Here is a 71555-nt window from a genome sequence, read left to right as displayed (position 1 = left end):
GACATGCTAGTTGTTTACAACTAACAATAAATAAACAATAAATTCTATGCAAGCAGTCCATAATTAATTTGAGAAATTTACTGTTCATGGATATTAAAAGATCTTTCACATCTTTAGAAACTATCTACTTTTTAAGTTAGTCATTTGATAGTCCTGTAAAATCCAAAATCCATTTTGGAGTTAGTCTACTTAGTCGTCTTCTTTTTAGAGAAATAGCTCATTTTAAATTTTGTTGAATGCATTTATCAAAGAATAGGCAACATGACTGCTGATGATGGTTCTGTTTTCCTTTGTTTTACAGGCTGACTATTCAAGAACTTATCTTTAATTTTCCTATATTAATTTAATCTGTTTCTGGTATTTTAGCCTGGAGGGTTATGGTTGTTGCATAGTTCTGATTTCATTGATTTTTTTAATTTCTTTTTTTTTTTTTTTTTCAGTCTTTTTCCCTCTGTCTTTTTCTATTAATTGATGAAAGAATGATAGGCAAACACTAAATAGCAGATGAGGACATGTTTCATCCTGGCTGTGTATATATGCTGGGTTTCTGGTAGCACAGGTGGTTCTGGCTCCCTCCTTTCTTATATTGCAACCTCTCCTTTTTTTTTTCTTTTTTCTTTCTTTTTCTTTTTTCTTTTTTTTTTCTTTTTTTTTCTTTTTTTTTTTTTTTTTTTTTTTTTTTTCTTGATACTATTGCAGAGATACTCTGTAAGGATATCAGCAGATGTATGTCATAATGGCTCATGTTGGGACTGTGAGGAAAATCTGCTTCAGTATCTAAAGTGTGCATAGATAACTAACTGCGTAAATGGGGAAGTGGCAGAGGAACAATGAGAAAACATTTTACTTTTTATATACTGCAGCACACACATGCAACATTGGTGCCCAAGTATTGCTGATGCTTAAATGTGCAATATTTTTAAATGCAGCACAAGCTTTTCAGAATTGCAGTACCCTTAATCACTATAGACCAAGTGTTAAATCTGTTTTTTGTCATAAATTCTATATTTACAATTGTACTTTGCATTGTTTTTTCACCAAATTGTTCAGCACAGTTGTTTTTCCTTAAAATTGATTAATTTTTGTTTGACTGAAGTGCGAGTGGTTTAACTGGTACTTTAGAACACACTGCAGATTGTAGAGCAGTACAAGCACAGCCTGATCCAGCCTTAGCAAATGGACATTATCACAATATGACAGCAGTACCTGATCGTCTCCTCTGTTTCATTTGTTTTGTTATGTGAAACTAGGAACTATGAAAGTTTATACTCCTAAAACCAATTCTGAAATTAGTGGACAGATTTCAAGAGGCAAATAATGATTGGTGCTTATATTTTTAGCTTTCTTAAACATAGCTGTGTAATACCGTACTTTATTTTGCCTTTCTGCTCAGTTCTTCAATTTTAGTTATCACTTATCAGCCATATTCTTAAGAGCCAGAACAATTCTTACTCCATTTTTCCAGTGTTCTTTGAAATGTATACTACTTCTCACATGAGAACTCCGTACTGCTGCCTTACAGATGAAGAATTATTATGGTTTATTTAAAAACAAAACAAACAAACAAACAAAAAAAACCCTACATAGATCAATAGATGTCTGGACTCAATTAGATATTAAAAAAAAACACATAAAATTAAGCAATTATATTACAAAATGCATGCCATAGCATCTAGGAAAATGCACATTTGTGTGGGTTCAGTCTTTGAGTGCCTCAAGAGCAGCATCATATTCCAAACAACAACTTGGAACACAGGTTCAAAGGTCTTTATGGCCATGTGTATACCTCTCTAATTTTAGAAACCTTCTCCCCACAGTTTGCCTCCTTCCAAGTTTTAACATGAAGTTCAGAATCTTCCATGCCTTGCTTACAGATCAGGAGAGCAGGAATTTTATTTCTGACTTTATATACTCCAAGTATATGACTTTTAAATGAAATACCAGATAACACTTTTTGGATGAGCTGCGTGGCACTGAGTTTTGTCCTTTCTTTGTACTTGTTAGTGAAAAGAGACTTGTTTTTTTGAGGCTGTTCTCGCTCCCTTTTGTCTTTGATCTTCTCACTGGATTATGTGGCACTTAGAGAGAGAATGAAGCAGATTCTACCCGAAAGCAAAAATAGTAGCTGGGTTTTCTTCAGGTGAAGTTTTTTGCAATGTAAAAGGATATGTAAGTTAATTTTTGCTTTTGTTGTAGTCTTAGGATGTGAAGTGTGACCCATGGTTTTGTAGTCGTGTGTCTTTTCAGTATTCTAGTGATGGTCTTATTTTTTAGTGTGCACAGAATTGCAATGAAGTATCTGGTAAAGCCATCCAGTCTGTCCCAATTTCCTATTTGTTGTTCTGTGTGCTACGAAGTCTTTTAGAAAGTTGTTCAGAATTAAACAGCATCTACTGGAATGTCAGTTATATGAGTAAGTTTGGATCCTTCTGCAAGCAGAAGCAGAGAGATACATTTAATTAACAGATAAAATTTCATTTAATGAATGAAGCACATGCAGAATATCAGTTACTGAAATTAGGCTTTATATTACTGAAATTGTTGACTATTCACAACTAATTTTCATTCTTACCTTAACAGTTTGGATTTAGATGGAGACATGAGAAGGAAGTAATTTCAGGAAAAGGTAATCCTCCCTTGAATTTTATATTACATTTCACTGTGGCTATTGCTTTTATTGCTTCTTTTCAGCATAATTTTGTTTGACTGTATTTGACAATTTATACTAATAAGTGTATCAAATGGTAATAAATCAATGTAGCTTTTAACTTCTCTGTTCTATTCTCCATAGCTCTAGTGAGCATACTGATCTACATAAAGAAAAATTCTATGTCAAGAAAAATGATAACTTTCAGAGTAAACTGGTTCTGAAAGCTTCAGTGAGAATTGTTATCATGTCTTCCAGTCCCATCTCTAAATCAGTGACTTATTCTTGCTGATTCTCTAAGGGAGCTCATTTCAGTGGTCCCCATTTCAGTGCTGTGGGGCACAAACTTTCAAGTAACTGAACAAGCAAGTAAATTATACGAATATAGTGCTGTTCCTGGGGTAGGATGCTCGTACACGTGTGCAGTTTTCGGCAGTCATGTATGCACGTGTGAGAAAAATGAATGCTGTGATCCTGTGGATTGGAAAAGATCAGTGAACTAATGAACTGGTCATGGGAAGCTGCCGCTTGTTGTGGGTCGCAGCACTGAGCGGCGTTGCCTCCCGCCACGGGGGGGCACAAGAGCCTCGCGCTGCCTGGCGTGCCAGTGGAAGCGGTCACTTTGGAAGGACGTGGCTAATGCCTTCCTGTGCTCTTCCCTCCAATAAACGAGTAACAGAAATTGCTTTAATTGAAGTGTAGCAAAACTTTAATACCTTGCCTTAATCTGATCGGCTGTGAATGGATGGTGATTCACATTTTAAAAAAGGAACGTGTGTGCTAAATTTAGCTGGGACAGTAATAATGGTGCTAAGAACCTCTGGGTTATAGTTTGAAGGCAGTGTATGGTTGTGTATGTTTGATTGCTTTGCTTTCCACAGTATGTAAGCTGTGTAAGCATGAGTTATAGTTTGAAGGCAGTGTATGGTTGTGTATGTTTGATCGCTTTGCTTTCCACAGTATGTAAGCTGTGTAAGCATGACATGTAAGGTCATGTATAAATGATTGCAGATGGTATAGGTTCCTGATAACCACACCTTCCATAGTGTCAAACATATTTAATGTTTATGAATTCAAAGCTTACAGTGTGAGTGTTGTTTTATTTGGTTCAAGTGTTACAGTGCAAGTGGTTTTGTGTTGCAGAACTGAAGTATCTGAGGACACTGGCAATCCATTAGTTAGAAGCTTAAGGAGAATGTTCCCAGGTTAATCGTTTCACACGGTCCTGCTTGTGAGCCTATTAATGTAGATCCTTATTGCGAGCTCTGCAGACAAATTAGTCTTCTGCAAATTGAATATATGAATCTCTATTAATGCAGTGTGGGGAATTCAGTGATGTAAACAACATTGACTGTGTGTATATTGTTTTAAAACTAGTGTTGTGTTTAATATAATAAACCCAAGAAAGTATTTCAGGCTATTGCATGCTTTTTCACAGACTTGGCTTTCTTTTTTTAAGTATTGTATTTCCTCTTCCTAAAAGTAAAATGTTTATGAAAAGTCAGTAGAATACAAGTTGCTAGGTTAACTTGTAGGTTAATAAAAGTATGGGCATCTTCTTTGTGCATCAAATGGTTTGATGTCACTAGAAATCTGTGTCTAAATTGCAACTTCTTTGCAAGGATGCAATATTGGATGAGCATGATTGTTTTGTCACTTTGTATCAGTTATTGTTTCCTCAGATTTAATTTTAGCTCTGGACTTTTTTCTTTGAAAAAAAGTAAGAAGCAAAAGCTGAGCAAAACCAGAAACCCTAAACTTATTCACATTAATCACTGAACCATGTTTGTTTTTTTTTTTTATCTTTATAAAAGGTCAGTTTTCTTGTGGAAATAAACACTGTGATGGCGAAGAAGGCCTGAAAAGCTGGGAGGTGAATTTTGGTTACGTTGAACATGGTGAAAAGAGGAATGCACTTGTGAAACTGAGTAAGTCTGAAAAAGTTTACATATCCTTAAAAGAAGACAAATATCTTGAAAAGCTGTGGAATTAGACCCAGTTTTGATGAGAACAGTTCATGCAAAGTGGAAAATAAACTTCAGAGTAGCGATCATTTAGTGAGAAGTAGTATATTATAGTGGTCTTGACTTAGCAAGATTGGCTACTATTGTTATTTATGACAGAGTAGTTGAGCACCTCATCATGTATCATTCTTGATGTGGTAAAATTAGAATAACATGATAAACTATGTTGTATACAAGCATGTCCGATTTTAATGGACAATAATGAATTGCAAGGAAAGTTTAATCATATTCATTGTTTAGTCAATTATGTGGCTTAGAAGTTTTTGGGGCTTAGGAATAGTAAAGTTTATGCACATCTTCAGCTCAACTGATTTTATTTTTCATTGTTATGTTTTCTTCCAAAAGTTTGGCTTTTGGAAGAAATTTTGATAAATTACTTCTTTTTTTATTAATGCTTCTTGAGTGGGATTTTCTTATTCAGTATATTTTGCAATGTTCATCAGGTAATTAACCTTACAACAATTCACACAGTTTTTCTGTGAAAAAGAGGCTTAGGATGATTTATTTTTTTTGTGCACAAAACACTCCAAGGTGGCAGCACTTGGTTGCTGGCGAAGCTCTCAGAGATTTGTGGATCTTCAGTGTAAGTGTAGAACAATTTGATCTGTTCACAAAGATCCATGGAATTTGATGTCTGCACATGAGAAGCACTGATATTTTTTTAGAAGAATTGTCATTGCTAAACCTGTAATCTTTCTCCAGGTTCAGTAAAATCTAGGGTTGTACTGTAAATATTTATTGTGCATTTTTCTTAACCATGCCTAAAATTACATTGGAATTCAGTTTTGTAGGAAAATCTACTCAGATTGGAAAATAGTGTTGTATCTAGTTTTATGTGTTTACTGTCAAGTTTTGTTAGTTGTGCTCATCAGACACATGACTGTGGTGTTCTCATTCTCTCTTTTTCAGGACTATGTCCAGAGTGTTCTTATAAACTAAACTTTCATCACAGGTAATGAAGTATTTTGGAAATATGGGGGTTTAATTATTAATAGGCTCTGTTTTGGAGTACGTATGAAGGCATTATCCTGTCACCATTGAGAGTTAGGTATTTTTGTGCTAATAAAATTATGAAACTCACCAAACAAGAGGAATCCTCCAAATAAGTTTCCTTGGGTTACTTTCATTCCAATGGTTATTTTTCTTTTCTGAAAGTTTTTGCAAAGCATTGTCATTTTTCATTTTCTCTCTTACTCTGTTTAAGAGCTGGAAAGCTTTTCCTTTCCTAAACAATAGGATGGCGTGTCTAGATGACTAGATAACTTTCAGTATGTCTCTGAAAGTTAATCTGTTTTGAATAGTAATTTGTACTCAATTTCATAGTAGTGCTGTGCAGGTATGTATTAAGTAACAGAGATTTGTTTATATTGCTTCTCTTTGGAACTAAAATAACAAAACCTCTTGAATTCAGAACAAACGTAATTAAGCGTATTTTCTCTTTGTCAGCTTCAAAGCTTAACATAGAAATAATTTTCCTGACTTTTATGTAAGCAAACAGGAAAAAGTGGCTTAGGTTCATACAGTAAGCCTACGTTTGTAAGGTGAAAATAAAAATACGTGTGTTCTCGGTTTGTAGCATGTTCTTAGCCTTGAGATTCTCCTTCCTCAGCTTTTATTGCTACTAAATATTAAGAAAAAAATAAAAAATCCATATTACTTCTGTTTTGCTCATTTCATATATACAAGATCACTTGTTACATAAAAAACAATCAATATAAATTTAGCGCCTTATATCATTATTTGCTTTATTTAATGCTTGACTGCCAATTCACTGTTTTCCTTGTCTACATCAGAGTTGCTTTAACAGCTTTAGTATTTCCTGTCCTTTATGTTCAGCTGTGGAGCTCTAATACTGCTATAGCAATTTTCATTTTTAGCTTAAAAATTTAAATAGTGACAAGTTTAAGAATTTAAGATTCAGAAATGTAGCTTTTTTTTTTTTTTTTTTTTTTTTTTAAAGGAGGAAAGAAGTCAAAGCAAGCAAGAAAAGAGGCACAGCTGTACGGAACTCTAAACAACCAAAAATTAAGAAGCCAAAATTGTCTCATTCAAGAAAAAAGAAGTCAAAAAAAAAGACACATGGAGGTAAACATAAATTTTAAACCTTGAATTTTGAAAATATTCCAAAAAAGTTAGTTGAATATTAATTTTACCATATGTAGATAACATATGTAAATATGTAGCTGTTTCCACACTGTATAATGTAGGTGGTCAAAAAGGTAATTTTTTTTTAACCTAAGAAAAGATAAATTTCTTACATTTTATGGAGAGCAATAGCCATGTGAAAAACATTTATTGCAACAAAAAATTGTCCAAGTCTTGGGCATTTCATTAGATTGTACATTGTCCAAGGATTGGAAGTTGTATACTCTGAACAGTTCTGAAGTGTTGGAATTCCTTAAGACTTTGGAGTTGAAAACCTTTTGGAAATGTAAGATAACCTTTTTGCACTACAGATCTTTGGATAACTTATTTGAGCTCAAGCAGGTGACCTTTCAACTCATGAAAAAAAAATGTTTTTGCTTCAGTGTTTACTTTCTTTTTTTGAATGTATGGTGTGTGTATGCATGTGCAACATGTTTATGTGTAATTTATTGTGATAGATGTATCCTTTGTAAACACTGTAAGATAAACACTGTAAGATAAAAGATAAAACCAAGATAAGCTCACTGTTTTTTAAATGCTGTTTATTTCTAGATGAGGTTTCTTCAGAAGATTCAGATACTTCTGATAAAGGTAAAGTGTTTGAATATCTTCTGAATCTTGTTATATTTGATAAGGTGGTAAGAAAACTATGTTGAAAACAAGGAGAAATAGATGGGTCAGCATAATTACTTTGAAGTCTTGGAGGAAAACTAATGGATTTTGAGAAGAAAATGTTTTGAATTTAAGCAAGGAAGAAAATTATGGGTGGATAATAAAATGAAAATACTCATAAAAATAAGGGTCTAGGTTGTTCCAGGAAAGAGTAGACAGTGCAACTACATGGTACACAAATATGTGCTATGTAAAGAACTTTTCTAATTAGTAACTACTACTATTACTTTTACTGAACAACACAAATAAGTGTCCAACTCAAAATGTTAATAGGAGGGCACTTGGAGAAGAAACTATGCCAAATAAATTCTAGGCTTTAGCCTGAGTCTTTTGCAGCTACCACTATTACTGTCTCAGAGACCCATTGCAGATAGATGTGCTGAGTCTCAGTGACTCTGTAGGCAGTGGTTATCTTGCCTATATCTCAGTAATTCCAGTCCCTAGTTCTTTTTAAGATGAAATAAGCCTCATCTTTTGGACATCTTAATTCTTGTTGCAGACTCTTTGGAAAGATCTGAATGTTTCTGTTGATGCTCTGTTGTGTCATATACTTTTGAGAATGGCCTGTACAGATGCAGGAAGACCCAAAACAGTTTTCTGCTGACTCAAATCATGCCCAAATTCTGTATAGAAAGTTTTTAGTTTTTTTTTAAGTCAAGAGATTTCTAATAATGAGATTTTAATTTTCTTTTCTACCCTTCTCTATAGTTATATGGAACAGTTAGGCACTAATTGATAGTTTGTTGCAATTTCACTGATAAGCTAAGGTTGATGAAAGTTGTTCTTCAAGTAGAAAGTAAAGTCATTGATTCATTGAACATCACGAGTTTCTATATTGTAATACAAATATATTGTAGTTCTGGGTTTGTGATTATGAAGCTTTAATTTTATGAACAAAGTGCAGTGCAGCCTCTGTGTCAAGATCAGCATTCTGACATGATTGTTGCTATGTTTGGCCAAAGTGTCAGTTTAATGGTGTCTAAAAGTCTTCTTGATGTTGTATTGAGTAAGATTGGCAAATGTTTTAGTTTTTGCATCATGCAATATTAATCATGTTATTTATCATCAGGATTACAACGAAATGTTTCTCCTAGCCAACAACTATTAAAAAAAAAATTGCTGAATTCTTTCAAAGTATATTAGTTAAGCACTCTGAATTTTTTTAACAGATTCAGATAACAGTGATGCACAAGATGGTCCTTCAGATGCTGATTTTTGGAAAGGTCCTCTGCAAGAAACAGATGAGAAATCACGGTTAGTTTGAACAACCAGTAAGCTTTTGTCTTTTAGACATATTGTGACCATTCAGAACTGCAAAGGCAGAGGCTTTTCCTGAGTATTTTAATGATAGTCTAACATCTAAAGTTGCTTTAAATCTCCTATATATGAACCTAAGAATATTGTTATGTTTTTTGGTTTGTTTTTTTTTTTAACTGGACATATATACAATACCAGAGGAGAAACCTTTATCAAGCAGCTATCTTACCATCTCTGTCTTATCCTGTGCTTGCATCCTATTAACCAGTAAATCTTAACAGTCAACTCATTCTGTTGCACAAAAAAAGAAATGCGATGGGCATGCGAATGTAGTGAATAAGTAAAACTTATGTATACCAGGTACATACTCTAACCAGAATTCTGCTAAATTTTGTTATCTTCTTGACATATTTCTATTTTTTTTGTTTACAGAGAGGAAGAGTTTGATGAATATTTTCAGGACTTGTTTCTCTGAAACTTGACATTGATGGGGTTTGATTTTTGTTGTTGTCATTGCTGTGAATTGTCAAGATAAGTGTTTGGAAATTCAGTTGTAAGTAGGGACCAGAGACCTCTTCCCAACAGCATGCCTTTTCTACAGTCACTCCATATGGACCATCTGAGTGAATTGTCTCTGCAGAAGGCTTCAGGGCTGAAAGTTTTCTTTTTTTTCTTTGTTTTTGGGGGGTAGGCCTGTATACTCATGCAATACAAGAAATGTACTCAGGAAGTACAAGCTAAAGGTATGTGACAAGGTAACATAAAAGTAGGAAGAATATAGAAAAATAAGAACATACTTTATTCTCAGTGCACCACAGGAGATGGCTGTTCTTTATTCTATCCCAAATTTCAGCTACTGCCAGATTATTTCAGATGATTATATTATTAGTTTAAAAACATATACTTCAAAATACTTGTACTTATAATTTATTGAACTATAGTTAATAGCTTTAAATGTATTAGTTGTGTAGACTTTAATATTAAGATATGAATCTGTGTGGTTGCAGATACTGTTAGAGAAGTTCACTTTAGTCAAGCATGTATTTTGCTTGGAATTTAAGTAAACCATATCTGAAATGTCTCTGGTCTTCCTTAAAAAGCTACGTTCATTATGACCTTGGTTTAAATTTTAGTTATGATATGTTGTGACTGATAATTCCACTCATTAATAAAAATCTGAATTGTTCTCAATGTTGTTGACATCTTTGATTTAATAAATAAATAATGTGGCTTGCCACTGGACATGTACACGTGGCTTGTATGTTATCTGTGGTTTCTGATCTCCTTAGCATTGATTGAATGCTAATCCTTCTTTAACGTGTAATCCTGAACATACAAGTAAAGAATGTATAGTGTGAGAAACTTACTGGATTCATCTTCATTTTCAAATGCAGCACAACACAAAACATTCTTTACTGTATGTTTCTAAAGAAATATTCTGCTTATGTACAGGTATGGCAGACATTTTCAGATTAAAATTACTTTGGATACAAAGGACAAACTTTTTTGAATTAAGTGTTCATGTAAAACAAGCTGAGGAAAGTTAATGTAGAAAATAAATCTTTATAAGTGCTTTCTACTGTAGATACATTTATAGAATGTATTTATAATTATTTTTTTGGTAATGTAACAACAGGGACAGTTGCAGTGTAATTACGAATATTTTACATGTACTCTATGAGTAGACAGCTTTATTTACAAGTATTTATTAACATAATTAATTTTAAGCAGTTTGTGCTTACATAATAGATGACAGTACAAGGACATATTTAGGATGTCCTTGAGCAACAAATAAATGTAGCCATGCATGAAGGCTTCTTTAGGTAAGAAGGTGGATTTAAAGGTTAATTCTCTGTCATCTTGCAAGCTTGGTTGAGAGCCAAATCCAATCTGCAGCAATCTGCTTACATGTATGCAGCTTGCCTTAACGAGTTTTGTTGAAAGTTGCTGTAAGTATTGTATAGTAGGTGTGTGTTCTGGGTTAACTAGCTCGGTTTGAGTCTTCAGAATATGTTTATAAAGTGGTACAGAATACATATTAAATTCATCATTTAATACAGTATGAATAAAGTTACACGATCAAACAACTTTGGAATAGCTTTCTTTTGTATCTACATGAAATACAGGAAATAATACACGATATCCAGTTTTATGTCATAACCAAGTTTGCATAAAATACTTGGCCCATTTGTAAAGAAGGACGTAATCAGTGGGAAACTGTGTGGATTCCTTTTAATTTTGAGTGATATGCATGTATTTATCTTCATTGCATTCTTAGAAAGGTATATAATATAATTAATTTTTCAGTCCTCCCTTCTCTTGATACTGAGGGCTCTTCAGAGGAAAAAAATGAAAGTGTATGATTCTGCTTTGTTTAAAGTGGGGAGAAAAGTGTTAGGATTGGGTCTCCTTGTAAAACTTGTTTGTTACAGGAGTCATTTCTGACCTCCAGATTCTCTTAGGTTTGGAATTGGTTCCACTGAATGTTCAGATACATGTGTGATATAGTAGCTATTTTCCTTCCTTATCTGGAGTAGGAGGTGACCTCATGGGACCTGAATAGAAGGAATGGAGCGATCTCTGTCACGCTTTAACAGCTGATGGTTTTTGTAGGGAGACTGTTGTTTACGAAAGGCTAATTTGTGTGCAGTCTGTCTTAGTTGTGGAAATGTGAATTTTGATGTGCTCTACTTGTGCTATTCTCGGCCTCCCCAGACTGAATTTGTGCCATTCATTGGTTTTCAGATACTAGAAAATTCTGTCCATTTTACTGCATTTTAAAGGAGGTGCATTGGGTGTAATGCATTTGAATGGGGAACCTGCTGTAGATGTAGCAGATGTTTAGATGCACATTGTTTGTAGTGTATCTTTTTAGATTTGTAAAATAAAAAGTACTCAGTTTGAGAACTGTGGGCAGAGACATCGTGGGTAAAGGAGTGGCTTCTCCAAGTGATGACTGTAATTTGCAGATTTATCCATGGTGGTTTTGAAAAAAGTCTGTGCATCATGGACCTGCTTTTTATACATACACGATAGGGAATTGTGTTTAGCTCTCCTAAAGTAAAGGAAACTTTTGCCCCAAAGCTGTACTTAGTATGAAGTATGATGGAAGAGGACAGAATTCCAGATTGAGTAAGTACACGTAATATAAAAATCTAAATATACAAGTTATTAAAACTGATTTTTTTTTTTGATTGAATTGTGCATGTTAGATTTCATTCAGTAATTTCATGTAAGATCTATCAATTTTATTTTTTTTTTCTGGACAGTGCAGAAGTTACTTATTTTAATAAAAATACTGTATATAAATTGAGTGACATGAAAAAGTTCTAGAGTGGACATTTATGTATTTTGCACTATTGCTTATTTTTTCTTCTGTCTTTTGCTTTTTCAGTTTTTAATTATAACTGTTTTTTTTTATTCCAGTAAAAATTATTTCCAACAAATGGCAAGTGTTTAAGAGGATTGTTAAGAGATTGATCTAGACTATTCTATGCGAAGCAGAAATCCACTGGGCTCCTTGAAGTTCTTTCTAGATGTCTTTTCTGTAGCAGAAACAGTGTCTTTGAGACAAAGAATTACAAAATTATACATGTTTTGGATTTTCCATCCTCTCCACTTCCACCTCCAGCTGCATTTTCAGCTAAAAAACAAAAAAGAAAAGTAAAGTGAGTACTTTCTGTTGCTTTCAGTTGCTTTAACTTCTTGTTTTAAAAGCACTGCTTTTGTGATAAGGACATTATGTATGTTTGACTTTCTGAAAGTGGAACGTTTTCATTACTTGTTTGGGAAATTGGAGCATGCAACAACTATACATGTTATATATACCTATACATATATGATGTAGCAATTGATACCAACATTTCTCAATGGACCAAACACACTGAACCACTCTTACTGGAAAGTTTCAGTACTTTATGTAAGTCTGTCCCACACATTCAAAACTGAGGTATGCAAGCCATGCTAAAGAAAAAAAAAGTCTTGAATTAATATAATCTTGGAAACTATTTTTGAAGATGATACAAAAGCTTTAATTTGACCTAGTTGTATAAACTCTTATCCAACCCTACATGAATCCCTTGGTAACAATCAATTAAGCCAGAGAGACTGTTTTTTAATACTTTATAGCAACTGATTTTGTTAATGTCTCTCTCAAATGATTCCACAGATGTTTATTGGTCATAGTTAAGGTTGTTTCAATGTAATAAGTTGTGTTTCCAGATTCATTTAAGGTAAGATACCAATATTAGAATTAAAACTTACATTTGAAAGCTGTGGATCACCATGTTACTTAGGTCATTTTCGACCCTTTCCACCTGCATTGAAACACGTCACATAATCAGTGTCCTACCCTCTGTAATTTGTGGATATAATCAACACTACGTTACTAAATATGTATTTCAATTTCATAGTTCAATACTGTATTCTGCTTTCTGTTCTGAACTTTCCACTGTAGTGGTTCAGCAAATATGTTTATTTTGTTTTCTGCCTACTGAATGGCTCAGAATAGCCAGGTCAGTGTGATCTAGAGATGACCGTGGTTCAGCATGCATCATATTACATGTTTGTATGAACTGACTTTAACAAAGGTATATATTTACATGGCCTTGATTTTGACAGTGTCAGATCTGTTCTTCACAAATATGCATGGTCTCATTCCAGTGCACATTTAAAAAGAGACAAAATAATTCACTTACACTTTTTTGATGCCAACTATGATAAGCAAAGAAGTCCAGATCCTTAGCTCCTGTAAATCAGTCTGTTTATGTTAGCCTGTGTGAGGTGCCTTGTGGGAAAATACTTATTTCTCTAAATCAGTGATGTGAGGACTCCAGAATACCAATGATGTGAGAAAGTCTGAACTTCAAGTGGAAGTAGTGGGAGTCAAGTCCTAAGTTTGTAAATCATTATTTTATTTTTAGCTCAGAAGAACCTTATGCTTAAGGGCATAGGATAAGATTTCAATAACTGTTCCCTTTGCAAAAAATGCAAATATGTAAGGAGGTTTCTGTGCAGGTCCTGGATTAGTTTGGTTTCTGTTGGCACTTCTGCAAAATTCAGATGCTTATGTTCCGGTGTTCTTATCCAGAACCAGCTAGTTGTTGAGCAGATTATGAGATTTATTGGCCAAAAAAGAAGAGTGTATTTTAAAATAAATCTGGGGGAGAACAGGATGGGCCTAATTCCTCTGAAACTGTAAGTGATGCAACAATGTTTGAATTTTAGCATAGTAGCACTGATTTCATGAGCTAATTATTTTCCAGTTATACTTCAAATTCTGACAGTAACTTGATACATAGCCTTGAATAACCTCTCTTTTAATGTGAAATCTGGATAATACTCACCTATTTCCCACAGATACTGATTAACAAATAATTGTGTACTGTTTTATGTTTTAAAGACCTAAAATACACTATTAGAACAAACTAACTTTTTTCTTTAAACTAACTGACAGTAAATCATTCTCTAAAAATCACGTTTTTCTTTTAATCTCTGAATCTTTTCATTTCAGCTGATTATTAAAGCTGATATTTCAAATGCAGTACAGAACTAAAAAAATAACTAATTTCACTCTCACATTTGAGTTACAATTGAGGTTTTCAGTTTATATAAAACTTGCATTGTCATTTGGGTCATCATATGCAAAACCATACTTTCAATTTTAGGTCTTAGAAAGATTAGCGTTACATTTGCACCATGAGAGAACATATTTTAGCCAAGAAACCAATGGTAAGAAACTAGAGCCAAAAGCTTGATCTCAAATTTGGAAGAGTAGTGGGGCTTGTGTTGTTCCAAGTGCATACTCCATTCTCATCTCCTATCCTTGTATTTTTATTTTCAGCTTAAACAAAGCACCAGAATATGTTTGAGAGCTGATACCATGCAGAATTTCAATACAATTCATATTTCAGATGATTGTAGCATTCACAGATAAATAGAGGTGGTTAATTATGTTCAGTTTTATGTCTTAAGACAAAATAAATTTTACAGTCACTTCATTTCTGTGATGGTCGTGTTTTCTGTAATTGTACAGCTTAGAAAATAAGGTCAGTGTATTGGATTTGTGTAATTTTGAAAGGTAACTCCTCTTCCAACTAAAGACAAAGCTAATCCGGCTAAGTCATAACTCAAATACTGTTAGTGTAAAGAATATTGTAAATTTTACCATATGTGTGAATTACAGAGAGAAGAACTACCTATATGAATATATGAATGAAAAAATCAGAAGTTATTTAACCTTTTTTGGCCGCTGCTTCTTCTTCCTTTTTCTTTTGTTCCTCAATAACTTTCATCTTCTCTTCATATTCATCAGCTCTAGTTTTCCATTCAACCCTGTTGTTCTGAAGACCATCAAACATGGGTGTAATTTCCTTGTGAAATCTTGAGAATTCCTACGCAAGCAATTGAATTTAATGAATTAGAAATATGAAAACACTGTTGATTTGTAAAGTACAAATTTCTGGAAATGCTGCTTTGTGGAGAAAGCATTTGCTTTAATTTTTCTATTAAAATTATTATTTCTGTTTGTATGCTGTATAAATTAATTTTAATTGATAGTTTGTGGTTTTGATTTGTTTGTTTGTTTGTTTTGCAACTACTTGTTCCATTTCTATTAGCTGGTTTTCTATAGAATTGAAAAGAAGTTTTATAATAATGCCACTATCTGCCAGTGCATGTTTGTGAGTGTATTTTTGGCCAAGCCATGGTGGCATATTATTGAAAAGATTGTGTTGGGATAATAATGACATATTGCACCCACACTGTTAGAATATATCTGAATTATGTGTTGCACGTTTTAGTATCTTCCCTAAATTCACATTTGAAAATCTGGTTAATATAATACAATTATAACTTTGATACCTGATATTTCCTGATATGTTTATCAATATCAGGATATACAGAAAGTCCAGTATTTTGTAGTATATTCTAGATTAGGCAGATTAGGATGTGCCTAATTATATTGAAATATTGGATGATACTCTTCTGAGTAATATTTTGAGATCATGTTAAAAGCTACATGCAGATTAAGAAAGTTGGCATTAAGGTGCTTTCCAGAAAATATACAATGGCTGTTCGTACAGAACATTGTGAATTTCTGTTCATTTAAGTGTGCCATTAACTGATTTCTGTAATCATCTACATGTCACATATTTATATTAAGTGGGACTCCTGCAACTGTCCAAAATTTTTTAGTGCAATTGTTGGTCATTAGTTGTTCCATCAGAACTGCTTCAGTGGGAAAACAAATCAAAAAAAATGTTCTTACCTTGTACACAAAAGTGCACACAAAATCTATGAAACCAACTTGGAGCTTAGGTAGTTCATCACCTTTGTTTCTGTCCATCATGGGCTGGAACAGAATAGCAGTAATTTAGATCATGCAGAGATCATGCTTTTGGTTATAATGAACTAATAATCATTGTTGACCATTATCTATTCAGTATTTAAATAATAGACAATATTGTTTAACACAGTTAAATTATTTAGTGCTTACAATTGGTTGTTGCTGTAGTACAGTTCGTTCCAGGTCACCTTGCTCCCAAAATTCATTTGCAACCATGAGGGCAACCTGAAAAATCATAATTCAAAGGAAATGTAAGCTATAAACAATAGATCTGAATGAATAAATAAATGAAGGAAGGCAAGAACAAGGCTTTCCAGAAAAAATAATAATAATAATAATGTTGATTTTCTCAGAACTGGCATATTACTGTTTAAATAAACATATTGTCAATTTACCACTAAACTATTATTACTAACTTTACATCCACTGAAGAGGATATATTTCTTGCTAGCTGTGTTATTTCTGAGTAGCTTAAAAAGTTCTCCAGAAATACAGAGTTTTAGTCAAAGACAATAGAATTCTACCATTTAATTCTTGAGAGAGTTGAGCACTTCTGTCAGGAATTGTAAACACTTTCTGGTGTATTTAAGGCTTTCTGCAGAAAATGATTATCTTCCCTTTTTACATGCTGGTGCACACTATTTAAAAGATAGATTTGGGAGTTGAAATTAGATGATCTCCAAGGGACAAACCCAAGTCAATCTATGATTCTCTGTTTTTATGATTATCATCAACAGCAGTACCATGACAATATTAGCAACACAACAGAATCTGTTAGTTCCTGTGATGCATAAAATCTTGAAATCATTGAATGGCTTGGGTTGGAAGGGACCTTAAAGCCCATCCAATTCCAAACCCCCTCCACTGGCAGGGTCGCCACCCACTAGATCAGGCTGTCCAGGGCCCCATCCAACCTGGCCTTGAACGCTTCCATTGATGGGGCATCCACAGCTTTCCTAGGCAGTCTGTTTCAGTAACTCACCACCCTCTGAGTAAAAGGTTTCCCTTCTTAGAAATTACTTAGAAGACTCCATAACCATCTTGTGTTTTGATTATGCATTGCTAAAACCTATACCTGTAAAATTAATGGATGAGTTTGAGCCTGACGGTCAGTAAGTACTGAAGTATTTGAAGTATTTAACTGCTAGGCAGTGTCACATTTATTCTTAGCATGATCAAGCTACTTTGAAACACTAAGATCTACAGAATAGGCAATTTTATTCAGTTTTTTCTGTTGTGAAATCTGTACCTTAGATACACCTGAAAAATAGCAAAAGTTGGATTACACTAATGTAGTGTAGTAACATTTAAGGATAGCTAGAACAGCTGACAGATTTGGAAAGGGCAGTTTTAGCTGACTGACAAGTAGAAAAGAGGAGATAGCCCTTGCACTCTCAGTGACAGAAGCACAGAGGTTGATTTTTAGAAGGGCAGTTGGGTGCAAATAGTTATATATCTATCAAATTATAATAAGTATTGTGTTTGGGTCATGACATCAGGCACAAGTGGGCAACAAAACATAGCAAATGGGATTTTTGGCTTGAAAAGTCCTTACCTTACTTTGTACCTCCCAAGGCTTGGTTATAGCAGACAAGTCACATCCGGTCATCATCATAGCCCTTTAAAAGCAAGGAGTAAAAATAATTAGAATGATGAAAGAAAAAACAAACAAGCAAACAAAAAGCAACAACAGCAATTAAAAAAAAGCCACCAGCAAAAGATCCATATTTTAAGCTATTTAGATACACAAGATGCAGTTAGATGCACTTTTTGAGAAGACATTTAAATTCATGGTTATGCTCATCATCAGATGATAACAACAAATCTCAATTTGCATATCTAGATGCCCAAATACTTTTGAAATCTGTTTGTAGTTAACTGATTGAATAGAGAGCAATATATTAACCACCTACATGATGACTTCTTTTTTGGTTGGATCAATAGATATATATTTAATTGCCTCCTCTTCTGTTTCCATTTTTTCAATTGCATCCACAATCTTTTGAAACATAGTCCTTTTCCTGTGAAAACATACAGGTAAACCATATATTAGTAAACAAAAATCCTGCATTATGAATAAAACAAAATAAATCCCATATTTCTCATATACATGCTTTTCTAAAGTTGCATCCTAGTCATAGTAGTCTCAAAGTGATACCTTCTTCCCCCTGAACTCCAAGTTTCCAGTTAACCGAACACATTTATATTTTGCTGTATACCCCTGATGTATGAAGCACTATTTCAAAGTTTCTGACAAAGATTCAAGTAACAAGTCTCCTGACTCTGCTTATTAAACTGTTCAAAGTGACATTAATGTTTCTTTAGTATTATGTTTTCCTACATAATATTCCTTCCAGCATTGTAATGAATCGGGAAAAGAGAAGCAAATACTAACAACTGTCCCCTCATTCTAAAAAATCCTTCAAACTTGACTGAGAGGTACTCTGAAAAATTTGTCTTATTACTGCTTAATGAATCTTTTAATTTGCATTTCAAATGAAAGAAATAACGGGGTTAGTTTTTATTGAAATTTAGTAACAGCCACTGAACATCTAACTGAATTGTTTCCTGTTCCTAGTTTTAAATCATCCCACTCATGAGGCATCTGGACCAACCAACCAACAAACAAACAATAGTCTCACTAACCTTTGCAAAAACAAGATAATAAAGTTGGGTGAATATTTTTTTATTTGAGGGCTTTGGCATATTTAGCATTGGGATCAGTTGATGTCTGTTTTTAACCCAGAATCTCAATTTCTTTTTCATAAGCATGCTCCTGTTCAATATGAGTAATCACAGTATGGTACACTAACTATCACACATGCAGACAACTTTATCATTAGGCTACATAATTTACAATTCTGAAACATATCTGCTGTAACTTAATGCATATTTGAATTACCTGCTAGATGCATACAAAGTATTATAGACACGTTTTGAAATTTGAAAGATTATAATGAAGATAAGAATGTCTTGTTTTTTTTTAAATGAGAATTAGACTTACTAAAATACAGCTCTGTACTCTGCAAATAACAAGCAAAAACTACAGCTGTAAATAGCATAGGACTGACATTTTTTCAGTAGGAAGTTACACAGAATTTAGTACTTACTTGAAATACAAAGCCAAGTCAGTTGCTATTATTGCAACTTCAAATAAGTGTAGAACGGTTTCAAACTGGCGCTTATTTAGGTTCTGGAAGATGTTTAAACTCTGCAAGATGGAAAGTTTACGAATTCAATTCCTCTTATAAAACTGTCTTTGCTTTGTACTCTATAGGCTGCCCCATAGGACAGTATATCAGAACTGTATGTATGTTCAACTATATGCTCTAAATCAAAATAACACTACAAATGAAAAGTTCTCCAGAGGTGGCCCTCATTCAGGAGTAGTTCTTAAGCTTTTAAATACTGTTATTTCTATCAGTTACAGCTGCAGAAATGTCTGAGAATGAGATACAAATATGCACATCCTGGTGTATATTTTTCACAACCATCTCATATATACTAACCAAATTCTTTTAAACCACCTTTTAAGAGGAAAGATGGAAAAGTGAAAAATGCTTTTGGAAAAAGAAAAGCAGGATCAGCTGGCAAAGAAGCTGGGAGAGAGAACTAGAAGGAATTGCACTGGGACTGCATGGAATCATTAAGGTTGGACGGGATCAGAATAAATGGCTAAATACTGTGTAGGGAGATCCAAATTCCTGCCTCCAGAGGCTGCACAAATAACTAAATTCATATTGACTTGGTCTGCTATTGTTAAGTTTAAATTAAAATCAAATAAAATCACCTATATTCTATATAATTCATCAAGAAATGGCTGCTTTTCCTTGTTTCTTTGCCAGTCACATCCATGGACCTGAGAGTTTTTCCAGACCACTTCTTCCTGTTAGCCTGGCTTAGCACAATTGCCTGTGGGTTATTAGGGCCCTGCTTCTGTAAAGTGCAGCGTCCTTTTTCCCAAGCAAAGGGAATGCAAGCACAGCACCCCGGTTTTCCTTCTTTTCTTAACTCAGGTGAGCAGGGGCGTCGTGGTTCCCCTGTTCAGCACCCTCAAAATACTGACCACCAAAAATCAATGGTTGCTCCCCAGCATCTCACAATTGAAAAAGTGCCCCATCTCCATCAAAGGTAATTTTTTTTTTTTTTTTTTTTTAAGTAACATATCTGTTTTGTGTGCTCAGATGTAGAAGTGAGTGCCTTCCATACTGCTTGCTGCAAACAAGTGGGATGGAAGATCCTTGAGATTTCAGGTGTACACAGTTATGTATTTTTATTATTTCCCTGAAAAAAAAAATCTAGTAAATAGTTTTAAAAAGACTTTTTGCCTGTAGCCTGGAGCCAGGCTCTGCTGAGGGAGAAATGGCTGTCCTGTGCAGGAGGTACAGGGCTCTGCAGGGCCGACATTTTGTTGAGCCTGAGGGAAGCAAGATGGCGCCACCATAGCCCTGTGGGAACACCTGTGCCCACCCACAGAGCAGAGCAGAACTCTGAAATGTGGCAGCAAAAAGCCAGAGGAACTAAACTCAGACCTAACCTGCAGCTGTTTAATTGCAGTACCTTGTGTTTTCTACACCAACTTCAGCTGTTTGTGAGAGGCATGCGAGTGAGGCCTACATGACAAGCTGCTTTTCTCTACAAGTGGGCAGTGAGTAAGAATTTGGTTTAAACTTCTGAATTTGAGCACAATTTCTTAATCGGGAATTAGAGAAATGAATAAGACCTGTAAACAATTTGTGGTTTATTTGGATCTTTTGTGTTGATTGCTGTAAGCAGAAGATTCATGCAAACATACCTCATCTTGCAGTAGGGTTTTACTGTACTCCAGGTGATGTCTTTCTAAAATGGAAGAGCCGTGAAGCTTTGCTAGTGGAGCAGCTGATCTGTTAAAAAATACATAATTGTTTACAGTATTTTGAGGCAATATCTGTGATTCAGAATTCAGATTTTGGGGACTAAAATACTTCTGCTATTGATCTGTTTATTCAGTAGCTTAAAATATATCTTAAGCACTAGTATGAGGCAGAGCAAGAAGTATGGTTTTTTTGTCTTCGTTCCTGTGATGGTAAAGACAGATTTAAGAGATTTCAGTGCCTGCTGAAAATCAGCTGTACTTTGAAAATCTCTCTATTTACCTTGTATTTATCTTGTATATTCCATTCTACTGTTTGTTTGATCTACATGATTTCTGCATATTTTAAAAATAATCTTAAGCCGTCGTTTAGTATTTATTGTGTGGCGTGACTTTTATCTGTAATTACTGTGGAGCATGTCCCCTGTGATTTTAACTTAATGTAAGTTGAATCTAAAGTAATAATATAATGAAATTTAATTCCTTTATCGCTTTGGCTCCTCCCTTCCCCCAGAATCACTGATTTATGAACTGTGCAAGTCCTGACTGCTCAGATGTCTTTAGTCTTATCACAGAGCTCAAAGAATCCCTCTGACCTTGGGCTAATCTTCAAGGTAATTCTGGTTCAGACTACAGCAGTGGGAGGAAGGGACAAATATCCTATCTATGCTCCAGGTTGTTCTCCACCCTGAGAAGTGTATTTTCCTCCTTCTCTGGGCTAAAAAATTGTTTCCTGAGATAAACCAAGGTGCGTTGGTATAGGCTACCTGTGATTTCTGCCTTTGTAGATGAGGTCAAGTTCCAGGCTGTAGTGCTAAAGCAGATGGGTTTTATAAATAGCTTTACTGTGTATGACCTCAAGTAGAGGGCTTTCAGCTAGGGAAGACCATACTAGGAAGATTTAAAAACCCGTTAAACTTATTTGGATGAGAGGCAGTCAGCTGAATAAGAATCAGCATCTGTCATACTCTCTCTCTTACGTCACTTGGAGAATCCCAGAGAATAATCAGAAGATCCCCTAACGTCACTGCTCCAGCATGTCGTCTGAAACTCCTCTCCTGGGCTGAGTGTGTCCAGGGACAGAGGAGGAGGATGAATCATTCTGGAGATGCACTTAGTGGAAATAGTACTCTCAGAAAATTATGGTTTGAATCTCCTGGCCCACACGATATTCTGAGAATCCTGTGTTCTCTAGTGGCTAGCACACAGAAGAACTACCAAATCACTCAAAAAACTAAACAGTAGGTTGCTCACTCTTCAACAGTGGGCCTCACCATGATTTGTAAAGCTGTAATAAACAGGTAAATTTAAAATAATATGGATTTATATTGTTTCATTATGATAATTTACTAAGAACTAGAGAAAGATCACAAGCAAGCCTTTTTGTACATTTAGAACACAAAGGAACGTGAATTGCAAAGCTTAACCTTGTGGTATATAACTTGCTGGTATGTGACCCCTGTGGCGGAAACCAAGCTCGTAGTTTTGCATTGTACATAATGTGAGGAGATTATATCTCAAAAAAGGACCTATGTCAATCAGTGAATTCACTGGAGGGAGCAAAAAAGCGAGGTGAATCAGCCAGTAGAACACTGAGAAAAGAATGCACCTAAATTCCTGTCTTTAAGCTGGCCTTCGAATATTCCAGATCCTGAATCTCTCTCCAGAAAAATGCCTTTACTCTATCTTGAAAGATAAATAAAAAACTCCAGTTAAGTACTTTCTACTCTTTTTATTGAAGCTAATTTTGACTTATCACTAGTGTAACAAGACAGAGCACTGAAGTTTAATTTTGGAACTTCCTGACTAAGGCAGTCAGATAAGTAATAGAAGTTCATCTGCCATATGCTTAGATCGTGTATAGAGATTGATGATGCTTTCTTTATAATATCCTAAAAATTCCTTTTTGCTTCTTGTGATAGTTAAAACAACTGTCTAACTTAAAAATGAATTGCAGCTCCAGCAGATCCTTCTAAGATTCTGCTTTTGAGGTTTCTCATTGTTTCAGTTGCCATGACAAATTCTCAGAGGCAGAAATCTTCTGTATGATGAATATCAGTCAATGGCTTAGGTTGGAGGGGACCTTGAGGATTATCTAATTCCAACTCTCCTGCCATGGGCAGGGTTGCCATTCACTAGATCTGGCTGCCCAGGATCTGATCTGACCTGGATTTATGTGCCTCCAGGGATGGGGCATCCACAGCTTCTCTGGGCAGCCTGTGCCAGTGCCTCTGAGTAAAAAAAAATTCTGCCTAATATCTAACCTAAATTTCCCCTCTTTTAGTTTAAAGCCATTCCCCTTGTACTATCATAATCAGATCATGCAAAGAGTTGGTCTCCCTCCTACTTTCAAGCTTCCTTCAAGTATGGGAAGGCCACAATGATGTCTCACCAGCGCCTTCTCTTCTCCAAGCTAAACAAGCCCAGCTCCCTCACCCTTTCAAGTCCCTTCATGCTAGATGTTCATGGAATACCTACAGTATATTTTTGCATGTGTTAACATGTTCTTCCTTTTGCCACTCAAAGTACTGCATAGCCATATATTTGCATTTACCAAATCTGTTAATTTTACTTACTTCATTTGATACAAGTTATTGGTCCCTCTGTGATCAATGTCATGGCAGAAAGCAGCAGCAACCATGGCAAAGGCTTCTAGATCAGTGTAGTATTTCTTTATTCTACCTGTCTGTAAAGGAAAACAATTCTTACTGTGCACCTTCCTTGAAAGGAAAGCTAAGTAATGAATGTAAGGTTGATATTGGCGACATTACCATCAGCAAAGTAAACATCGTTTGTCCCACGTTGAATCCATGTCGCCAGTTGTGGTAAGTGATATCTCGATAACCCTTCCTGACTGTGTACATCCATCTTGTAAGGACCTAGTATGAATAAAAGTGATTGAGACTGTGCTGTTCACTGAAATGAAGTTAATGGAATGTTCTGTAAAATTACTGGAATAATATGCTTTTTTTTTAAAATGAAAATGATTAAACTATGCATTATGTAAATGCATATTGATTTAATTCCTTAAGAGGTCAAGCAAGTTCAGGATCAATTTCAGTCTTTATAACAATTGTGCAAATATTGAGAATGTTGTTATTCATACCTCTCATGCTTTAGTATAGCTTACTCCTGTATTAAAGAACCTGCAATCAGTCTGCTATGTTAAAAGAAATACAAATGACAAAATAAATCAAACCTCTGCTGGGACTTTGAACTTTTCAACAACATTTATCTCAAAGAACAGTCGTATTCCACAAGTTATCAAGCCGTGTTCTGTAACGGGAAAGTCACTGAAGCGAAATTCATATAGTTCTAAGTCTTTGGGATCGGGTAGTTCTTCTTTCTGTTAGGAAGAGTCGAAAGCAGAAGGATTTTTATGGCAAGTACAAAGTTGAACAAACTGTTTTCTTACTTCATTGGGAACACTGCATAAGGACAATATGCTTACTGTATCTTCAAAACCTAATATGTATTACATTTTGAAACACAATGGTGATACTAGTCTTCTCTTCCAAGAGGATGGGTAAGAATGTTGCCTAGATGGTTTTTCTTCCTGCTCTTGATTTCAACACAATTGGTTGGGACCATCTCAGCATTTCCTCAATGAGGAAATCTCAGGTCTTGGGGTTCTTCCTTCCTGGTATAAAATCTTGTAATTTCTCTGCTTTAGCCTGGTCTCAGAGTTGCAGTTCTCTTTTACAACCAAAATTATTCAACAAGCCCTTCTCTTCACAATTAATAGTCTAAATCATGAATAATCTTACATTTTGTCTGCCTGCAGTAGATTCTTGACTGCTTTGCTTTTGAATGATCTCAAACTGAAAATTCAAGGCTAAAATGTACAAAGCTTGTAGAATTCAAATTTGTTATTGTTTACTTCATATCCCTTAGAGCCCTTTTTTACTGCTGTGGTTGGTGGTAAATTACAATTGTCTTCTGTAATTTACAAAAGCCTGTTCTGAATAATTGTGCTTCTTGATGAAAATGAAAGCTCATTTCAGAAGTAATGGACAGTGTAAGTTCATAATCTTATCCTACACATTCTAGGGGAAAATGGCTGGATGTCATGCAGGGATATTTCTCTCCCTGAAGGGCAGATACAGAGCTTATGTCAGCTCTCTCATGAAGCGAAGAACTTTCGAAAAGAATTCTAAAATTCAAGGGATCAAAAGGTTGAGAAGCTTGTACTAAATTTCAAAGTGCCTATTTTGTATACATTTTATAGATTCACATTAAATAGCCTCACTGGTGATAGTGGTATTGGCAAACTGTTCTGTAGCAGTTTTCATTTATATATCCCAAAAACCTAAGGAGAACAGCAGAATATTTGAAAGTAAATGCCTTAAAAAATTAAAAAATTAATTCAGGGAAGTCTGATACAACCCAAAAATAGATTATATGATCACAGTGATTTTCTTCCATCACACAGTCAATAAATGATCTCCCTTACACAGATAAGGAAAGTTATAACAAAATCTATGCCCCTGGACAGTGTATTTCAACAAATGAGGCTGAGCAACTATAGAACTGTATTTATTTCTCCCTTTGTTGAATTTCTCTTTAAATTTACTCTGATCTGAGGTCAAGGGCAAGGAAACCTGTAACAGTGGTGTTTTAAGACCCATTACTTTGTGAATCATCAGATCTAGAAACACCTGCTTTATCTCATTAGCAATCTGGGATTCCAGGCCTTATAATAGGATAAAGCACTTGCATGTAGCCTTGGCAGTACAGAATATACTAGACCTTTTGATTTGTGACACCACTCTGTTGAAAGAACTCATTCTACTTACTTTCTGGAATTTAAAAATTCATACAATATTATTACCTTTGGAAGCCTGCACTATCCTAATTACTTGTTGCTATACAAGTAGAAAGATTTGGTAAAGTTTATTGATGTTTACTTTAGCAAGTTTGTGAAGCACTGATGTGTTTTCGGTTTCACTACATACAAGCTGCATGAACATCTTTTCTGTGGGAGCCAGTGAAACTTCAACACCATTGCACTCTGGCATATACCTTAACTAGCAGTAGCTTCATGAGACCTGTTCCCTGTGGCTATGACTACATTAGCAAATGTGGTATAGTAGGAGGAAAGGAAATATGTGTGGCTGGTAGTAGAAGTCAACCGTCTTGCATGTATCTGATATTTCTTTTTTGGTCTGGTTCTGTATTGATACATTTACAGTAGAACTTCATTACTTTCCTGAAGCACACCTTTTGGTTTTATTTCAGTTAGACCATGTATGCTTCAGGACTGTTCTGCAAGGAAAAACAAAGTGCAGTAAGTGGGCACAAAAGGTGTTTTGCTTCAAGAAGGCATTCCCTTCTGGGCTGAAGTACCAAGGCAGAAGTGTACACAGTCTAGAAGGAAAATGGCTCATTTTTGTTTTAGCAGAAGGAGAGATTTAATTGCTTAGGTCAAATTTGTTTCAGCGCTGCGGAGTATCTTATTGCTGCATTTGGACTTCACCTAGAGAGATGCAGGATAGTTCATGGGAAAGTAGATTAGTTCTACTGGAAACTCCTGTATGTGTTCTCTTACTCAAAATGGAAGTGACCTTGCATCATTATACCTTCTGTTATTTTCAAAATGAAATAAATGTGTAGCACTGTTCATGTAGCATTCACCACTTTAAATGTTAATTGATATAAATCTTTCTATATAACTCTGGCTATCCAGGTCTATTAAAACATATATCGGAGACAGTGCTTCCTTGTAGGTAACAGTGGAGTCTGTACATGAAGAAACTGAAGAAGTCGAAGATATACTATTAAATTAGCTCCATCTAGTTGTGGAATTGATAGCTAGTATCAGTGGTATTAAGCAGAATTTATCTATATACAGCTTTTTGAATAAGAGCCATTGCTATTTGATATCAACATTCTTCTGGAAGTCAAATTTTCATTGATTGACTTACCAAAATCCTGATAAGATCTTTTTCATCACATTCTTCTATACTCTTTACATTTAATTTCTCTTTGTATTTCTGAAAATGAAAATGAACAGTACTTTCAGGTTTTGTATAGCAAATTTCCTACTTCAATTTTGTGGATAGAAACTCACCAGTATAGATTCAACTTCAGTAGGAGTAGCCTTTGTCTGGTACATAAGCATTTCCTGAGCAATGTCTTTTCTATTTTCAAGCTTGTTCATTTTATCATAAGTGTCAGTATTTAAAACAGACCACCCCAGGAACTGTGTAAGAGTCTGGAACAAAACAAAGCAAAGGTTAGGTGACAGCATGACAATAAAATTGAACTGCCAATTTAAACTTAATTCTTAAAATTTACATTCTGGTCATGCTCTTTGAAAATCAGCACTCAATTTGACCTGTTAGAAGACTTTACCTTCCCATCAACCGGTGCCATTTGACCTTTGCAGCTTTTAAGGATGATGTTTGTTTCAACCCGTGCCCATATTCCTATCTTATATATTATAATTGCCCATATTCCCATCTTATATGCAGGAGTTTGAGGCTTATAAAGTTTAGGTTAGCTTGGGGGACTTGAACACAATGTGTAATATCATATCTTTCCTAAGTACATGATCTCCCATAGAGTTCATGATTGCAGGCATGTCCATTGGTAAGCAGCATGCCATGCCTGCTAATATTTGGCATTTGGACATTGTCCTTAATATTATGCTTCAACTTTTGGCTAGCCCTGCGGTGGTCAGGCAGTTTGACTGGAAGATCTTCAAAAGTTCCTTGCATCTGAACTGTTCCATTCCATCCCATTTTTAACCCACTCACATTAATTATGAACGTTGACCATCATTAAAGACTCAAATGACTTAAAAATATCTGACTTTGGTTCATTATTGGAATGTAAATGATCTCATAAATTTTCAGTTTTATAAACAGAAAAAAATCTCTCATTCTTAAGAAACTGTGGTGAGAAAGATAGTCTTTTGGCCAGATGTTAATATAGCCTGCTAAAAATTGCCAAGTTAGCATCATATGGCTCCTTAGGGTCTGTAATCCTATTATACTTACTTCAATTATCTGTTCATCGTACTCATCAAAAGGTTTTCCATCTTTCCTGTTGTAGAATGTTGCAACTCCCACAATTTCTTCTTTTTTGTTGACAATAGGCAATGAAAGGACATTTTTGATAACCCATCCAGTCTCATCCACGGGTCCTTTCTATAGGAAAGGCAGAGAGGAAGAAATGTTGCATGTTTCTTTGAAAGTAGTAATACAGCTATTAATATAGGTTCTGTAACACTAGTCCCATGAATCACAAAGAAAGGAGAAAATTTTCATGTACTCAATCATATAACTAATTTGTGGAAGGATTTAGCATATTTTTCCACAATATTTATAACTATATATATTACTTGAATTACCTGAAATGTGAAATATTCATCTGCTGGTGCATTCATCATGTTACAAATCTGCAATATAAAAAAAAGGAGACATTATTCAAAGAAAATACAGCATGCATCATGACTTGGCCTGTCTTTTTTTTTTTAAAAAAAGGATATATATTTTAAGCTAAAAGCAGTGAGCATCCTAGCTAGCTACAAAGAGTAAAACTGTTCCTATTAATTTAGTTGTGGGTGTTCTTACGTATCATTTTGGAGCATTTACACCAAAGTGCCTCATGTATGGAACCTCACAATGCACAAGCATAAATGTTAAGAAAACTTCTGTGCCAGTTTTCAGTGACCTGGGGAATTGCAGAAGTAAATTGAATACTACCTCAGAAGGCTATGTATTTATTGCTATTAAAAATGACATAGAGTTAGTAATAGCTGTCATTCACAATGACTTTGAATTACATATCTTGGCTACGCTGTGTGCCATGCTAAACCAGTGTTGTACCAGTATGGAGCTGCATATACTTTCTGGCTGATTTGGCCCAGCCCACGTTTTCCAACTTACTGCTACATAGAAGACATGAGAAAAGGAAAGAAAAAACTTTTAATGGTGTATATTTGGACACTTACTGTGAGTAATAGTTCACACATTTGGAAAGAAACATGCACCATGCAAATTTATTCCTCTAATGTTACCATAATTGGAGGGAAATTTTCTTGGTATTTTGGATATTAGTGCTATGGGTTTGTCTCCATACAGGCTACTGATTCACATAACTTTGGAAGCGGTGCAGTATTTTTAGATAATTTGGGTATGGGAAGTATTTTTTCTTTTTTTTTTTGTTCAATCAGAAGAACTTCATATATTAAGACATGTAGTTTTTACTTTTGGTATGAACTTACAAATCCATTTTCTGCAACATATGTTGGCAATCCACTGATAAGACACCAGTGATCTGCTGGAGGTGACCTTTAGAGAGAGAATGAAATTAGATGATTTTTGCAGATACAGACATGCTAGTATTCTATCTCAGCAATAAATTTAATTGCCACACATTAACAGGCTGCCCAGGAATACTCACGGAATGACTTTGATTTCTTCTTTCCCATGCAAGATGTAGTCAATAATCTTATAAAAGTTGACTTCCTAAACAAAAAGAGAAAAACATCTAAGTTACCTGTACAACCTCAATGTCAAAGTTAAGATTCATTAAAAGAAAAATTAATATTCTCACTCTTCCATCAGGTGTCTTGGGACCTTTGTAAGGCTCTGCCTCCCCCAGCCGAATGGGCCATTCATCATAGAACTCCTGACAAAATAATACACAGATGTTAGCAAAATTAAAAATCTGTTCAGTGTTCAGAGATAACATGAGATTTATGGATAACAGTCTTATTTTTCTCTCTCCACAAGAGTTTTATGGACACGTTTCAGGAAAACAAACAAACAAACCACAAAGTATATTCCAGGCAAGAAATGGTAACCAGTAAATTCCAGACTAATATGAAGTTTGTCTCTTCACTTGTACACTGTAGTTGTTTTAGTAAATAGCAATTTTTTAAAGCAGTAATCAGACTACATTTCTCTCTTCTTTCTTTACTCAGAATTGTATGATAAATTCAAAAAATGATTTTATAATGTTTATCATGGTTGCGTGCTTTGCCATTCTTATTTTGCATCTGATTGTTGTAACTCGGTTAGATTTTGTATAAATTATCTCAAAGGGTTAGAAAGGATTGTATCTTTATGTCTTGGAGCGATCTAGAAATATGCAGACACTAGAAATAGGCAGAACCAGTGAGTTAGAAGGACAGATTTTATAACTTACAGTTAGGAGTAACACTTTTCTGGCAGGTAAGCAAAATGAATGTTACCTTCTCTTTAGTCATGTCCAGCAGACCAACAGAATATCTTTCACAGTTTAAATAAATTCGAATAGTGTACAGTGCTTTGTGAAACTGACGTTCTATGTCTGTTAGCTCTTCAAATACTTTGTTGGCAGACCACAACAGCATCTATTTACAACAAAAGAGAAAGAGAGTGAGTCAACAGTAAAATGCATTTGAATGGAACAAACAAACCATATGCATAGGAATGACAGGCATCCCAAAATAAAGCAATAAGTTAAATTACTGTTATCAGAGAAATAAACAAATAAGATGCTTTTCTTACTCTAATAAGCATGTGAGACTGTTGGACAGTGAGAATAATGGTTTCATGCAAAAACAAAGTATCATCATTTACAAATTCTTCTATACCTGACTTCTTCGGGATTCAACGTTGTAGAGATATGAGGTATGATGGTTTCTTAGGACCAAAGATATAAAATTGAGGTATTTTTTAAAGACCTAAAAATGACAAAACAAAAAGCCAAGAATAAGACATTTTCAAATCAAGAGGTAGATTCATTCAAACTATTTGGTGAACTAGTGACTGTGCTGTTGTATAATAGGAGATTATTACCTCTTCATCCTCTTTTGAGAACTCACTGGCGTTTAATTTGTTGAGAGCCATGACAACAGCAAGCACCTCTTTACCCTGCATGATTGGGATTGCCAACATATTGACAGTTGTATAACCAGTTTTTTTGTCCAGAAAGTCTGAAAAATGGTTATTCTGGAAGAAAAAAATATCGAAAACACAGTTTAAATACTTTACTTATGAGTCAATTATTATACCAAAAATAAATGGTTATTTTATTTCATAATTTATATTTGCAATGATGTAAGCACAATTTCACGGTGCAGTAAGCTGATACTGCCCAAACGATTATCATTATTTAATACAGTGTCACAAGGTTGCATGTAAATACATTTTTAAGAATTGGTTGTGAATGTGGATACCGCAACCAAGTTCAAGACAGATTTGAGGAATTAAAAGCTCAAATAAAGCAGAGAATAATATGAATTTGTGGGTACCTAATAGTCTAATGCATGTGGTGTGCATGTAAGAGATTTACTTCATAACTGCTTTAATATTTATTATTATTCATTTATTTCTGTAGATAAAATGAATGATACTATCCAATCGCATGGTATTAAAAACTATGTGTGAAACTCTTTACAATCTTTGTGGCTGAAAATGCATCTGGCAGGGAGGCATCCCCAGCGGGTGCACACCTGACTTAGCCATGTGTTGTTGCTTTCTCTTTTTCTAGGAGAAAGCTATGGGGATGTCTCACTTAACTGAATTCCTGATCTCTTAATATTTAAAAGGGACCTGTATACACGAAGTGAGTGGAATCATCTGGACATAGCAGCTGAGTCTTAATTTCTTTAACTGAAGGTACAAGAAGTGGTGCTTGGGAAGAATCACTATGGTCACAAGATTTTTAGAGATGGCAGGAAAATTTTAAAGGATGCAAGTCTATGTCAATAAAAAGATCTGTAACCATAAGCCAACCTGAACTGTGTCTGGATAGTTCAGTGCAGATAGGTAAAAATACCTCATAATACGCTGATGACTCTTTCACAGCATATACAAAGATTTGAATCATATGATTTTTGTATGCAAGCAAAGTTTTGTGTATTGATTTGGACCTTTCAATATTGAAAATTTTGCTCATATTTGGTAGTAGTTTGTTCCCAGTCAAGATTTTAACATATTTTCTCTTGCGAACATAAGCTCCTTTGGCTTTGAAGAAAATCACTTTTCATAATGTCTGGAAAATCCTGTTCATAATCAAATAATCTTTTAGCATCAGAGCCAAAATAATGTCTTTCTGCTCCTATTGCTACTCCTACTTTCTGCTCCGATTATAAGGTAGACAATTTATTTGAGCCTGACCTTAGAAGAGGAGCCATCTTTGAGTGCTGTTGTGAACTTTCAGCTTTCAGCTAAATCATAAAACAGTCTAAAAAAGATGGGGGAAAGGAGGTTTGTTCATAATTCTCTACATTTGCAAGTGTTTTCTACTATCTCCTGTTGAAGCTAAGATACGTAGCCTCTGACTGTACCACAGTACCCTGTAAATACCTGCCAAGCTGTGCAACGCAGCCTGGACTTGCACTAAGCTAGGACCACTTACATGAGAGGAAAATCAGGACCCCTCTCTGTGTTTATCTTTCTGTTACAGGTTATTAAAAAGATGATTGGAGAAGGGTCTGACAGCTGACCGTTATTCTAGCCAGTTTATTGAAATGGCTAATTCATTTTTCTTCATTCTCTACACCAGGACACCAGCTTTATCTCATTGTAACTTACATATACTACAACTTACATATGCTACATCATTATGATAAACCTTTTCCAATGAGTTACAAACACGATGCTCTATGTTTGCTTGATTTAGGTAACTTTAGATAATTTTTATTTCTTTATGTTCTATTTAAATGGTAGCAGTGGAATTTACAAAAAAGTAATTCACTGCTGTGAAGAGTGTGATTATACATCTGTGAAAGGGAAAAACCAGTTATTTCTAAAAATAGTTTTTATTTTCCTTAGATGGTGTTTAATAATAAACTTGCCTGCTGAGACACAGCTGACTGTGAACTGTAGCTACACAGCTGCAAGTTTATGTTGGTAATAAGGTCCAATGGAGAAAAAAGTCACTTCTCTGGGAAGCAGGGGTATTACAAAAAGAAAGTTAGTTTTCAGATAATAATAATTTAGATAATAATTTTCAATTACATAAATCACACTGTTTTGTTTTCAAGAATCAGTGTTACTGTATTGGTTCTGGAAAGTTATTATTGATGGACCATCTAGAAGAAGAAACCATCTTGTCTCTCTTTTATTTCATGGTTCTCCCTGCAGATCTTGATTTCTTTCTTAGGAGAGAGATGTTCATCTATGTACCCTTTTGCTATTTCTTTCCTGATGAATTCTGCCTCACTGGCTGGTTCCTTAAGCAAACTATTAAAAAAAGAAACAAAAAAACAAAAAGAGTTCTCCAGAATTTTTCACAGGCTTTATTCTGTGCCAAATTTAAAAGCATACTGAAGACCATTGTTCTAATGTTTGTTCAACCATTATATGGTATTTAATGATGGAACTGCATCTCTCAGTTCACAACATTATCTTAGGATTTGCAACACTCTGTTCCATAACACTGCACTGTCTTAAGCATTTCTGAATGGCAAAATGCAGCCTGAGTCAACTGAGCTTGACACTACTGGGAACCTCCATATCAAACTCCACAGCATAAATTAGTGAGTGTAAATTTGATCAGAAACATGCAAAATTATTCTAAGTAATGAGTGTGATCCTTGTTAATTTGGAAAGAAAGAGAAAGGGAGACATTTGAGAAGAAAATCAGTTGAAAGCATAAAGGAATATGGATCCTTCTTCCCTATTTGGTCAGTCAGGGTGAAGGCTGATTGTGTTTGTTCATCTGAGGCAAGAGGAACAGCAGTTCAAAGTTGCCGATAAATGAGGTTTTTCACATTTTCAGTGTACTTTTTCCCTTTTGATTGCTTATTATCTGGTCCATCTTCAACATCTTCATTACACGTGTGATTTGCCTATTAGGAAATGAGACTTTTTCATGAACTTTGCTTCCTTGACTGGAGCCCTGCTTAGAAGCAATACGATGTAATGTTGTTTGTGTTTCACAGGCAACATTTACACCTTGGTTTTCACATCAACTCCCATTCAAAAAAACTCTTCCAGTTTCTCTCTTACTGTGTAGCCTCAGTGATGCATCAGTAACTTACTGTGCAGCCAGTTCCCCATTTTAAGTTTGGCAAATTGCCTCTAACACCACAATGGAGGAGAAATGGAAAGACTTAATCCTACAGCTGAGGTGGTAGTGCCAAGACAGCCAATGCCTATTTTCCTCCATCCTTCTGGGAGCCCATGCAGTTATGACTAATTTGTTACTATGCTCATTGTGGACTGGAGGCTCTGGGATGCATAGGTGACTTCAGAGTGGCAAAATACATGGATGACAAGGAATGGGTCTGGAGTAATATCACAGAATCATAGAGTGGCCTGGGTTGAAAAGGACCTCAAAGATCACCTAGTTTCGATCGCCCTGCTGTGGGCAGGGTCACTGACCACTAGACAAGTAGTGGAGCAGAAAAACTACAGGAACTTCTGTCATTAGGAGCCAGTGTCACACTGTCATCTTTATTACGCTTTTCTTTGCACCATCTTTACATGTTTCTGCTTTTCTCTGTGGTAGGCTTGCTGTATTTTTTCCTGTTCCTGATATTTTGTTCTTCCACTGATTCTCTTCCATTGGCTCAAATTCCTTAAAAAACATTTTTACTGCTGAGTTGTAGGGAATTGGTGTGTTATATTGCTGCACCTCACATTTCTGCTTATCTTAATTTCAAATTAAGATAAAACAAATGTGTTTGTTTTATAATGATGCACTTAATTATAAATGGAATATAAAAGGTGTCTACCATCAGATAGGACAATATCATCAGTCTGATTCAAGACAAAAAAACAATTAGTTAAATTATTTGGTCATTCACTGGGCCATATTCAAAAATTTTTTATCAGGGATGTAGGACAGCTATAGTTTAACATGTAACTTGCTAGTGTTACAGAACAAATTGAATTTGATATCTTAAAGATCTCAAGAGTTTTGAAAATGAAAGCAAATAAAAATAGATAAGGATTTATGAGCATTTGAGGATTAAACATTTTCAGTCATGTCACTGACATTCCTGCTTTTTATTGCCAAAAGTAGCAGATGTCTTGCTTCTTTATGAAAATGAGTTTTTATTACATTTATTTGAGCAATTTTGTTCACATTAAACAAGAAAATAAGCCTAAAGGGGAATTTTTCACTTTAGGATTTAATTTTTATGTTTTCATTTTGGCAGCTTTCCTCTTTGAACACAAGTTAATTCAGGGAAAGAAGGAAAGATGTGAATTCCATCCCTCCCCTCTCCCTCCCCCCCCCAAGCCGGAAAACATGATTAGTAGAAATTGGTCCCTGTATTAAAATATTTTCTTGAATGAAACTTTGTCTTTATGATAGATTGTAACAGATTTCAATTTTCCCATTTAATATTTGCTATTTTAATTATGAGTTTATGACAGTGTTTTTAGTATCAAGATGGCAAAGGTGAAATAGAGGTGCAAATATTAACATGTAGACACAGTGCAAGTTCTAGGCAGGTAAAAATCTATCCCTCTGTTTTTTCCTTATGTTTAGTTTATGCTGGGAAGCATTCAGGAAGGCAATACTTCTGAAGCACTGTCTAAAGATGGACAGAAATAAGATGCTCTTCTAATTTCTTCTAATGCTAAGAATTTTGAGTTTGTTTCTCAAGAATTTCCCTTCAAAGTTGTTTTAACAATCTGACTGGCTTATTAAACCTTATTAAACTTACTGTGTTTCATCAATATGTTGAATATTTGGGTTTCTTCTTCAAGACCACATTCCTAGGGGATGAGGACTGAGACATCTCATTACAAAATGGCAGGCCTGCTACCCAGCTTAATCACAGAGTGACTCCCACTCTTCCTTCTTCTTCCTCCCTAATCCCTTCCCACTACCATTGTCAGGTCAGTGAGTTGTGTCATTTACCATTTTGCACTCTCCTGGGCTTCTCCAGTGCTTTGTATTTCTGACGTGGATGAGCACAATTCCATCAATCTGTTCTTGCCCTAGGATGCAGTCTAAGATCAATGCCAGGCCCCAGGACTACTGCTGTACTTTAACAGAATGACTGTATGCCCAGCAGCTGGACAATGGCTTGGTGTCCAGACCTCCTCACTGCAGTGGGTTCATAGCACTGAGCTGCTACATCATGCTTCCACTTGTTCTCTTCTGTCTTCAGATAATCTTTAAGTTATTTTTACAATGCTGTGTAAATTCTAGAAAGGGGATGGAGTGTCTCTTCTTCATTCCAGGCTCCAGAGTTTGATGCATTCCGATGACTCTGAAAATCCTGTCACTTCAGAAAGTCTCAATATGAAAACATCTCCCACTTTTTAATTGAAGAGAAATAGAGCTCCAGAAGAAAAGAATCATGCAAATGGAAGCTAGCTCAATTTACCAAGGGTTGATGCAGAAACTTATCACTTGAAGATGTTTTTAAGATTGTTCTGCAGGTTCCCTGTGGTTAAATTAGGTGCCACAATGATCAGTGCTCTGGCTGTTCAATCTGAGATGGAAGCATTGAATTTGTCAATGCTCTGTTGTTTATTCATTCATAATTCAAATACATAGTGGATAAAAGCAAATATATGTACTATATATGTTGGCTTTTTACAGGCTGAGAATGTGGGATTTTAATTCCTCAGTTCTTGTCTTACATCTTAGTTCTATCTGGAAATGATATCCTAGGAAAAGATGTAACATAAAATCTTTATCGTTTTGTCAGCGTTATCAGATAATTTTTATAGGATACTAATGGGCCTATCAGATTCTATGCAGTTTGTTGTTTTATTTTGGAATGTTTAAGTAGCATACTCTACTCTGCTAGGCCTTGGGAACAATGTGAGGCCAATCATCACAGCAGTGGTCCTGCCTGCCTCCTATTTCTCACTGCTGTTAAATCCTGGATTAAATACTATAAGCTCTTGCTGTCAACAAGTCTTTAATCTTGTGGGGGGGAGTCTGTTCTTGCTACTAAGTTAATTATGAAAGGTCTGTATCTTTTCCTCCTGCTTTTCTTTTCTGTAGCATTAGTCAGGATGAGGAGCTTCCTCACGTTTGTTGGTACTTTTCCAAGCTGAAGGAGGTAATCTCTCAAGAACTGGCTACCAGGCACTAAAAGTGAAGTCCCATGTTTTTTCAAAGATTGATTGCAGTTGTGATCTTTTGTTCTGTTCCCTCCTCTTATAAAGGGCTGGTGATTAAAGCACCACAGTGTCTCGCTGTGGGTTTGACAGTGTTACCAGGAGCTTAAGACTTAAAAAAAAAAAAAAAAAAGGCAATGCTGTTACGCTGTTTGGATATGGATTGTGTCAGAAATAAAGTGGTTAGACATGACATCCTTAAAGCACCGTAGCCATCATTTATTCTGCGTTTTGTATTTGTTGTGCGTTTTGTATTCTAACAAGACATTGAGGCAAAATTTCTCTCAGATTTAACTCCACTTGTCTTTTTTTTTTGCTCAGGATTTAGGTAGTAGACAATCTAGTTTGACGGAGGTGCAATCAAAGTGATTTGAAAATTAATGCTTGTTTCAAAATGATAAAGGCTTCAGTGGCTGACTTTCTTTTGCTATGGACTGACTATATTCCTTAAATTTTACTGGCTAAACTTGCACTTCTGTGATTTTTACAAAGATAAAGATTCTGATGACATTAGTAGGAGCTTTGCCTGTGCAGCGTGTGGACTTGGACACTGGATATTTTTTCTAATTGAATGAAAATGCTGATAGTAATAAGACCTTCATGTTAATTTTTACATAACAAATATTGGTTCCAGAAAAATCCCTTTAAGTTTCGTAATTACCTTGTAAAATGTTAACGCTTCAGTGACATTCAGTTACTAAATGTGGATTAATGGCTCTATGGTTTGGTTGTATTTTTTAAGTGTGGCCTAATGGCCACTCTGTCAGTAATCCTGAGAGAGTAAATGAATGCTGAAGACGGCTTCACAGTGGTTGAATAATAGATGAATAGGTATTCATCAAGCATTAATTCATTTATGCATGCAAAATGAATATTTAGCAGTGCTAGATAGACAAAGAGATTCTCTTGTTTACATTATATTTCTCACACAATTTTGAACAAGTCATACTGAAAGCACAGAAATATTTGAGTAGCCCTTCTCTGGGTGCCCCTCACATAATGATATTTAGGAGCTATGCAGTGTCTGATAAAAGGCACATCTTTCTTGATCCTCCTGATCTTTTCTCATGTAATCAGCCTTATGAATTTAGAAGGATTATCTTCCAATCTCCTAATGTGGTGGTAAAAGGCAGTCATATGCTTCTTGTCAGAGCAGAAGCCACCAAAGAAAGCCACCCAGTGGTTAAAAATCAACTGATTTGCTTTCTCAAATCAATCATTTTTCTGTTTATTTTCACACTTCCTACTTATATCTTAGATAGTTTATTATATAATGGAATGATCTTTTCACACACATGCAGATTTTTGATTGTTTTTGATCTTTAAGAGTAGTACTTCCTTCCTTTATGCCTGCCAACTTTTAACATGACAAAATGTGTTACTTTTTGTTTACCTCCTGCAAAAAAATAGAAAATTGCAGTTTATGTCGGCATTCAGACACTGAGGTGGTTTCGGTCTCTAAAATCCTCTGGAATTTTAAATTGTCAATATAGGAAATATGGAAAACCAGATATTTTTCTGATATAGTCATCTTTACCACCATTTGATTACACTGAGCTTTTCCACAGAAGACTAAAAAGAGGTGAAGCTGCTGCCATGTTATGCTGGAAGGTTAGTTGTCTTTAAAGAAATCTACAACAATCAAAGCACTTTTGTCTTTCCCTATGTATTTCAAAGCCATTTATAAAGCAATTCTTATTCATGCATTTCTGTCTGATTATTCAATATAATTTCCATGTAACATTTGTTATAACTCCTATCTGCACATTAAATAAACTAGATAATTATGTGCAAATTCAACAAGAACTTTGAAAACAGCGGAGCAGCTCTTCTTCCACAGATGGTTCTGAACACATGCTGGATCTGGACATACTCATAATTTGAAACTACTTTAAATTCATAGAGAGTCATGAAGCCAGACGTATGTTGACACCATCTTCATCTGGGTTCATTTACACTGTAAGGAAGCACTCTAATTAAGAAAGCTACAAATATGTTATATTCAGAGACGAGTGGATAGCACTATCAAATGATAAGGGACCTAGCAAACCTATACTGGAGAAAACAATAGGAGTCCCCTGCCTTGTTCAACAGAAACACAAGTACTTACTGGTCTATTAATATATTCTGATATATATCTGATATATTCTAATATATATCTGATATTCTCCTTTGTTATTACAGTAAATCAGGTTTTGATTATTGTGCGAGGATACTAGAACTACTTCACTAGGCTACATGATGTGATACTGGGTTTTAAGCATTATCTTCTGTTGCTTTTCTCTTGCTTGTATCTGGATTGCCATCTTGGGGATGTCTCTAAAGAATGACTCCAAACCCTCAAGCCCTTTGCAGAAGGAAAGCTGAGTAAGCAAATGCACAGAAACCCATCCCCCAGGGAAAATCACTCACCTTTTTCACATCAGGTATATTAAAAAACTTCTTGGTATGAGCAACCCATCCCGCTATCCCGATGTCCAAAGGGAAAACAGTCTCGTTGTCTGGATTCACCAAATTCTCCTCAAATTTGGAAGTTGGAGTGACATTGAGAAGCCTGGTAGCTACTTCTGGAGTACCATTTCGGGAACGACAAATAAACATGCTACACCGATCGGCTGCCAGCAGCTGTGACAGCCTCTGCAGGGTTTTGTGCACAATCTTTTCCATTGAGCCTGCTTCATCCTGGATTTCTGTCAGCAGCTCAAAAAGTATGTTACACTCCTCCAGGCGAGACATGTCTTTGAAGCTTACTCCTTCCTTCACATCTCCAGGGTTCACTTGAAAGATACTTCCCAGCACTTCTGCCCTCATTTTGCGGTCAAAATATTCCTTGGCAAACTGGGGATTGTTCTCCAAGTATTTTTCAACAGCATCTTTATTTACCTCACCCATTTTTGCTGGATTGTTCTTAGGATTTCTTTCAGAACTTCATCACCATCAAAGCAGAAGCGGTAGCAAGAAGTACTAACTTGGTACTAGTAAGAAAACAATACTTTGTACATACTGTACAAAGGCATAGTACATTCAGCTTCCTCTGTGACTTCCAAGCCTTCTGAAACTCTTGAGATATGACAGAAGGCACTGGCTTAGTGTCTTCTTAGTGTGAGATCTTGGAGACTGCTAATTAAAGAGATGTCAGGACACTAAACCCCTAAGCATTCTTAGCTCATAAATCCCAAAGGAGTCATTTTAGTATTTGAAACTAACCAATGAATTCTTAGACCTTATCAAAGTAGGTGTAGTCTTGTAAGTTTTCTCATTCACTTGCAGTGGGTAAATTCAACTATACACCCAACATTTTCCATTGAAACTTAATTCCAGGAACTCCACTTAGATACTTATCCTACATTGTACATGTGCACAGACATGTACACGTGTATTTGTGAGAGGTGCTTATAGAGAGAAAAACAGAATGTTACAGATTTTTTTTAATTGTGAAATTTGTTTTTCCTTCATTAAGTCAAGAGATGATTGAATTTATATTACTAAAAGTGAATAACTACCAAGTTATATGTGCATAAAATGCATGAAATCCTAACGACTTTAAACAGTCTGAGCTTGGCCATGTCATTTACACAGGTAAAGATGAAATAAAGGAATGAGGATATGCTTAAGCACAAACAGATATGATTTCTATGTAAATGTTTGGGTATTTTTTCCAAAAATTATTAATCTAAATGAAATTGTGAAATCAGAAAATGGCTTGAATACAAGATTGAGTTCAGAATCCAACAAAATTCTTAGTCTATAAGCACAAATGACTAAATAGGGTTCTTCAAGCAATGTGGTTTCTTTTGTTCTTTCTTCAGAAAAAGTGGCTGATCTCTGCTCTCTTAGTTGGCAGAAAAAATGGTAATAACTGACAGATACTGTGTGGAGAGGGAACCTTGAGATTGGTTGTAGTTTTATGGTATGTTTGAAGTTTCCTACCATTGGGAGTTTGTAATTGCTCATGTGGATTTTCTGTAAAGGGGAGGTGCAAAGAAGATACAGGCAGGCTCTTTCTAGTGGGGCCCAGTGACAGGACAAAAACCAATGTTCCATCAGTATATTTGGAAACACTTCTTTCACTGTGGAGGTGACAATCACCAGGGAAGGCTCAGGTTGGATATTAGGAAAAATTTCTTCTCTGAAAGAGCAGTCAGGTGCTGGAACAGGCTGCCCAGGGAGGTGGTTGAGTAACTGTCCCTGGAGGTGTCCAAGAAACGTTAGATGTGGTACTAGGAGACATGGTTTAGCAGGGGAATATTGATGGTAGGTGAATCGTTGGACTAGATGAGCCTGGAGGTCTTTTCCAACCTTGGTGTTTCTGAGTCTATGAATTGATGTGGCAGGTTGCCTGGTGAGGATTTGGAGTCTCCCTCCTTGGACATTTTCAGATTAAACAGAATGCTTGGATAGAGGTACCTTTCAGCATAAACCATTTTGTAAATGGAAAAGGAATGTTGAAAATTGTAGTTGATTTTAAGGGCTAACATCCGCTGGAGCAGATACAGAGCTAGATATAGAGCTGCAATATAATTCATCTTGGTTTATCTTTTTTGTTTGTTTGTTTTTTTCTGGTATCTACGTTGATCAAGAAGAGCAAAAAGAGATTCTTGGTATAAGAGAAATAGATCATATGTTTTTTGGCAATTCTTAATTTGAGAGGAGTAATTATCAAGGTACAACTTAATGTTATCTGTGATATTACCATTTTTGTGCATACAATGGCATGTCACAAATATTTCACAACAATGGTATTCTTCATTAGAAACTCCTTCATAATTCATCTTCAGATTGACAATGTATCTCACAATAGTTGGTCTATTAGCTGCATCAGGCATAGTTTCAGTATGGGTACCTTCACAGTACTCTAGAAACTGGAGATTTTTAAGGAGTTATGCAATTATACATTTGATTAAAAATGCATTGTGCATTGTATGTGTTGTTTCACTTAGATCCTTAAAAGTGCAGATTCACGTTATCTTCTGGTTCTGCCTCAAGCCACATGGATTTTTTTGTCATCCTTTCGTTGACTAGAAGATTTCTGAATTTTGTTTCTTTGTTTCAGCTTAACCAGGGCACAAATATGGTTTCTTTGTGTTATGAAATGGTGTGTACACACAATAACACAAACACATAAGTCTTATAGTTTTAAAAACATTTGTATTGATTTCTTTTCTGGTTTTGTAAAAGTCAACCTTTAGTAAGCTATCTAGCAATTTCATTATCGTGTGTGCTCATCTTTTAAAATATAGAACACATTACATTGCTTATCATGATTCCACTACATCTAAATCACAACTGATGATCAATTACTCTATTTGTACTTTGAGTTGACAAGCAAAGCCTGTATTTTAATTAGCCTTTTCTGTATATGAGCTGATAAACTTTCTTTGTAAAAACGTATTTCAGATGTACCAGAATTATGTAATCTTTCTTAAGTAATCATCTCTTTATTTTTTCTTCTTAATTAAGACTCACTCTTAGAATTGCACTCTTATTCTGCTAAGTGGTTGTGAAATGTCATGTAAAGAAGTATTAGAATCTGGTAGAAGTTCTTAATGAAGTTTATGTTTGGAAGAGGGCTAAGTTGGCTTTTTCCGGTAATTGTTAAATTAAGTCATGATATGTTTCATACTGAACTCTATGTACGTATTGATTAATCCTGAATATTAAGACTGTGCAGGAATAAGGCATTTGTTTTCTGTTCCAGCTTCTCTATTCTCATATTCCACAATATTGAATATTAGGTTTTTAGTAATGCAGGTTCACAGTTGTATTTAAGATTATTTTGAAAATATGTTTGGTATGATTTCTTGCACTAAGGTCAATAATACCAGCTTTTAAGGAAATGCATTTTAATTTAGGGTCTGTTTTATGCATAGATGTTTAACGTTGGCAGCTAATCTTGCATTATCATTTTCACTGAACTTTTCAAGGCAAAGCTAATATACATTTGGCCTTTATCTTTGTCTATGCTGAGGAGGTTTCAGTTTAAAAACATAATGGTGTTATATTTTTGCAAATTGTTTTAGTTGTAGAGAATACTGAAAGCATATGTACGTTGTGATTTTAATATATGTGGTGCATACATTTTCCTTTGATGTTCACATTCACTACAGAAATCAGAACTATTTATGGATTAGTTCTTAGTAGTAGACCATTGCTGAGCCCTTGTGATACATGGAAACTCCTAAGAAGGATAACTGGGAGACATGTTATTTAAATAGAAGCAAGTAGTACGTAAAAGTCTAAGGTATTTATAAGGTTTCCAGCTCAGTGTTTGCATCTCAGTGTGTCTATCTGTCTTTATAGCAGTTACTATGGTTAATTCAGTTTCAGAAGAAATACAGATCAGATGTGCTTATTTCAGTTGCATGGATTTCCGTGCGGATGATTTTGTGCCACTATTGGCATACAGGAGAAAATATAGTTCAGAAATATTGTTTCTAAATGACTGGGTTATTTATCCGATAGCTACCTATCCTATAGGTATTTACAGTCAGTACTGTGTGCCCCTAATGAAGACAGTTTTTGGCACTAAAATGGTTTGGTATCACTGATCTGTTACAAAACAATATCAACTTTTATGTTTCCTTTAAAATAATTCTCTAAGTGAAAAAGTAATCTTAAAAATTCAAACAGTAAAAATAGTAAATTATCTACTTTTTCTGTATTGACTGCAGGTTTTCACGATGCCTTAAATCAAGAATTAGCTTTTATGTTTCATTACACAAATAGTCAACAGGGATTTGCAGCCTCTCAGGGGAGTTCATGGAGTCCAGTCTAGCATGAAGGAGTTAGCTTGGTCTGCTGGATGCCCTCTAGATTTGACCATGGTGGGTTCCTTGCTAGCTTGGCTTGAATTTGAGTGTATGGACTAAGCAAAGGACAGCCTTTTGATCTTCATTTCATCCACTTTTGCATTTTTTCCTTGGTGATCTCAGATTACCTGACCAATTTTAAATTTGTTTCTCACCAGTGAAATGGAATCAGTTTGTGTACAGTTACAGCAATGCTGCAGCAGATAATTGCCCTACTTGTGGGGAAGGCTTAGGAAACTGTTACGCATACAGAAGTGTTCTCAAAGGTATTCATTCAATTATTTTTTGTATCATCAGTACATCATTGTTAAAGTTCTATGGGGTGTCTGAGAGTTTTGCAAGAACAAACAATTCTGACAGCTGACGACTGAAGACTATATCAAAAAGGAGTTAAAATATTTTGCAGAGGAATTATATTCATTTTTCCTATTTAAATCTAATGCTTTCCTTTCCTCTCTTAGCATGTAAGTTGTATTTTCATTTATCTAATCTAAGAAGTATTTGAACATATAATAAATCTCAATCCTGAAGAGCTATGAGGTGATATAATAATTTTAAAGGCAGTATAAGAAAATCTCACTTTTTTTTCTTACTGCTCTTACGGGCACAAATACCACAAATACTGATTTGCTCAAAATAGCATCAAAGGTAGGCAGCTATTGGATAAACAATTGCAAAGCTTTCACTGTGAAGAAGTCTTACAAGAAAACAGAGCTACTATGATGTATTAAAAAGAGAGGTATTTAATTGATAAACCATTTCTCTCTGTTGCCCAGAAAATGTTTTCTGAAGGCAGTTCTCTGAATCATTTTTTGTTATTCAGTACTCTGGACAATAACGTCCCAGTGAATGCTTTCCTGGTTATCCATTATAGAATTTAACTGAAGGCAGGAAAACAAATTGGATAATTGGGGAACAGTTGATCCTTAATTATCATTTTATTATTATTGTTTTTTGGTATTTAATGTTGACTGTGAGTTGCTTTTGGTTATTATCTCCTGTATAAACACAAATTGTTTATTATAGTCAGTATCATCCTAAAGCTCCTGAAAAGAATTCAATCATCATAATTACACTGTAGGTTATGGTACTATGCCACAATTACTTCCTATGTGTAACATTTGTAGAGCACAGTGCTCACATTAATTTAAAGATTAATAATAAATGATAAAAATAATAAAAATAAAATTAGAGAGCTGATTGAGAGGTTTCCCACACTTTGCATGCTAATTACCAGCTCCATTCCCTGAACAGCTGCTTTTCCACTCATCAGAAAGAAACACCAAATACAGGGTTTACCCACCATGTGCCATCCCTGTGGTCTGCGTCATAGATAAGCCACGTGTAGCTTAATGACAGTAAACCTGCTCAAACCCAGATTTAACTTGTATGGGACCTTTTGGTGTTTTACACTCTTTATTGAATGGTCTCATACAGCAGCCAAATATTTCCCTTTCCCTCTGAGAAGACATCTTCCTCTATCCCTCTGATAATTCCACAATGCTTTCACAAGCAAGCATGGCTACAACTATATGCTAAAAACTATTAAATATCCTGGTTTGCTACTGTTGACAGGCACCTGCTTCCAAAGCTAGATGTACCTACTGTTGGCACCAGGCATGTATTTACACTGTAAAATATTTGGAGCAGAACGTTAAGAGTAATCAAAATGACAAGGAAAACATAGCTGCTGGCATGTAGTTCCCCAGCCTGAAAGCTGGCCAGCGCACTGGGGATTAATACCCTCCTCTTTATATCTGTGCTCTCCTCTAAGCTCTTTAAAGACACATGAACAGGGCTTGCATTTACATCGTCACTGCAGGACAGCGTTCATTAAGTCTAGGAGGGTTCATTTGCCTCAGACAGAGCAGTGTCCTTAGCAATTAAGGCTTATTGAGCAGACATCTTCTATGATTTTGTAATTCCAATTCAAACCAAATTGGACCTACTGAATTTAATCTCTAGATTCTTCTCCCCAAAAATTCCACTAGTCTTGTATCATAACACATTGTATTCTTGAATCCATGTCTAACATGGATAGCAAGGATACAGATTTTTGAATTTTTTTTAATTTGTTTTTGTGGTGTCTCTGAAGATTTCTGACAAAAGGATCATACAAAAGACGGTTCTAAAATGGCAGCATCTTCCCTTGTTGCTGTGTGATATTAACTTGATTTTGTCTCCTTCCAAGTAAATTTCTGAGTAGGCTTAAGTCTGTCCTCCTGATACCCAGGGTTCTTATCCTGCTATCTGTTCTGCATTCACAGGGACCTAGACTCCAGCACCTCATGTTCACTGCCAGAGCTGCCCCCAGACTTCACATCAACAACCAATTCTTCCTTATTTGTAATGATCAGGTCCAGCAGAGTGTTTACTCTCATTGTTTCTTTAGTCATGTGTGTCAGGAGATGATAGTCAACACAATTCAGCCCCCCTGCCCTGGATTGCTTGTGCCTTGCTGTGTTATCCTTCCAACAGAAATCAGTCATTGATCAGTGATCCTTCTCAGTGAGGACCAGTGCCAACAAAAGTGAGCCTTCTTACAGCAGTTGGAAGAAAATGTCTGTGATAGACACCCAGCATGTAACTCATTTTGGCCTGCCCTCTAAGCCTAATGCAGAGGCTTTCAGCTGGCTCATCATCTGTCCCAGGATGGAGCTACATCCATCCCCACTGCTTCCTCACGTGAATAATAAGTCACCCTCCTTGCCACACTGGCCTGGCCTTCCTTCAGAGCTTGCAGCCATCACTCCAGCTGTGGGAGCTACCTTGCAACATTCCTCATTCCTTCTGCCTGCTCCATGTACTGCATGCGTCAGTGTACAAGTAGGTAAGAGAGGTGCTCAGTCATGCTGATTTCACAGAGATCTGAGAGCTCCTCCACAACAGTATCCTGTAGGCGTCCTTTATTTCTGAGCATACACTTTGATTTTAATCTTGTATCTGATTTCGAGGCTCTCCAATCCATCCTATGGCACTTTCTTACCATCAGTCCACCCACCTCTCTGGATTATTGGTGTCATCCCTTCCCACATCACTTGGCCAGCATGCTGGCAGAGATATCTGGGAAGCTTTGTTTCAAGTTTATTTTCATCTTAGTACTACATCTAGAAAAATTTTGATTCAGAATCACAATCCCTGCAAAGGTTTGGTGAGGAGAATAAAGCTACTACTTTGAACTAGGTTTGCTTAAATACTGTTTGTAAAGAGTCCAGTGTAAATATACTCCTTCAAGCAGAGTATCACATCTCTAAATTACAAAAACATGTAGCACACAGTCTATTATAGTACAAAGACCAGTATTTTCAATTTGATTCTGTCCTTGACCTCTGTACTCAGACTGCCACCAAGGGGAAAAACTGTGATGGTGACAGTGTACATAGCTGTCCCTACAAAGTACACTGAGCTCCTTGGCTCAGCTCACACCATTTGTTGTCATTTGTTTATGTAAGCTTAGTTCCACAATGCTGTGTCTGCACTTGAATTCACTGCATAGAGCGCTTATTCATTCCCCTGCAAATTGTTGGATACCCGTGTTTGTGGATTGTGCTCTATAAATAAACAACCATAGGAAGACAGCGGGAAGCAACTGGTGCACAGTCTGGTTGGAAATGGCTACTCCATTGCTTACTGCCAGTTGACTGAGTTGGCTTTTTCCTTAAAACTGATTTATCCTTGTGACCACAACTAAAATTCTAGTTCTCTAAACATTAAAATCTTCAGTGTTGCGGAGTTGAAAAAATGTTTTAAATAATAATTTGACTCATACTACTTTTTATTATGCAGTCATAGATTAAACTAAGAGAGCTCCTACAATAAAAGCTTTTTTCTGCCATTTCTGTTGAAAATCTCAGCTTTTCTGTGCATTTTCTGTTGCTATTCCTAATGGAAAATGTTACAGAAATTCACAGCCTATTAATGTAGAAAAAAACCTTTAGCTGCAAAATCACTGTCACAAGCTAATCCCTTTGCTGGCCTCTTGGAAAATTCAAAGGTAGAAGGTTTCTTCCCTCTTCAATTAAGTACAGTTCCAATAAGTACACACCTGATTTTAAAAATCTTCCTATAATATTCAAAATATGCTGCCAGTTTCAAACATCAGAATGGGAAGTCATATATGATGTTTATCAAGCCTGGCAGCTTAGCACAATATGCTTTACATTAGAGGTTATTCTCATGTTTATGAGTTACTGATATTTTAATTTTTTAAATTTAATTGTCTCTGATTTCGCAGAACCCAGCAACCATTTGACATCACTGATTTGATCTATGCACGTTGATTTCAGAATCAATTGAAATTCTTGCCCAAATTCTGTTCCTTTCTGTTTACATGAGAAGTACAAATCTGCAAGACCTGTATCAGGCTTCCACAGATGTGGATGAGGATCGCTTGCTGGCATCATTTCTAAACCAAACTCATTTCCCAAGTTGATCCACATGATTATTAACCAAGGCAAGGTTTAAGCTGTTTACATAGTTGTGCTGGCATAGCTACCTCTGTTAGGACTGAGAAAAAATTCACCCTTGAATTGCCATAATGATGTTAGTCTGCAAGCAACCTTCCATCCTTCCTGCATTACTCTCCTGATTGGGGTATAATTGACTTAGCAGAGGAGCCTTATTGCCTAAAACTCTTGTCTCGTTGAACCAGCTAAGTGCTTTAGCTGTAGCTCCAAAAAGACTTCATTAATATCAGCAGTCTCAACCGGGCAGAGATGGAAGTACAGCTAAGTTATAATTACAATTACAAGATGAGTTGCCAAATATTGCAGAGGTCACTGGAGGTACACAGATTAAAAAAAGATGCTGTGCCATGCCTAACACAAAACACTATGCTTCTGATTTACTTTTGTTGAAGACCTCAGACTAATTTAAGAGACTGTGATGTCTCTCACACACATGAATTAATCTTATTAAAAATTACTGGCAGAAGTTAATTTTTATTTTTGTGAAATTTGGGTTGGTGTCCTGTCTGTTTCCAATAACATGCAGTAAGTATCGTAAGACTAGTGACCTAGATTTTTCAGATGCAGCCAAATTTCTTCCAATTTTAATTCTTTTGGGTATGGGACAATAGAGTCCTTTGAAAACATTTACCATAGATTTTTCATGACTAATTGTGTTATTGACAAAGCTTTTTGGGTATAGATGTGATCCTGAAGGAACCTTTTTGGGAACATAACGCTGTGTACAGGTTTTGAAGAGAACAAAATTAAGAGAAATAAGAACATTTCCCAAATTGGCAGGGAATGAAGAAAAATTTTTTTCTTTGGTTTGAAAGAAAATTTAAATGTGATCAATTATTTTTTTTTACTATCAGTTCTGTGACACTGAAAGAAGAAAATCTGTATTGATTTTGATCTTCTAAATGGGATTAATGCATGTATTAAAACTACTGTATGTTTTGTGAAAGCTTTGTAAAAATCTCTCTAGATAGATGGCATCGCCATTGATAGATGCTGGGGTGAGGTTTTGAAAGCTGCATTCAAGGTGTAGGTTTCTGTTGCTCCTCAGTCTGAGTGGAAAGTAGCAAACTTGAAATCTCAGTTTAAAAATGGAAATATTGGCCTTTTGAAAGACTACTCTTGAAAGTTTTAAGACAATATCAACTGACTTTTCCGTGTTTCCTGTGTTAAATCTGATCTTTATTTCAAAAAGAAGTGTAATATTATATATAATAAAGAGTCTGTTGATATTTAGGGAATTAAAGGCTTCAAAGTAATTTTGGAGCAGCCAAAGACATTTGATGTTTGAGGAAGTGAACAGAAATACATTGCTATCTGTGCAACAAGATTCCAGTACAAAGCAGAAAAGAAAGAACAACAGATAAACCAAGCAGTCTGTGTCACTGTTTTCACTACATGTGAAAAAAATTGTTAAGGGCAGTAACAGTAAAAAGTTTGATATTTTTTGAATGTGCAAGACAAATAGAAGCTTAAGGATCGTTTTTGGGAAATATCATGCTGAATAAACTGCTTTATTTCTATGTAGATGCTACTATTGAAATATTTGTATGCTTCATTGATGTCTCCATATTTGAATTATATTTTTGATTAATTCTTAAAATAATGAACACAGACCCTCAATTAGTAGAATTCTGCCTTTATTCTTTCAAAACTGGAGGTGAAATAAGTAGGTAATAAGTTCTCTTGGTAACGATAATTCCTCTCCTGCTCTGGTTACATATCTAGAAAATAATTAACAGGTTTTCTCTAATGCTTCCTACAGATGTTGAAACTATAGTACAAATATTGACTGAGAGGCAGCAAAATTTGCTTGGACTGGAAAAAAAAAATAATGGTTTATACAACCAAGTTTGCCAAAAACAAAATAGAAATTCTGGAAGCTCTGATTTACAGTTGTTGTCAAGGGGGCCAAATGTGTGTACATGCATTCACATATTTGCAGAATACACACGTCCCATCACCTTCAAGGCTCCACATAAGAGTGTTCTGGTTTCCAGATATTTTGCAGGGCTCCAGCTCCTGTCCTGAAGAGCTGGGCATGAGGTGGCTTTGGGTTGTCCTTTGGTTACATGAGGGAACCCATTGTGGGGATCTGAAGTGACTCTGGAATGAGCAGGATTTCAAAGATGTTAGCAGAAACTTGCAAGTATGATGTTTTCCTATGTTTATCAGTGAAAGAGAGGAAAGGAATTTGGGGAGGAGATAGAGGAAACAAGCCTGCACCTTGTGACTGGGTTGAGCATATTGGGTAAGAAGGACTTTGGACAGCAGTGTGTACAATAGCAGAGAAGGTGGAGGCAACTGGCTCTCCTGCTGTGAGAAGATGGGGTGGTTTTCCTTCCCTTTGTCCTCGCCACATATGTGCACACCCCTACCCCCACAGTGAGAGCTCTGCCTTTTGAGTTAGGTCAGAACAGAGCCGCTTTTGATCCTAGAGATGCTTGGCTAAAGATAAGGGTCAAAGACCACTGGAGCCCATGGATGTTATGCAAGGGGCTATTGTGAATGGGGCCCAGACTGCAGCCTTCATCAACCTGCCTCCCTGCTCCCCCTCCAATGCTGGCTTTGTTCCTCAGGGGGTTGCGAAAGCCTCAGGACTACATAAAGCATTCCCTGTCCGAACGTCCTGACCACTGCCGCCAAGACAGAGCTCTCCTGAGGCTGCAGGTAGGGGTGCTGTCTGTAAGGGATCTGCTGGAGTGGGCTGGGGGCAACTGGGGACCTTTCCTGCAGGTGCATCAGGAAAGCTGCACGATGTCCTGGGGACTTGTTGGGGCAGCTCTCCTCTCTTCCCTGAGAGTTGATGGAGGCCATTTCTGATTGTTTGGTTGTTTGCCTCTTTGCTGTTGCTGCAGGGACAGAATGGCCTACACAAGGAGATCTCTGCTGCTGCTGGCGCTGGCCTTCCTGGGCAGCAGCATGGCAGAGAGGGACTGCCGTGTGAGCAACTTCAAAGTCAAGGAGAACTTTGACAAGAACAGGGTAAATCTTTCTCTTCAGAGTCTTTGATATCTTGCCTAGTAGTCCTTCCTGGGCTACGAAATCTGGCATCGTGTGTTTATGTTTTCACTCTGACTGCAATCTCTAAAAGAGTGGAAGTGCATATTGATGCCTGTACCTTCACAGTACTGGATCCTGATACAACTGATTCAGGAATACTGCAAAAACTGAGGTTAGCAGACTGCTCTCAACTTTTGTGATGTAAATAGAAAAGGAGTGGACTAACTCAATCTTTTTTCTGCAAAAAATGCATGATGTTTTCAGAATGATTATAAAGGAAGACATATTTATATGTAGATCTGTCAAGATCTGCCAGTAGCTATTCTCTTTCCATCAATTTTTTTCTCAGTACAAGAAAACTACAAACAGAAAAAAGATGCCAGAAAAACAGTCAGTTCTTTCTTCTGTTTGCCCTAGGACATACTGGTGGTCTTACGCTGTTGGTACAACTAGATTTATTTTACAGATAAACTTCAAGGCACGGTGTCAAAGATCTATGTTTCATCCCCTCTGTCATCCTACCCCAATTTGCAGTGTCTGTTTCTAGTATTTTCCATGCTTGTAGGTCTAACTGCAGGCTTTTTCTTTTCCTTGCAGTACAGTGGCACCTGGTACGCCATGGCAAAAAAAGATCCTGAGGGGCTGTTTCTGCAGGACAATGTGGTTGCCCAGTTCACTGTAGATGAGAATGGACAGATGAGTGCCACTGCAAAGGGCAGAGTCAGACTCTTCAAGTAAGCTATTTGCAATCATTCTGTTGCAAATAGAATATTCTATTTCACTACCCTTCGGCTTTGCTTGATCTTAATCAAATCCAGCCTGCTCTCCTTGTGCTAGTCACAGTCTCACCAAGTCTGCTGTCAGGTTTTAACATGATATTTTCTTTCTCCCTGACTGCAGTAACTGGGATGTCTGTGCTGATATGATTGGCTCTTTCACTGACACAGAGGATCCTGCCAAGTTCAAGATGAAGTACTGGGGTGTTGCCTCTTTTCTGCAGAAAGGAAGTGAGTAATTAACTCTAGAAGATGTGGAGCTAATTGGGAGCCTGATTATGTTGAATATTGATGCTGGGAAAAAGTGCAGCATTGGATTTCTTGAACACTTAAACCGTGCAATGACTATAAAATAGCGAAGTCTTAATGAGAACAAGGTGATCACTATTTTTTTATGAGACATCTGGCTGGTTCTCTTTAAGCAAGAGAAGACCAGGCCTTTGTATATCTTTGTATTTATTTTGATTGCTACCCAATTATATAATCTAAAGTGACTATTCCGAAGAAATAAAAGGTAAATGTAGTATTTTTGTAGTATTTTATGCCTTATTTTATTTCAGAATTCATTTACTGGATGCTCCTGCTCTCTATGAAAAGCCTAATGTCAGACTTGGTCTAGTAGGGAAGAGGATTTTACGACTATTCTTTTGCATAATCTAATATCAGCAAATGCAGAGATTTATCTCTTGTTACAAATATCATACAGTAAATATATATTCATATTTTCCTGTCATCTTTCACACTCTATGCAAAATTAGTTTCTTGATGAAGTAGACATTCAGTTACTTGCAGCTCAAGACATTTATATGGATTGTTTCCAAGAGCAGCAGATGGAATTTGGAAGTGATTGAAGCTCCATTCTCTCCAAAAACTCAGTTAAAAAGAATGCTTTTGTTGCCAATTGCTCTTGAATTGTTGCTGAATTACCTCAAAGTGTGCTGATGAATCGTGTTTTCATGGATACTTCAGATTGCTGACTGACCTTGGACTCTATCTTCTTAAAAACTGTGGTCCCCACCCACAGGAGAAATGGGAAAAAGAACTACATTCAAATGGCAATTGTATTAATCTTTCACCTTAAATATATAACTTAAGTTGTATATTTATATAGGAGGGAATATTTATGACTATTTTGAAGCACAGCTAGTATAACAAAGAGCACTTTTTTCTTTTTTTTATTAACTATTTTGATCATACCTTTTTTTTGGGGGGGGGGGTAAGGGGGTTAAAATAACTTTGGTATTCATGGTAGTTCATACATGGTTCTGTTTTTTTGTGTTTGGTGCCTTATTTTATAATAATTTTCAGGCATAGATTTACAGGATGTTTACTACCTTTTTCTCGTGCCACTCTTGTTGTGTACCAGTGTTAGAGGAGAAGCAGTAGTGCCAATCCTTCCTTCTCCCCTTCATCATAGCCCCTAACATATGCTTATTTTTAAGATGAACAAACAAACTTTCTCTCCGAACATAGGATCAAATGCTGGACATAGATATAAACTAACAGCTAATTTGCTATCATTCATACCAGTACTCATTGAAATTTCTTTTGTTATTGTATTAAAGTTATGGAATTATGACAGCGATCTACATTTTATTTGTGTCTCTGTAACTCCCATGCTTGCTATGATTTCTTCCAGATGATGATCACTGGGTAGTGGACACAGATTACGATACATATGCTCTTCATTATTCCTGCCGTGAGCTAAATGAAGATGGCACTTGTGCTGATAGCTATTCCTTTGTGTTCTCCCGGGACCCCAAGGGATTGCCTCCAGAGGCACAGAAAATTGTTAGACAAAGGCAGATAGACCTCTGCTTGGACAGAAAATACAGAGTTATCGTTCATAATGGTAAGAATTATTTTTTTTTAATAATTTTATTTCAGAACTTAGTATTGGGAATCTCTTTGAATAGCAAATGCATTAAGTTTTATACTTAGTGGCTTTAATATTGTCATTTGAAAACTGGAGCTTGTAATAAGTGCATTTCAACTTTTACTTCCCTTATCAGAAGGAGAGCCAAAGTGTATAGCTTTTTATGTGGCATGTCATATCAGCTGAAGCAATAATTAAAGGAAGCTGTAAAACAATTAAATCAGTGTGTTATGATTAAACATAGTAACTTCTTAGTTGCTGTAAAAACAAATTTTATCTCTTTAATCAGAACTTTTACCTTCCTTGAAAGTAGTTGATGGAGGAAATACAATAGTGAAGAATGAAGAAAATAGATCAGAGTATTTAGGGCAAAGAAAATAGCATTGTTCCTCCATTCCTACCTTTGCATTCTGGAAGACAGGGTATCTTCAGAAGAGTTACTGGTGAGTCAGCTGGATTCCCAACATAGTGCCATGGACAAAAGAGTTAATGGGATTCTTGAATGCATAAGTCATGGATGTTTACAGACTCATATGAGGCATAGATGCTTGGCATGGGTCTGCTTGATATGTCATGTTTAATGATGTTGATAACTAGGAAGGATATGAGAATGAATTAGAAATTTCAAAGAAGAGCAAAGAAAGTGGTTGAAAGTTTGTTAAATGTGTCCAGCAGTGAGTGTCTGAAAGAGCTTCATCTTTTTCTCATCAGAAAGAGTTTAAAGACTGACCTGAGCAGTCTGTGCTTACACAAGCAATAAGAACCGACTAGTAAAGGGCTTGCAAGCACAGGAATAATAAAATAAAATAGATGGAACTTTAAACTGGATACATTTAGGGCAGAAATAAATAGCTATTTGTTTAACTCCAAAGTTCATTAACCTTTGGAACTGTTTACCAAGAGGCACTGTATGGTCATCACCACTGAAATCTGAAAATCAAGATAAAAGGCTTGTCTAAATAATGTGTTGGAATAAACTGAGATTGACTGAAGGAACTTTTGTGTATTAGGAAGAAAGTCAGAACAGGTGAACACAGTCAAGTCTTGTCTCTGTTACCTGCTCATCTGATCTACAAACAGTAATATATCGCCATGTAGTAAAGTGTCCTGATAAAAAGGTGCATGAAAGATCTACTGAGCTTGGTGGTGTTCAGTATCCTCATTAGTGACCCAGAAAAATCATAGAATCATTGAACGTTTTGGGTTGGAAGGGACCTTTAAAATTATGTAGTTCCAACCCCTCTGCTATGGGCAGGGACAAGGACACCTCCCACCAGAAAAGTGCCTGACAACAAGAAAAATGAAATTTTTGTCTTGATGAGAATTTGGAAGCAACATAAAAGTATTTAAGACTGTCAGATTTAAGAGAAATCAAAGATGCAGATTAAACAAGATTCTGATACCTACTTGATAATGAAGCTTCACAGGAAAAATATAACCACTCAGATGCTCTTGAATTCTGACCTGTATGTTCAGGAAAGACATCTGTGTGATGCATCAGACAACATAATTAAAATGCTGCCACATTTGCTGCAGCAACCAGAAAGCTAATGATGTGTTTTATTGTATAAAGTGTAGGATACTTTCTTGGTTTTTCTCTGCCCTGCAAATGACACGTGTCAAGAGTTAAAATTTCTGAAGATTTAAAAAAAAAAAAAAAAAACAAACAAACTTATGAGATTCTTAGGGGTGTAAAGGATGTTTTTGCATTAATCAAAAATAAAGTGTATCTACTCAGCTGCTATGCTGTGACTTTGAAAGATGTGTGTTACAGAGGCTCCTTGCATATCTGTCAAACTCAAAAAAGTGCTACTCCACTCTAAAGTCAGTATGTTAGGCTAGTCCGAGTACTGGTCTGGTTGAGGATTGTTTGATGGAAATTTGTGTTTTGCCTAATGTGGATGAAAAACAATTCATTCTATTTTATTTATTTATTTTTGTGTGTGTGTTTCAGGATTTTGCTCTTAAGGACATCCATAAGTATGGAAGGAAACCATGTAATAGCACCATGGATGTAGAGTTAATACATTGATCAGGTGCTCTTTTAAAAAGATTTTTGATGGCTTCATTTAGATTTAAAATATATTTATCTGAACTGCATAGCTCATTTTGTTAATAAACCAATAAAACATTTTAATAAACTTGGATTACAGGGGATGCAAATTGTCTGTATGCACATCTGTACATATTTAGGCATTGGTTTTATTAATAAATTGTTGCTATAATGCACTATTTTAAATTGCTGACAGTTGACAACAAATTAAGAATTTATTCTTTTTTGTTAATGGGTTCAATTTCTAACTAACAGTGTTTTAATTAAAAATCAAAATATTTGTATTTGCTTCTAAAACTTTTACTTTCTTTTGAAGTAGAATGCCTTTTTTCTTTTCCCCAGTAAATACTGAAAATCTTTCCCAATTGCATTTTAGAAGTGAGAAAAGAATTCCAATAACAGTATATATCACTGCTTACTTTTTTAACTACAGAAGTCATAAAAAAATGCATCTTTTTAAAATAACTATTTTTCACATGACAAGTAAACATTTATTTATTCTTTATTTATAAATTAGTAGGCATTATATCCACATAATTCAAGGTGGAACTAAAACAATAATTCACATGCTGATAATAAAGCTTTATAATCTCATCTGCTGAAACCCTTTTGTATGTAGACAGTTATCTAACTGTACAATCAGGGGCTTTTTTTTTTCTGGTAGTCTACAAGAGCAGAAAACTTCTGAAGATGCACATTTTCACTGTAAAGTTGATCTCAGTAAAAACAAAGAGTAAAGACAGTACAGATCTGCTCTTGATATAGATTCACTATGACTTTATTAAAATTAATAACATTTTTGCCAACTGGAAATGTACTCCCATAAAATTTAATTCTACTGAGTACTTACTTTGACTATTTTACATTCACCAAGTTTGCTGCCATATTTCATTTTCTTCCAGTACAAGCGAAGAGTTCAATCCATTGGATTACATTGTGCAGATCTTACTGAGGCAAAGCAGTGAGGTCAAGATGATTTTACTTTCTGGAATGCTTTTTTTTTTTTTTTCTTTTGGCCTCCTCTGGTATATAATGCTATAGCACGATAACCTAGTCAAACTGGGATAGTATAGACACTGATATCCAAAACGAGTCACTGTTCAGACTTCAAATAATTATCTGGTAATGACAGATAAATGAGATTTTTCACGTTTACTTCTTGCAGAGGTTTCCAAACCAGCCCCAGTACTTACAGAGTTCCCTGTACAACAGAGGAGAATTTCCTGACATTTACGTCTGAAATGGGCAACATTATATAAAACTGGGTTGACAGCAGAGTTGGCAAATGTGAATAGGACTATCCAGAAGAAAACTGATGGCAAAATATTTAAATCTTGTTTGTAGTTCTGGACTAAAATAAAAAAAATAATTACGATAATTGGGCTCCACATGATGAAGAAGGAGATCATCAACACAATGAGGGCTCGAAATAGTTTGTAGTCTTGCTGGGAAACACGAATCTGATGGTTTTCTGAGTAGGCCAATCCAGCATTTAAACTTCTTCTTGATGCTTTTGTAATCTGCAGTAAAACAGAAGAAAGTAACATTTACTGACACCTATAGAAAAATTCTTAATACATTTTACAGGTGCCAAAATAGATCTCGGTACACGATGTTTCTATTTTTAAAAGTGACCACAAAAAAGGCATTGCAGAATTCCATGTTTACTTTTGTTAATGGTTCCATTTCAACATTTTTACTTTACTAGCAAGGTTTTCTTCCTCACAGCTGTGAATTCACATCAGTATTATTGAAGCCGGGAGTTCTCTGCCTGGCTCTTCACAAGCCATAAAATTTCAGCATAAAATAGAGCCTTAATTACTCATGAAATCCCATTAACTTCAATTTATGACTTCATTTGCTCTATCTAAATAAATCCATTGATCTTTCCATAAATGCAAACTGGAACATAGCTAGCAATCCTGTTGATGCACAAGAACGAACAAAATCTAATTGTATGATTGCTATGCTGGTATTATAAGGTAGGTATTAGAAGCAGCATGAATCATAAATCATAGTATATTTTAAATTTGAATGGGATTTTAAGTTTTGTCAAAACTCTTAGTTTTTCAGTCATTAATCAGAATTGCATTCTGTGAATTACTCTGAATTCCTACAGCTTCTTTCATCACTATGAAAGTCTCTCTGTGTCTTGTAAACTTATTGACTGATGTAATAGACCAGCGTATGGCTAGTTTGGGGACTATACTATTCATGGGTGCATCTCATCTGTCATTAGATAGAATGTTGAATCTTGAGGGCTTGCAGAAAACTTTAAATCCAGAACTCCGATCTCAGTGTCTTCACTGATGTTTGCACAGCAGATTTAAAGTCTGATGGATCTGTGTATCTGTTGCAAACTAAATAAAATTGAAATATTTTGAAAAATATACTAAATAACTGAGGTGCCCTTTTACATTCTGCATGGGTAAAGAAGGGGTGTTTCCAAAAAGTTGGATTAATTTGGTGTTTAAGTAGGAATTCAAAAGCATGAGAACCTTGTTTCTGCTTGTATGTGTGATATATGCCATTACCAGTAACTTAAATGCTAATACTAACACTTAATAGTTTCCTTGTTTAGTTAAAGATGATAATGGTTATAGACTTTGAGAAAACTGTTAGTCTTACTGCAGTTTTCTGACATTCTCACAGAGATTGATGGCCTACAATAAGTATTTAAGATTCTGGACTTCTGGCAAAATTATCAACAGAATGTAGGTGTATAGATCAAAACCTGTGATAGAAAAATGGGCTTCTCAGTAGTTGTTAGTCCTGAGAAGGAGACAGTCTCACGAGCTGCTTCTGTAGGCAGAGGATTCTGATGTTTTAAATATGTAAAACTATTGCAGCTTGATCATATCCTGCAGTATCTACTTGAAATCCAGAAATCAGGCTAACTCTGAAGGATTCAGTACAAGACTTATGAGCAAACACTGTCTGCCTTCGTAAGGACATGCTTTGTGTAAAATACTACTAACTGATACTCACTTTGACTGTAAGAGTGCAGACTTTTAAACATTTATCCAAAAAGTGGAAAGAAACAAGTTGAATGCCCTCCTTGACTTCCAGTTTTCAAAACAACTAAAGAATCTCTTCAACCAACAGGCCTTGTATCTGTCCTATGAAAATATCCCTCATATTTCCTGATGGAGCTGCACAGGCTAGAACTAAGAATGCAAGAATCACTAGGACTGCATTTTAATGAAATGTTCAATTGAAGTGGGGTGATAGTGATAAGTTTTGGATCCCTCTCTGGTGTGCTTAGCATAATGAATCTTGATAACTACAGTGGGCACCTGGACTCTGAAGACCAGAAACTTAAAGGTCATGTATATACAAATAATGTCCTGCCAGCACTAATTTCTTTACTGGTTCTTGCCTCTTCTCTAAATCCACATGGGTTGAGTCTTGCCTGAGAGAAGAAACACTGCAAAAACAATTCAGTTAACAAATTGTGCCTTCTAATCTGTCATTTGTGGAAGTATTGCAAAAAATTAATGTTCAGATTCCGATTAACTTCAGTTACCTTTGGAGAGTACATTTCTCATCAAATTAGAGGTCTTATCTTTGTAGTCAATCATCATCATTGGTGCTGTCTTATCTGAATACAAAAATGCTTTGAAGTGCTTGCAGTAACTCAGCATCATACTGTGTGTAGTTATCATAGAGTGTTCTCACAAAGTTAGAGTGAATCTGTTCTTGGGAATGACTCAGGGATTAAGATATTCTCCAGCTGAGTTCTGGTTGCTTCCTGAATAGCTGTGTGAGAGAGAAGATCCAATTATAACATATGGGAACCTGCTATAGGCCTCATTCCTTTTTCAGTTCAGGAGGAATGGTAACACAATTTAGCATCTGTGTTATCAAGTTGGAAAAGAAGTGCAAGCATAGCAGCATGGGACTGATTTGTAATCTAGTATCTGAATACATGTTTGGGCCTCTAGCTCCCTATATACCACTGTATTTTCTAAATCTACCAGCTTAATCTCAAGTCTGCAAGAACACCGTTCTTGTCCTGGTCTCTGACCTGGGACTGTGGCATTTCATGGTATGCAGGTTTTTTTGCAATTCTTTCAACAGACTCAGAATCTCCACTGAGTTACTGTATGCTCTTCTCCTACAGCTAGTATGAGGTTGCACAAGGCAAGTACTTTGCTTCATTAGAATATGTTTGCCTGATGCATTTACCTCAAGATTGTTATGAGGTCAGAGCATAGGGAAACGAAGAGATTATGATTTTGACTATGAGCCCGATCAATAACAATACATGCAGAGCCTGGAGCGTAGGTCATAGGTTCATGGTAACATCTACATCTAGCTCTGCCTCATTTACTCACAGCCCCTGGTGCTCACCATTTCACCAATTAATTCCTTGCTCAATAATCTGTGTATTCTACAGTTTCTTTCAAAAACCTAAAATGTTCCTTATAAATAATACGTTTAGTTGCATAATAGAGGAACCAGTAATATTGTTACTAAAAAAAAACCAGGCATTCCAGCACTTAGTTTCAAGTTTTCTAATTCTTTTCCCACTTAGCTTTTTGAAGAGGAAGGGGTATGAAAAACGTTTTTTTTAAGGAATTTGGGTATCTAGAATATACACTGTGATGCCTGGTGTCTTGGCCTTATATTTCAACACCTACTCAGAAAGAGCATGGAGGCAGAGTACTTAGTTTACAGTCTTCGTCTGCAAAGTCAGAAGCTGTGGAGATGTAAGAGTACTCTAATAAAACCTGTGAGCTACAGACATATGCAGAAAGCAGAAAATCAGTAGATCTAAAATGGGAAGAATTTTTATTTCTAGTCCTGCTTTTCTTTGCTTTCCTACAACTCTCTTGTGAGTCCCTATGGTTTAAGCTTAAGGAATGCAAGATCCATTTTTATATTATTTCTTACACTAAAGTCTTTTAGCATTTAAAAGTTTGACAGTCTTTAAATATGAATAACACATAAATGGATACGAGTATTAAATACTATATATAAATGAAGGACAAACTTTATATTGGTCTTCTGGTAATGTGATGTTCAAGTATGTGCCTAGTTGAAAAGTACAGACTGTTACTTACAGGTTGAAATGCCTTTTTTTTAATCACATGCTCTTCTACTTGAGCAAATAATGCACATACTCTTTAGGTGTATTTATATACAGTGATGATACATTGATGCCTAATGAATTACTGTTTATTTGTTCTATAGCAAAATTTTAAAAATACCTGTAAGATTTTGGAATAACTGATGATAATGATTAATCCTGGTATTAAAAAAACAACAACAGCATAGGTCACATCCCAGACTATTTCTCCTGCATGGCTGGGCCAATCCAAGGTACAAATATGAATCTCCTGTTTGCAAAGGAAAAAGAAGAAAATGAACATTCTACAGTTGTTTTTCCTATTATGTTCTATTTATCTCTCTGTGTGACCAAGGAAAAATTGATTGCAACCTAAATAGAATCTGTGAAAACTTCCCATTCAAGCAAAGCTGTCGATTACTGTATTACTTTATATTTTTAAAAGCCCACATGTGTACAGATAGATAAGTTAGATGAATTGTCCACAATCTTACTACTACCGTAAATTCCATATCATATGCTAACAGCAACTTTAAGATAGAAACATATGGACTTAATAATGTATTTGAGTGTCACGTTGGATATACTTTTGCATGCATTTCAAAATACCAGAATGAAAAACCTATGCATGGCCACTTTGTACAGAGGCAAGCACATGTGCTGGATGGCCGTCCAGCTTTCACCCTTACCTCACCAGTGACACTGGGCAGCTGCACCACAGTGAAGAAGCAGCAGAGCGGCAAGGTGACAATAGCGGCAAAGCCCCAGATGAAGAGGGTAGCAGCCAGCAGCTTGCGGCGGCGGAAGGCAGTGTGGTGCAGCCGAGCAATGCTGATGACCCTCTCCAGGCTGACGGCTGAGAGAGAGACAATGACAACGGTGCCACTGAGGGTCATCACAAAGAAGAGCATGTGGCAGATGACATCGCCCAGCACCCAGGTCTCGGTCCAGCGCACAATGCCAATGAACGGGATGGCGGAGATGAAGAGCAGGTCGGCACAGAAGAGGTTGAGGACGAGGTAGTTGGCAGCACACAGCCGTTGCTGCCGCCACACCAGCAGGCAGATGCCCCAGATGTTGCCCACTAAGGCCAGCAGGAAGACGGAGCCCAGCGCAACCGACTCGCCGACACGCAGGGCCGTCACGTTGCCACCCCTGAAGTCTGAGAAGAATGGGAAGTAAGTCTTGTTCTCCCCTGGTGTGCACTCAGCCCCGACCATGAGGGTGGCTGGGGAGCATCAGAGTGCTGCTGTAGGCAGCGGCACCATCCCTTGGGGAAGGGCTGCACTGCCAACCAACACGGTGGCACGTGGGGTGCTCTGACACAAGGCCGGGGGGCTGGCTGCCATCCCCCTCCTCTTCTTCCTTCTTTCTCTGCTGCTGAGGGCTTGGCTGTGCCAGCCGTACAGTTTATGGCCCTCATAGTGCAGTGCGACAAGGAAGTGGGAGGGTAAACACAGCACAACTCACACAAAGGTGAGGCTGCGTGCATGAGGAGGCAGTGACAGGCTGGGTGTGAGTGGGGCCTCCTGACACCTCCCCAGGGAGGGCTTGGGGCTGAGCGGTGGCACCTCCATGTCAAAGGAACCTGGGCCTGACCACTTTCCTCATGACAGCTCTGCTTTCAGACAGGCCCTTTAGGTGCCAAGTGGGCTGGGGAGGTCTTGCAGGCTGCTCCAAGATGCTCCCTTCTGCTAAAAGACATGCACAAAAACACAGGGTGAAACAGAAGCCCCAGGAGGGGCTTTCAAGGAGGAATGGCTGTGCAAGCTTGTCTTGGGAGGCAGGAAAACAAGCTCTGTCCTATGGTGAAAGAAGAGGGATTTATTGATTTCCTCATGTCTTGGCAGGGACCTTTGAAATGTGGTCTTGTGTACTGCTTGTATAAACTGTAGTCCCATGTGGAGGGGAGATGTCACCATAGTGGTTTTTGGAATTCTTACACTAGGTTGACTAGAGTCCTACCTGTTCTCCATGTTATGAGTTCTGGCAAAGAAACCTTGTTAATCTAGACATAAGTAGAAAATACAATCTTTTCTCGGGATATTAACTTCTGAGAACAGTTGCTCAAATGCTAGAGGTGGCCTTCCTGCTTACACTCTGGGCTGAGACTGAAGCACATAAATGGTCAAAATCAAGCAGATAATGCCTCGTAAAAGAAGATAAAATGTTTTAAGGAACTGTGTAAACAGTTGTATAACTTCAGACAGCTCTAGATGAGTGTTTTATTCACTGCCAATGTAAGTGCTTAATGTGTCTGTTACAGGCTTTGGCATATGGAGCTATACCTTTTGATTTTCCTATCAACTGTTATTCTAAGTGAAAGTTGTTCCAAGCCGATGTATCAGCACAGCTCTGTAAGGAGACATTGCTTTTGCAGTGTTCTGGATGTGATCTCTGCAATGAACCCGTTACTTAATGGCATTAGTGGGGATTCCAGAACCCTGGCCACAATTTATATTGGTTCTGCCATGGGCTGATCCTGTAAAATATGTAGCAAATCTTTAAAAACAGCAGATACCTTCCTGGTATCCTACCAGGCCTGGGACTTTATACAACCTGACAAGCTAGTCCCAAAATTGTGGGTGAATAGCAATAGCAGTGATGTGGCCAGTTCTGAATAGGAACTGGGATGTGGGAAAGAGCCATTGTTTAGAAGCTTGTGCCTGTGCAAAAGCTTGGAAGGCATTAAAGGAATATGTAGTGAGCAGCTGACAAACAGTAGCACAGATTAATGAAAATGATGAGTAAAATCTTCAGCCCCTTTGGTATCAGTGAAAAATTAAATCAGAACCTGATCTTATCAATTCAGGGTAAAGTGAACACATTTGAAACAGAATGGGGGAAAGAAAATAGGGAGCAAAACACCCAAAGCAGCATTATTGAAGAAGTTAAGATGTACTCCATCAGAAAGGAAAAGAATGCAATAAATGAACCAAACGTTTGAAAATGGACGATACTGAGAATTATCAGGACATATCCTTGATCTTTAGCAAGGGTTACCTTTAGCTTTGGTCCTTAGATGTGAACAAGAGCTCTCTTTGGTATAAACCAGTTGTTACTCAGGAGTACCAAAGCAAAACGTTACTTTCAGAATGCCATCAGTGAATGAGTTTCACACTGCTGTCTGCAGAAAATACTATACAAGGTACAAGGGGACTGCAGAGGTATTTTAAAAAACCCAGCATATTATAATGGGGTGTTATCAAATGAATTGGAGTTCCTTGTACAAAAAAAAAAAAAAAAAAGACTGATTATTCATGTCTAATGGATCCATTTACCTAAAATAATACATTTCCCTCCATGAATTACAAAAGCTATGTTTGCCATTGAATAGCTACAATCATAGCAACCATCACAACGTGAAATCTGAGGAAGGGAGGAATTGTAACCTCAATATACCTACTCTTGCAGTACTGTAATAGGTGGGTGCTGTGTGCAGTATATAGTCCATGCATGCTTATGAACAGGAAGTGATTAGCAAAATGCTTGGAAACCTGTTACAATGTATCATTTTTTCAACTTAATTTACATTCAGAAGCAATGAAACACAGAGACAACTCCAATCTCACAGTTCTAGACTGAATGAAAGTAGCTGGGATCTCTGAGGAGCTAGTTAACTAGCCTCAGGAGTTAAATCTCATGTTTCTTTTTTTTAATTTATTTTTCTGGTCCTGATTAACAGCTCTAGTCTTTCCTTCTCTGTGGCAAGTAAGTGCTATGTTACCTGATATCATAAGCCAAGCTCGGTTTTTCAGATTGTTCCCCTGACAACCATGAACTGTCATGACAGATGGGGGTAGTTCAGCTTATTTATTTCTTGTGCATAAGAAATACTCCCATGGAGAGGGACATTCCGAGCTAGGCAATGTTGGAGATGGTCTTTTTTTTTTCCATTTGGACGTGACCATGGAAAGGTTTTTGCCTTAATAATTTCTTAATAATCTCTTGTATGTAAATTGTTGTTTAGATCTTTGGGCAGTATTTCCATGCACCCATGTCACAAGTAAATAACATTCACTTTTGTAATGGGTGTGTTGTATATTTACTGTTTGCTGAGTGATATAAGTTTGTTGCGTTAGAAATATTGACTCTTTGTCTTCACAACAGAAGTTTCAAGCTGGCAGGTGACTCAAGCTATGTCTATATAATAAGAGTTTCAGCGTTAGGTTTCAACGCAGATTAGCTTTCTATTTTCAATTTTTTCTTTCATATACGGTTCTTGTAGCTCTTCTGCTTGTAGACTTGAGTTGTTCTGTTTCTGTGCTTGGAAGAAGCTATGCCACTCTAGTATTTGTTTCAGATACAAACCTGCTTTTAGCTATTCTGCTTTTTAGAGAGTTTTCTAGCTGCTCACTCACAGTATGTTTTCACATCAGTGAGCTGAAGCATTTACACCAATGTCCAAGTGACTATTCTAAATTTGTAGGGCAAATATGAATGCCCGTGTTTGTATTCATGTAGTAGAAAGCTCACCCACTCCAGAGTTCATGGGAAATAGCAGATGTTTTACGAATCTGTGTGACTGTATCAAATACTGACTCTTTAGTTTCTTTTGGGAAGCCTTATTTTCCTGTGGTCACTGTCCCTCAGAAAAAGGCTGGGAGCTGGATCAGGTTTTTTGTCAACAGCACGACCAGAAATTTTTGTCAAGTTATCTTATGGCATGTAGTAAAGGAGGCATTTCTCTGTAAGCTAAGTGCGTATGTAAGTATGGAATCCACATAAGGGTGAGTTCTTCACACAGTCGTAATCTCTGTTATGCTACACTCTACGCAGAGCTTCACAAGGGTGACTCAGCTCCAGCTGGGCTCTCCTGACTAAATGTAGTTTCCTGTAAGTTTAAGATACTGTGTTACTTTTACACATCTTGAACCTGGATTTCAGGAGTTCCTTGCCCTTACCAAGGAACTGAGACCAGAGCTAGATGTATATAGAGTATTGTAGTCTGATATTGAAGCGCCACTGAACTTAGCAGCACTGCTCTTCTCCTGCCAGCCCTGCCCCAGCTCTCTGATATTAATTTTCAGTTATGCTTAAAGTTACTTACATTCCTGCTGATGAGATTTAATGGAGATCCACCAAAGAATAGACTATATTGTTCCTCTAGAGAACTTATAAACAAAAATTGTCATCAACCTGTCTTCTTCATGAGATGTATTCAGATCTTCTTTGAATACATCTGTGCACTGGATTGCACACAATCATGTCATAATTTTCTCTCATATTCCATAGACAGTAACTAGAGAATGCTCTTATTTACAGACTGGCTTGCTTTCTTTCCATTATATCTTAGAAGTGACTTGATGAGATGAGCAGAGATTCTTCAGGTCATAATCAGGATAAAAACTTTCATTTTGAAATTCAGGCATTTCTGAAATAATAGGCTACAGAGTAACTCCCTGCAACCAAAAAGTGCTGTCCTTCTTGAAGAGGTTTGTGCTCAGCTAGCACAGATGAGAGAAACAGAAAAGCCATTCTTGCACCACCAGTGAGAGAAAGTACAGATAACTCCTTTAAGTCATGATGTAAAAGCCACTGACTTCCCAAGTGTAATGCTAAATCATATTAATTATTTCCCCCACTGCTCTCATGTTTTTTGTTATCTGTGGCTGGTTGGGGTCCGATTACATTAGAATTTAAAATGAGATAATTAAAGAGAAGCAGCATACAGCCTCTCGTAAGCCATGTCCAGACACATGGACACTTAAATTAGGCTGTATAGTTTTCCATCTAATTGAATGAGATAATACTGACCAGATCATACTTGTTACATTAATAAAACTTGAACTTTTGCTAATGCAGTGTGCTTGCTCACTACTTTGGAGAAGATCAGAGAAATTAAACCTGGCTGCACTTCTGTCAGGAAGCAAGCTGGTACTGATAAAGTCCCAGACTTCTTTATTTGAAGGATGTTCTAAGGCACTTCGTCTCGCTCTCTCATTTTGAGACTTCTCACTCAGCTTGAAATACTTAGGCTACCATTTGGCTAGAAGGGCAGCAGAAATGAACTCAGGTCTTTGGAATGGATGGATGGATTAGACATTTTATGTCACTGTTCCTGTGGAGATTTTACAGCCTCAGTAAGTAGTGTTTCACTGCTTATGTATCCCAACCACCAGAACGATTTTCCTTACGTCAGTTTCTTGAAGTACAGTAATTGAAATTAGTTGTGGTATTCCAGCTAAAACACTCATCATTATCACGTAGAAATATGTGTAATACATATAACAGTTTGTTTATTCATTATGTAAAACTATACAATCTTGCAAGTAGGATAATGTATCACACTCCATTTCTGCAACTTTCCTGAGAATTTGATAAACTGTCATACCACTGATTTTGCTTTTAGATAGTTGATCATTTGTACTTGTAATAGCTACTGTATTCATCCTGTTTCAGCTCATTAGTCTTAAGAAACTGAAAATTAATGATGTTCTCTGAAGAGCTCTTAGTTCCTACCTTGGATTATCTCAGACTTCGTGCACACAGTGCTGCAGCATTATGCGCTTCATTTTTGAAAATCCAAAGTAGTTTTGGAATCAAGTAGATTAGCCTGGAATTGCCTAAATTACATCCCTTATTTAATCATTTTATGTTTTCACAGGAGTGCAAGGGAAACCTAGGAGAGAAATCTGGAGAGCTACTAACATATGGGAACTGTGTCTGGCTCTTAAAGCCTGAGATTTTCAGGTCTCAGAGATGAGATACATCACCTATCCTTATACTCAACATCCACTTGATGCTGCTTGTCAGAGATACTGTAAGTTCCAATCATGTAAGTTAGAGCAGAGATCCACCTTTAGCTGCATTTATGTTCTAGTAGCTATGAATTATTGATACTTAAATAATATAGCTTTTCAACTACTTGTGCTACCTGTGGTATAGGCTAGAGGAAATAATTACATTTCCCTGCATTAAGAAACTAGCATTTGAGACTAAAGTTCATAGCATTTTTTTTTTCTCCTCTCCACAATAAGGAAAACTGCAAGTATATGGTATGACTCCAAGTATCAGCTCTTGATGGTCTTTTTTTTTTTCTTTTTCCAAGAATTGAAGTTAGGTTGATTTTCTCTAAATTCATATGGCTTTTCTTCTTCCTTGTTAGGTATCATGCTTTTCTTTTATTTCCTCTGAGTCTTAAAATCCCTCCTACCTTCCATAGGCCTCAAACATCATAGCATGTGGATGATCTCAGGGAAGTCCTCCACTGTTCTTGTCTGGTAGATTCATAACTGCTCAACCTTGTGTTGTGTCTTGAAAATAGCCCAAACGGACCTCACCTGTGACAGTGGTTCTTTTGAATACCTGGAGACTTTCAACAAGACCATTCCTTACTGCAGGGAACAGATCAACTGGGCTACCAAATTGTCACGTTTTTCAAATTAGAGGAAAGAAAAGATTTAGAACTGCTACAAGTAGTGCTGTATGCACTGTAGTTTGTATTATAAGACAGTGTATCTTTCTTGTATGATATAATTTTTATCATCTTTACAATGAAACCAACTGCTACTGTAATCTTAACTGTTCAAGCACATACAAGATGTGGAAACTAATAGGTTGAGTGGCAGTTTAAAATAGAACTGCTATATTTTCATTACTTGTAATCTCTCTCCTTCATCTGCTTTGTCACAGAGATATCACGAGGGTGGCACTATTCCCCATAATCTTGTTTTGAGGACACCATGCCATTCATGGTAACATTAGCTGCCAGACAGAGGCATCCAGTTCTCTAAATATTTGTGGGGCTCAGCATGATTCTTTTACAGCATAAAAGGCACTATGCCTTCCTGCCATAATACATTTGTGTGGTTAAAGTGGTTTATAATATAGCTCGCCTAAACATCTGTGAAACAGCTGTTGGCACAGCAAATAACTGCACAAGATTACCAAGATCAGGACTGAGAAATAAAATTGCATGAGCAAATAAGTGATGAAGAGTTGACTGAATGGTTCACTGGATACAATCTCATATTAAGTTGAGTAAGAGCTATCTTTCAGTTGCAGTTACTTCATTAGGAGTTGTCCTTGTATAAAAAAAAAAAAAAGACATTTGCTAGGCTCAGTATAGCTTTCATTCCAATCACACTTAACACATTGAAAGCACTTAATTCAGTTTCTATGTACAAAGAACCATATATGTGAAAGCCAGGATTTATTAATATGCTGTATTAATCCATAAGCTTTCCTAGACTGACATCTTCATATGATGCAGATTTCACAGAGTTTTTTCAATGTTGAAATACAATTGTGTTAAAATTCACTTACTTGAAATAGACGTAAGAACAGACTGCTGAAATACCAAAAGTGTTTGAGATACCAGCACTTTTTTTTTTTTTTTTCTTTTTTTGAATTCTTGCCTTAATTATTAAACTTACAGCTAAGTCCTAGCAGTAAGACAAGCATTAGGTAGAAACCCACCTTTTGTAGATGTAAAAAGAGAGAAAAGCAGCAGAACTTTTACAGGACCTGTTTACATTCAGAAAAAAAAAAAACAAACTTCAGTCTTTGAATCTTTCTTCACTTCCAGTGACCACAGGAGAGAGACAGTGATATGACCTGCATGCTTTATGAAAGAGCAAGAGTGCCCTTCTATGGTTGGTAGTAATAACAAATTGGTGATTGTGCATTCAAAGTAAGACTTTCCACACTCAAGAATTTCATTTTGCTACTTTTCAAACAATATCAATGCTGTACGAATGTATCATTACACTCTCATGTTGCACCAACGTAAGTGCAACATAAGATAGGTTATTATATATAGACCTAAGCATGTTAAAATCCAGAGGAGGTGTTGGAATAACAAAGCACTTTAAAAAATATCAGGCTATCAACTTTATTGGAATCCCCTCTATTTAGTATTAAATAACTGAGCAGCTAATGAGCTGCAGTCTTTCGTTCCTCCTTGGTAGCATCAGCTTTAATGAGAAAGCATTTTAAGCTAATTTAAGAAAGTCTAAATTATTGCAGAGAAGACCTGCAGCAGGCAAACTTATTTCATCTATAATACATAAAAGATCAGAATTTATTGCAGAAACCATGCTGAATATACAGCTGGGAATGGAGTACCAGCTGATTAATATGTTATTAAAAGACACCTAACCTAAAATTCTAAAATAGTTCAATAAGTGATTAAGGTCATTAGGTTGAAATGAAAAGCATGGTTATCCCAAATTTAGAAGATGTGAAGAGAATTTCCATCATGACAAAAACTTTAGGGTTCTGAAGCACAGTTTGCTTGCCAAATTGTCAGAGACAAAGATTAGCCTGACGGTCAGTGAAATTGAGAAGTGGTGACATAATTGTTGTCTTTCTTTAAGTATTAGCTTTTAACAACAATATGATGCAATATTACAATAGTAACTGGAAACAACTTTGAAAATACCCCTATATTTAAAAATAATGGTTAACCATTCAAGAGTAGGGAGAACTTTATGGGTCAGATGCACAAAGTAACACTGGCTAGCAATTCAAAACAGTACACCAGGGACAGATTTATCTTACAGTCTGTGTGCAGGTAATTTGCTGGTCTCAGCAAACCATAGAATTGTAGGAGAAGTTCATTTTTTTAGTTTTTGCCTTCCAAGTAGTCCTTAATTTAATCATTCTCATGATAACAATGACTTAGACTTCACTACAGGTAAAATGAGGAAAATACTCACAACAAACCCAGGTCTACAGTAGATTGAGAGAATTGTGCTGTAATCACAAAACAATAACACTCCATTTTCTGTCAGTTTCAAAACTGGATATGTCAAGTATTAATCCAACACAGTAGGTGCATTTTTACTGCTCTCATTTTTAATAGTGCAAAAAAAAAAAAAAAAAAATCAGTAGTTTGCTCTATGAAAATAGCCCTAATTCTACAGATATTTCCATTTGCAAGCAAAAATACAATGACTATTTCCACAAGAGTCAAGTGGAAAATTTGATGCCAAATTACTGTTTTCATCGAACAGAAATAGAAAGTCCTTCATTTAGCCTTCAAAGAAAAGTTTTACAAAAATATTTTGCCTTTTTAAACAGTATACTGGCAGTGCATAAAGAGCAAATAAGTCCATTTGGAGCTTAAGCTGTACAGAAATCAATATGCGCTAGTAATTCTCTGTGCTTGCTTGTTGGATACTGCGCTTTACATCTGGGACACTCCAGGAAACTTTCATCAAGGAGATTTGAATGTTTCTGGGAAGGACTATCATATGCTGCAATCTTCTCTTCAAATGCAGCTTGCAAATCTTCTTGTGGTTCCACATGTCCAGACTCCTGGAGCTTCTGAAAAAGGAAAAGGTTTAGTGAAGAACTGGGGCATGCTTGAATGAGGTTCTGATCATATAGATGTAGGAAAAAAAGATTTGGTGGCACAAATTACATGTTACATACAGCACTAAGGACATAATTTTGAAGATGGCTAAATGCAGTTATGCTATTGCATTAATAGCAAGGGGCAATATGGGCCTGTTGAATAATTTTCATATGATATTTGAATTAGATTGCAGGTAGCTTTTCTGCAGGCTACTTAACACAGGCTTTC

At 36.2% G+C, this 71555-nt stretch overlaps 5 protein-coding genes across 5 annotated transcripts in view; 2 read left to right on the top strand and 3 right to left on the bottom strand.

Moving 5' to 3' along the window:
• LOC122159923 (protein FRA10AC1) overlaps nucleotides 1-9936 on the top strand; it is a 23444-nt gene extending 13508 nt beyond the window's left edge. Inside the window, exons 8-14 of the mRNA XM_042817992.1 lie at nucleotides 2581-2626; nucleotides 4462-4575; nucleotides 5581-5623; nucleotides 6632-6756; nucleotides 7369-7407; nucleotides 8658-8742; nucleotides 9178-9936. Coding sequence (XP_042673926.1) covers nucleotides 2581-2626; nucleotides 4462-4575; nucleotides 5581-5623; nucleotides 6632-6756; nucleotides 7369-7407; nucleotides 8658-8742; nucleotides 9178-9220 — 495 coding nt within the window. The 3' untranslated portion in view covers nucleotides 9221-9936. The remainder of the gene's footprint in view (nucleotides 1-2580; nucleotides 2627-4461; nucleotides 4576-5580; nucleotides 5624-6631; nucleotides 6757-7368; nucleotides 7408-8657; nucleotides 8743-9177) is intronic.
• A 2387-nt stretch (nucleotides 9937-12323) lies between these two features.
• Nucleotides 12324-39865, bottom strand: PDE6C (phosphodiesterase 6C). The gene is made up of 22 exons (XM_042817991.1): nucleotides 39386-39865; nucleotides 30734-30886; nucleotides 30529-30618; nucleotides 30145-30285; nucleotides 29505-29579; nucleotides 29352-29416; nucleotides 29173-29239; nucleotides 28297-28344; nucleotides 27944-28093; nucleotides 27013-27156; nucleotides 26867-26935; nucleotides 24142-24288; nucleotides 23714-23821; nucleotides 23519-23628; nucleotides 20886-20973; nucleotides 19201-19301; nucleotides 18004-18111; nucleotides 17646-17709; nucleotides 16241-16315; nucleotides 16013-16096; nucleotides 14984-15137; nucleotides 12324-12388 (listed from the first exon to the last, which is right to left on the bottom strand). The coding sequence occupies exons 1-22, from the start codon at nucleotides 39863-39865 to the stop codon at nucleotides 12324-12326; spliced, it is 2586 nt and encodes an 861-aa protein (XP_042673925.1).
• A 10940-nt stretch (nucleotides 39866-50805) lies between these two features.
• Nucleotides 50806-56143, top strand: RBP4 (retinol binding protein 4). The gene is made up of 6 exons (XM_042817940.1): nucleotides 50806-50915; nucleotides 51104-51230; nucleotides 51846-51982; nucleotides 52149-52255; nucleotides 53664-53876; nucleotides 55855-56143. The coding sequence occupies exons 2-6, from the start codon at nucleotides 51111-51113 to the stop codon at nucleotides 55866-55868; spliced, it is 591 nt and encodes a 196-aa protein (XP_042673874.1). The 5' UTR covers nucleotides 50806-50915; nucleotides 51104-51110; the 3' UTR covers nucleotides 55869-56143.
• Nucleotides 56144-56437: 294 nt separating this feature from the next.
• FFAR4 (free fatty acid receptor 4) lies at nucleotides 56438-62320 on the bottom strand. Its single transcript, XM_042817941.1, has 3 exons — nucleotides 61714-62320; nucleotides 61167-61295; nucleotides 56438-57473 (listed from the first exon to the last, which is right to left on the bottom strand). The coding sequence occupies exons 1-3, from the start codon at nucleotides 62242-62244 to the stop codon at nucleotides 57069-57071; spliced, it is 1065 nt and encodes a 354-aa protein (XP_042673875.1). The 5' UTR covers nucleotides 62245-62320; the 3' UTR covers nucleotides 56438-57068.
• Nucleotides 62321-69368: 7048 nt separating this feature from the next.
• Nucleotides 69369-71555, bottom strand: part of CEP55 (centrosomal protein 55) — a 14337-nt gene continuing 12150 nt past the window's right edge. The window contains exon 8 of the mRNA XM_042817939.1: nucleotides 69369-71296. Coding sequence (XP_042673873.1) covers nucleotides 71093-71296 — 204 coding nt within the window. The 3' untranslated portion in view covers nucleotides 69369-71092. The remainder of the gene's footprint in view (nucleotides 71297-71555) is intronic.

Source organism: Centrocercus urophasianus, unplaced genomic scaffold (genome assembly GCF_019232065.1).
Source record: "Centrocercus urophasianus isolate 14NV4802_14NV808 unplaced genomic scaffold, USGS_Curo_1.0 seq_17, whole genome shotgun sequence".
NCBI classification, from domain to species: Eukaryota; Metazoa; Chordata; class Aves; order Galliformes; family Phasianidae; genus Centrocercus; species Centrocercus urophasianus.
This window is presented reverse-complemented; position numbering and strand designations above follow the sequence as displayed.

Bases quoted from the DNA above. Each gene is read 5' to 3' on its own strand.
- PDE6C (XM_042817991.1), bottom strand. From the start codon at position 39,865: ATGGGTGAGGTAAATAAAGATGCTGTTGAAAAATACTTGGAGAACAAT. The intron at 30,619-30,733 runs GTAATAATCTCC...TGTCATTTTTAG, and splicing joins TCTCAAAAGAGGATGAAGAG to GTCTTTAAAAAATACCTCAA. The intron at 28,345-29,172 runs GTAAGTTCATAC...TTTATATTGCAG, and splicing joins ATGTTGCAGAAAATGGATTT to ATTTGTAACATGATGAATGC.
- RBP4 (XM_042817940.1), top strand. From the start codon at position 51,111: ATGGCCTACACAAGGAGATCTCTGCTGCTGCTGGCGCTGGCCTTCCTG. The intron at 51,231-51,845 runs GTAAATCTTTCT...TTTTCCTTGCAG, and splicing joins AGAACTTTGACAAGAACAGG to TACAGTGGCACCTGGTACGC. The intron at 52,256-53,663 runs GTGAGTAATTAA...GATTTCTTCCAG, and splicing joins CTCTTTTCTGCAGAAAGGAA to ATGATGATCACTGGGTAGTG.
- FFAR4 (XM_042817941.1), bottom strand. From the start codon at position 62,244: ATGGTCGGGGCTGAGTGCACACCAGGGGAGAACAAGACTTACTTCCCA. The intron at 61,296-61,713 runs GTAAGGGTGAAA...CTTTGCAAACAG, and splicing joins TGCCCAGTGTCACTGGTGAG to GAGATTCATATTTGTACCTT. The intron at 57,474-61,166 runs GTATTTTTAAAA...GTTTTACTGCAG, and splicing joins GTTATTCCAAAATCTTACAG to ATTACAAAAGCATCAAGAAG.